Raw genomic sequence first — 72089 nt, forward strand, 5'->3', positions numbered from 1 at the left:
TTACTCTCTCCATAGTACCGGAGAACGGCGTTTTAGTCATCTTGCCCATGAGGCACGGTTCGCAAGTACCAAGTGATTCATAATCAAGTGGTTCCAAAAGCCCATCAGTATGGAGTTTCTTCATGCGCTTTACACCGATATGACCTAAACGGCAGTGCCACAAATAATTCGCACTATCATTATCAACTCTGCATCTTTTGACTTCAACATTATGAATATGTGTATCACTACTATCGAGATCCAACGAACCATTTTCATTGGGTGTGTAACCATATAAGGTTTTATTCATGTAAACAGAACAACAATTTATTCTCTTACTTAAATGAATAAACGTACTGCAATAAACATGATCAAATCATATTCATGCTCAACGCAAACACTAAATAACACTTATTTAGGTTCAACACTAATCCCGAAAGTATAGGGAGTGTGCGATGATGATCATATCAATCTTGGAACTACTTCCAACACACATCGTCACCTCGCCCTTAACTAGTCTCTGTTCATTCTGCAACTCCTGTTTCGAGTTACTACTCTTAGCAACTGAACCAGTATCAAATACTGAGGGGTTGCTATAAACACTAGTAAAGTACACATCAATTACATGTATATCAAATATACCTATGTTCACTTTGCCATCCTTCTTATCCGCCAATTACTTGGGGTAGTTCCGCTTCCAGTGACCAGTCCCTTTGCAGTAGAAGCACTCAGTTTGAGGCTTAGGTCCAGACTTGGGTTTTTCACTTGAGAAGCAACTTGCTTGCCGTTCTTCTTGAAGTTCCCCTTTCTTCCCTTTATCCTTTTACTTGAAACTAGTGGTTTTGTTTACCATCAACACTTGATGCTTTTCTTGATTTCTACCTTCGTTGATTTCAGCATCACGAAGAGCTTGGAATCGTTTTCGTTATCCCTTGCATATTATAGTTCATCACGAAGTTCTACTAACTTGGTGGTGGTGACTAGAGAATTCTGTCAATCACTATCTTATCTGGAAGATTAACTCCCACTTGATTCAAGCGATTGTAGTACCCAGACAATCTGAGCACATGCTCACTGCTTGAGTGATTCTCCTCCATCTTTTAGCTATAGAACTTGTTGGAGACTTAATATCTCTCAACTCGGGTATTTGCTTGAAATATTAACTTCAATTCTTGGAACATCTCATATGGTCCATGACGTTCAAAACGTCTTTGAAGTCCCGATTCTTAAGCCGTTAAGCATGGTGCACTAAACTATCAAGTAGTCATCATATTGAGCTAGGCAAATGTTCATAACGTCTGCATCTGCTCCTGCAATAGGTCTGTCACCTAGCAGTGCATCAAGGACATAATTCTTCTATGCAGCAATGAGGATACACCTCAGATCACGGATCCAATCCGCATCATTGCTACTAACATTTCAACACAATTTTCTCTAGGAACATATCAAAATAAACATATGAAAGCAACAACGCGAGCTATTGATCTACAACATAGATATGCTAATACTACCAGGACTAAGTTCATGATAAATTAAAGTTCAATTAATCATATTACTTAAGAACTCCCACTTAGATAGACATCCCTCTAATCCTCTAAGTGATCACGTGATCCAAATCAACTAAACCATGTCCGATCATCACGTGAGATGGAGTAGCTTCATTGGTGAACATCACCATGTTGATCATATCTACTATATGATTCACGCTCGACCTTTCGGTCTCCGTGTTCCGAGGCCATATCTGTATATGCTTGGCTCGTCAAGTATAACCTGAGTATTCTGCGTGTGCAACTGTTTTGCACCCGTTGTATTTGAACGTAGAACCTATCACACCCGATCATCACGTGGTGTCTCAGCATGAAGAACTTTCACAACGGTGCATAATCAGGGAGAACACTTCTTGATAATTAGCGAGAGATCATCTTAAAATGCTACCGTCAATCAAAGCAAGATAAGATGCATAAAAGATAAACATCACATGCAATCAATATAAGTGATATGATATGGACATCATCATCTTGTGCTTGCGATCTCTCTCTTCGAAGCACTGTCATGATCACCATCATCACCGGCCCGACACCTTGATCTCCATCATAGCATCATTGTTGTCTCGCCAATCTTATGCTACTATGACTATCGCTACCGCTTAGTGATAAAGTAAAGCACTACAGGGCGATTGCATTGCATACAATAAAGCGACAACCATATGGCTCCTGCCAGTTGCCGATAACTCGTTTACAAAACATGATCATCTCATACAATAAAATTTAGCATCATGTCTTGACCATATCACATCACAACATGCCCTGAAAAAACAAGTTAGACGTCCTCTACTTTGTTGTTGCAAGTTTTACGTGGCTGCTACGGGCTTAAGCAAGAACCAATCTTACCTACGCATCAAAAACCACAAAGATAGTTTGTCAAGTTGGTGCTGTTTTAACCTTAGCAAGGCCCGGGCGTAGCCACACTCGGTTCAACTAAAGTTGGAGAAACTGACACCCGCCAGCCACCTGTGTGCAAAGCACGTCGGTAGAACCAGTCTCGCGTAAGCGTACGCGTAATGTCGGTCCGGGCCACTTCATCCAACAATACCGCCGAACCAAAGTATGACATGCTGGTAAGCAGTATGACTTATATCGCCCACAACTCACTTGTGTTCTACTCGTGCACAACATCAACGCATAAAACCTAGGCTCGGATGCCACTTTTAGGGAATGTAGTAATTTCAAAATTTTCCTACGCACACGCAAGATCATGGTGATGCATAGCAACAAGAGGGGAGAGTGTTGTCTACGTACCCTTGTAGACCGACATCGGAAGCATTATGACAACGCGGTTGATGTAGTCGTACGTCTTCACGGCCCGACCGATCAAGCACCGAAACTACGGCACCTCCGAGTTTTAGCACACGTTCAGCTCGATGACGATCCCCGGACTCCGATCCAGCAAAGTGTCGGGGAAGAGTTCCGTCAGCATGACGGCGTGGTGACGATCTTGATGTTCTACCGCCGCAGGGCTTCGCCTAAGCACCGCTACAATACTATCGAGGAGTATGGTGGAGGGGGGCACCGCACACGGCTAAGAAAACGATCACGAAGATCAACTTGTGTGTCTAGAGGTGCCCCCTGCCCTCGTATATAAAGGAGCAAGGGGGGAGGAGGCCGGCCCTAGGAGGGGCGCGCTAGGGGAGTAGGATTCCTACTCCTAGTTGGAGTAGGTTTCCTCCTTTCCTAGTCCAACTAGGAGAAGGGGGGAAAGGGGGGAAGAGGGGAAGGAAGGGAGAGAGGGGCCGCGCCCCAAACCCCTTGTCCAATTCGGACTGGGCTTGGGAGGGGCGCGCGCCACCTCCCGGTCCTTCCCACTAAGGCTCATTAAGGCCCATTGCTTCTTCCTCGTATTCCCGTAACTCCCTGGTACCTCCGAAAATACCCGAATCACTCGGAACCTTTTCGATGTCCGAATATAGTCGTCCAATATATCGATCTTTACGTCTCGACCATTTCGAGACTCCTCGTCATGTCCCCGATCTCATCCGGGACTCCGAACTCCTTCGGTACATCAAAACTTATAAACTCATAATATAACTATCATCGAAACCTTAAGCGTGCGGACCCTACGGGTTCGAGAACAATGTAGACATGACCGAGACATGTCTCCGGTCAATAACTAATAGCGGAACCTGGATGCTCATATTGGCTCCCACATATTCTACGAAGATCTTTATCGGTCAGACCGCATAACAACATACGGTGTTCCCTTTGTCATCGGTATGTTACTTGCCCGAGATTCAATCATCGGTATCTTAATACCTAGTTCAATCTCGTTACCGGCAAGTCTCTTTACTCATTCCGTAATACATCATCTCACAACTAACTCATTAGTTGCAATGCTTGCAAGGCTTATGTGATGTGCATTACCGAGAGGGCCCAGAGATACCTCTCCGACAATCGGAGTGACAAATCCTAATCTCGAAATACGCCAAGCCAACATGTACCTTTGGAGACACCTGTAGAGCTCCTTTATAATCACCCAGTTACGTTGTGACGTTTGGTAGCACACAAAGTGTTCCTCTGCAAACAGGAGTTGCATAATCTCATAGTCATAGGAACATGTATAAGTCATGACAAAAGCAATAGCAACATACTAAACGATCGGGTGCTAAGCTAATGGAATGGGTCATGTCAATCACATCATTCTTCTAATGATGTGATCCTGTTAATCAAATAACAACTCTTTTGTTCATGGTTAGGAAACATAACCATCTTTGATCAACGAGCTAGTCAAGTAGAGGCATACTAGTGACACTCTGTTTGTTTATGTATTCACACATGTATTATGTTTCCGGTTAATACAATTCTAGCATGAATAATAAACATTTATCATGATATAAGGAAATAAATAATAACTTTATTATTGCCTCTAGGGCATATTTCCTTCAGGTCCTTGGTGTACTTTGTTTGAGAGACAAAGGTACCTTAGTTTGCTTGATTTGCAAACCAAGAAAGAATTTGAGTTCACTCATCATCGACATCTCAAACTTCTCCGACATTAGCTTTCCAAACTTTTCACTAAAATGAGGGTTAGTTGATCCAAATATAATATCATAGACATAAATTTGGCACACAAATAGTTATCCATTAACCCTTTTAGTAAAAAGAGTAGAATCTATTTTTCCAATTTCAAAGCCTTTTTCAATAAGAAACTTGGTCAAGCATTTATACCATGCTCTAGGAGATTGTTTAAGACCATAAAGAGCTTTGTGAAGTTTGTAAACATGATTAGGTTTCTTAGGATTGACAAATCCGGGAGGTTGCTTAACATAAACTTCCTCCTCTATTTCACCATTCAGAAAAGCACTTTTAATGTCCATTTGGTACAAGGTGATATCATGATGATTAGCATAGGCAAGTAAGATGCGAATGGACTCAAGTCTAGCAACAGGGGCATATGTCTCACCATAGTCCATACCTTCGACTTGAGTGTAGCCTTGGGCGACGAGACATGCTTTGTTGCGAACTACTTGTCCATCTTCATCTTGCTTGTTGTGAAACACCCATTTGGTACTGATGATGTTGTGGTTGTTGTCGGGCTTCTCAACTAATGTCCAAACTTGATTTCTCTCAAAGTTGTGTAGCTCTTCATGCATGGCATTTATCCAATCTAGATCTTCCAAAGCTTCTTCAACCTTCATAGGTTCAATGCTAGAGATGAATGAATAGTGTTCACAAAAGTTAGCTAAACGAGTTTTTGAGCGAGTGATTCTCCTGGTTTGGATATCATTGTAGATTTGCTCGACGGGATGGTCTTTAGCAATTCTTGCTCGAACTCGTGAAAGCTTTTGCTTGGATCTTGGTTGGACATCTTCTTCATCTTGTTCTTCTTCTTGGCCTTCTTCGTTGTTGACGTTGTCGTTCTCTTGTCGTGGTGGAGAAGGAGGTTGTCGGCGTTCATCTTGGTGCACTTCCTCGTTTTCTTCATCTTGGTGTGTCCCACTTGTGGATGCTTCCGTATCAACTCTTGGTTCACATTGTCGTGTGGTAGAAGCTTCCACTTGGACGGACGAGGTATTCTCCTTCACCTCCGTTGGACGAATCTTGCCAATAGACAAGTCTTGGATTGCTTCCGAAGGGTCTTTGTCTCCTACATCAATTGGCAATTGCTCTACTTGCGAGCCATTAGATTCATCAAACTTCACATCTACCGTCTCTTCAACCTTTTGGGTGAAATTATTGTAGACACGTATGTGTGAGAGTTTGAACCATAACCAAGTAGGAAACCATCATGAGACTTAGGAGCAAATTTAGAACGACGATGCTTATCAAGAATGTAGCACTTTGATCCGAATACTCGAAAGTATCCAACTTGTGGTTTGTTACCGGTGAGGAGCTCGCATGCTGTCTTGCCGAGTAGCTTGTGAAGATACAAGCGATTTGTTGCATGACAAGCTGTCTCATCTGCTTCCGTCAAAAAGTGCTTTGGCGTCTTGTACTCATCGAGCATCGTTCTCGCCATTTTGATGAGTGTCCGGTTCTTCCTCTAAACAACTCCATTCTGTTGAGGTGTGTACGTAGCCGAGAACTCATGTGAAATCCATTCTTCGTTAAGAAAGGTGTCCACATTTGCGTTCTTGAACTCCGTTCCGTTGTCGCTGTGAACCTTCTTGATTTTCACTTCAAATTGATTTTGGGCCTTCCTAGCGAAGTTTTTGAAGATCTTTTGGACCTGCGATTTATCATCGAGAAAGAACACCCACGTAAATCTTGAAAATAATCAACTATAACTAGACCAAAAGAATTTCCACCGAGACTTTTGTAAGCGTTAGGACCAAAAAGATCCATGTGAAGTAGCTCGAGTGGCCTCCTTGTGGTCATGATGTTCTTCACGGGATGCCTTCCTCCAACCTGTTTACCTGCTTGACAAGCGCTGCAAAGTCTATCCTTATCAAATATGACATCATTAACGCCAAGGATATGATTTCCTTTAATAAGCTTATCAAGGTTTCGCGTACCAACATGACCTAATCGTCTATGCCATAACCAACCTTTAGAAGATTTAGCAATTAAGCAAGTTCTAGGTTGAGCCTTTTTAGTGAAATCAACAATGTAAAGATCACCTCTGTGTATACCGGTAAAGACTATTTTATGATTATCTCTATGAAACACTTGGCAATCTACTTCAGTAAATAGATACTGAAAGTAAATTGTAGCGAAGGGATTCAACGAGCATGACATTTTGTATGGAGCTATCATGTGAGATGGCCACCTTACCTAGCCCAACCACCTTACCCTTTGAGTTATCACTAAAGGTGACATACTTTCGAGGGCCGTCGTTTTCAGCAAGCTCACAGAACATATCTTTATCTCCGGTCATATGATCAGTACATCCACTAAAGAACCCATTCCTTTCCTCCAGCCATGGAGTCGCGAAGATTTGCCATAAGACCAAAGTGTCTCATTGCATCATTAAGATCATAGTCACTATCATCATCATCCTCGTCATAGTATCCATGTCAACATCATCTTGTGATTGATCAATTCCTAGAGAGGGTAATTCATTAGATAAATGATCATTTCTATGGCTATCTTTATGAATTCCAATAGCTTTGGAAATGATATTGCTAATGATTCCAACATCTCCTTTGGCACTCGTAAGATTAGTAAGCTCAAATAAGGAGTCACCAAATTTGGGATCATTGGAACTCATCTTAATCAGGGCAATAGACTTATGGAGAATTTCATCTACATTTTCAAGGAATAATTTGGAAAGCGTTCCTCAAGAAATCTCCATATAGTGTAGGCACAATCAAGAGTAGGCAAACATCCAATCAAGTTTCTTGGCAAGCCTCTAGTGATAAGATTAATAGTTCTAAGGTTGCGGATCATGTCAATAGATTCATCAAGGGTAGGATGCAAAGGATCAACATGAGGTGCACAAGGGCTAGTAATGTACTTGTTCAAATGATATTCATTGAAAATCTCAAGCATTTCATTTTTTCACTCATGAAAATATTCTCCATCAAGAATAGGCACTCTACGTCTAAGACTCCCCAACGTAGACACATCCATCTTCCTCAAAAGGTGTTTCAACCAAGGTAATGGAGACCAAAGCTCGGATACCAATTGAAAGGATCGAGAAGAGGTGTCTAGAGGGGGTGATTAGACACTAAGTGCTAAAAGTTGCAGTTTTTAATTTCTTTAAGTTGAAGTGGAGTTTTGGCACAAGTTTAACAATCACAATACATATCAAGCAAGCATGCAGAGAGTATATGAGCAGCGGAAAGTAAAGCATGCAACTTGCAAGAATGTAAAAGGATGGGATTGGAGTGTGCAAACACAATTTGGAGACACGGAGATTTTTGAGACATGGTTCCGATAGGTGGTGCTATCGTACATCCATGTTGATGGAGACTTCAACCCACGAAGGGTAACGGTTGCACGAGTCCATGGAGGGCTCCACCCACGAAGGGTCCACGAAGAAGCAACCTTGTGTATCCCACCATGGCCGTCGCCCACGAAGGACTTGCCTCACTAGCGGTAGATCTTCATGAAGTAGGCGATCTCCTTGCCCTTACAAACTCCTTGGTTCAACTCCACAATCTTGTCGGAGGCTCCCAAGTGACACCTAGCCAATCTAGGAGACACCACTGTCGGCATTCTGGGAACGGGGGTCCCCAGACTTGCCTGCCTGCGGCCTGGGGCGTGGCTCAAAGGGGGGCCCAGCACGGCCCGTCTTCACCAACACAAACCCAGGACCCTCGCGAGGGGCCAAGCCTCGCGGGGCGGACGGCGCGGAGCTTCCTCAGGCACGGCCTCGTCAGGCCGGCTCACGAGGAGGCGGAGAGATCAAGGCAGGATACCTCACGAGGTGCCCGTGATGCAAGCCATGACGACTCAGGGCGCCAGGCGGGTGCCAGCCCGCGCGGCGTCCTCCTTTCCTCTTTAGTGCAAAGGGGGCGAGCGCAGCCGTGGAGTACCGAGGCACCCGGCAATGGTTGCCATTTCGGTGCAACAAGACCAAGACCAGGAGGACTACGAGACGGAGGTCATCGTGGAGCCCAAGACAGCGTCATCACCAGAGCTTTGCGCAGGCGAAGACTACTTTTGTCAGGATAGCTGATACTTGTTGTCCCCCTTCAAATTAGCCCGCCATTGTTGGCTCCCTTCCCGCTCGATATTTGGGAAGAGGACCAGGGCCTCTATAAATAGGACCAGCCACCCACACAGCAAGGGGTCAGTCAGTGGGGAGCAGAGAGAGAGAGAGAAAGAGAGAAAGGTGACTGAACTCCTCCGAGTAGTTCATCCCCCCAGCCAAGAACAGACCCTCGCGAGGCTGTTCTTCCTTGTATTGTTCATCATCATCAGCCCAAGAGGCAATCAACCACACCACACACTGGAGTAGGTTATTACACCACAACGGTGGCCCGAACCAGTATAAACCCAGTGTCTCTTGTGTTGTTCTTTCCTTACTTTAGATCCTAGCATGGAGGAGGGGTGCAGGTAGGTAGGAGGCGAAATCTCCGCGCGCACCCCAGTGTTCGAACCTCAAGGGTCTGCCAGAACCCAAAATCTGACATTTGGCGCGCCAGGTAGGGGTGCGCCGGGATTCGTCTTCCACCACCCCGTTCTCCTCCGACCATCACGCCCATGTCTGACGCTCGTCGGGCCCGCACCGAGCGCCGGGCCATGCTCGCTTCCCGCGTCGCCCAGACGGCCCCTGTCGGCGGGCTTCCTCGCCGTTCCCCGTCACTTGCCGTCAACGCCGCCACCGGCCCGGTGGGGGACGGGCAGCAAGCATCGTCCCGGCATCTATCCGTGCGGCAAGGCGGCCGCACCGCAATTCCCATGCTCACCCCAGCTGGTTCTTCGCCCCGCGCGCTCCGCGCGCCCATGGAGCCCCGCAACCTCTCCCCCGTCTATCGCGCTGCGTCAACACCCCCGGTCGTCGCGGCCCTCTTGGGCGGCTCGCAGGTGCCGCCCACAAGTCACCACGTCAAGCCGTTCATCCGTCGGGTCAGCGCCGCTTCCATACGGCAGGGGGCTCCCCTGGATTGGGCGGCGCCCAAGACCGGCCTGACCTTCAGCTCGGAAGACCACCCCGCCAACTCGGCCTGCTCGGGTGCACTCCCCATGCTGTGCACCCCCACCATCTGCCAGGTGGCCGTCACCAGAACCCTCATTGATGGCGGCGCGGGCCTCAGCATGCTCTCGGTCGAGGCCTTCAATCTCCTCTGCATACCCCAGGAACGGCTGCGACCCAGCCGACCCTTCTCAGGCGTTGGGGGCGGATCGTCCAGCTCCTTGGGACAGATCCGGCTCCCAGTAACCTTCGGCACCTACGACAACTTCCGCACGGAGCTGGTCGACTTCGACATCGCCCCCATCGGCCTCCCCTACAACGCCATCCTCGGCTACCCGGCGCTGGCCCAGTTCATGGCAGTGACGCACCCGGCGTACAACCTCATGAAGATGCCCGGGAGCAGCGGTGTCCTCACCGTGCATGGGGACACCAGGGACGCTCTGCGGGTGCTCAAGCTCGTCTTCAAGACAGCAGCGTCGGCACAGCCCGCCGACTTGGAGGCCCCCGAGCCCAAGGGAGCTGCTCCCGCCAAGAAGAAGCAGTTGTTCACCCAAGACAAGGCAGAAACCAAGCAGATACCCGTCGATGAGGACGGGTCCACCAATTCCACTTTCACCATAGGCGCCCACCTCAAACCCGAGCAGGAAGAGGCCCTGGTCGGGTTCCTGCGTGCAAACAAGAAGGTATTCGCTTGGGAGCCAGACCAGTTGGCAGGGATCCCCAGGAGTGTAATCGAGCATCACCTCAACATGTGCCCCAACGTGCGCCCTGTGAAGAAGAAGGCCAGGCGGCAGTCCACAGAAAAGCAGGCCTTCATCGTCCAAGAGACCCGCAAATTAGAGGCCGCTGGGGTCATTCGCGAGGTCCGATACCCAGATTGGTTGGCCAACCCTATCGTTGTGCCAAAGAAGGGAGGGAAGGAGCGTATGTGTGTCGACTTCACCAAACTCAACAAAGCGTGCCCGCAAGATCCGTTCCCGCTCCCCCGCATCGACCAGGTCGTCAATTCCACTGCGGAATGCGACCTGTTATGCTTCCTGGATGCCTTCTCTGGGTATCACAAGATCAAGATGGTGGTAAAAGACGTCGAGAAGACAGCCTTCCTAACCTCGTGTTGGGTGTACTGCTACACATGCATGCCAATCGGGCTGCGTAACGCAGGGGCAACCTTTCAGCGGCTGATGCACATCACCCTGGGCCCGCAGCTCAGGAAGAATGTCGAAGCTTATGTCGATGACATCGTGGTAAAATCTCGGGAGGCCAGGACCTTGATACAAGACCTGGAGGAAACCTTTGCGAGCCTCAACGTAGTGAACCCACGGCTCAACCCAGATAAGTGTGTGTTCGGAGTCCCCTCGGGCAAGCTCTTGGGTTTCCTCGTGTCCCATCGAGGCATCGATGCTAACCCGGAGAAGGTCAAGGCAGTGGAAGACATGAGCCCACCAAAGACCCTCAGAGAAATGCAGAAGCTCACGGGGCGCATGACCGCGCTAGGGCGCTTCATCTCCAAGTTGGGGGAGCGAGCGCTACCTTTCTTCCAGCTAATGAAGAAAAAGGGGCCCTTTGAGTGGACTGAAGAGGCCGACAAGGCATTCCAGGATCTCAAGAGATACCTGACCAGTCCACCGGTCATGGTGGCTCCGCGCCCTCAAGAGCCCCTGGTGCTTTACCTCGCCGCCACTCCCTACTCCGCCAGCGCAGCCTTGGTGGTAGTCAGAGAGGAGCGTCGAATCAAAACCGCAGCAGCAGCCCGGGATGAGGCGGAACAGGAACGGGGAAGGCCCACAGAAACCGCTACAGCGGCTGAGGGGGATCAGCCGCCGCAGAGGGGCACACCGGAAGCGGAAGAGGCCCCACTCCCAGATGGCCAGTCTCAGGAGTCCTCATTGCCTCAAGAGGCGCCAAGGTCTCCAAAGGGAGCCACCAGCACTGACACACTCCACCTCGTTGAGCACCCTGTGTACTTCGTCAGCACGATGTTGCGGGATGCAAGGGGACGGTACCCCATGCCTCAGAAACTCCTCCTCGCGCTACTGGTGGCCTCGCGCAAGCTGCGACACTATTTTCAGGGTCACCCCATCAAGGTCGTCTCGTCATACCCCCTAGAGAGAGTGCTCAGGAGCCCCAATTCAGCTGGGAGGGTTGCCGAGTGGAACATAGAGCTGCAAGCGTTTCAGCTCGAATTCAGCACAACCAGAGTCATCAAGGGAGCAGCGTTGGCGGATTTTGTGGCAGAATGGACAGAGGCGCCAGGCCTCAAGGCTGACGAGGATCAGTCCCAGTCCCCGGGAAGCGAGGCGCCAGAAGGCTGGGTCATGTACTTCGATGGGGCGTTCTCCAGGCACGGCGCTGGGGCTGGGGCGGTGCTTATATCGCCCACTCAGGACAAGCTCTATTACGCCGTGCAGCTCTGTTTCCAGCAAGGTGAAAAGGTCTCCAACAACATAGCGGAGTATGAAGGTCTAATAGCGGGCTTGAAGGCCGCAGCTGCCCTGGGGGTGAAACACCTCACCAACAAGGGCGATTCGCAGCTCCTTGTCAACTTCTCCAACAAGGTGTATGAGCCGAAGGATGAGCACATGGAAGCCTACCTTGCGGAGGTCCGCGGGATGGAGAAGCAGTTCTGGGGGTTGGAGTTGCAACATGTGCCCCGTGGCACCAATCAGGAAGCCGATGACATCGCCAAACGCGCGTCCAGGCGGTTACCTCAGGAGCCTGGCGTTTTCGAGGAGCGGCTCTTCAAGCCTTCAGCCTTGCCATCATTATCAAACACGGCTCAGCCCCGGGAGGAGCTCCCCCAGCCACCTGCCTCAGGAGCCCCGGCCTGTGGCCCGGCCTCGGGAGCACGCCTGCTCCTGATGATGGAACCTCAGGAGGATGTTGGATCGCGGAGCTCCGGAGCTACTTAACGCAAGGGACCCTGCCGGAGAAGGAGGATGAAGCAGAGCGAGTGGCACACCAGGCCACGGCATACTGCATCAAAGATGGAGAGCTCTACCGGAAGCGACCAAACGATGTATCCCTGCGCTGCATCTCCAGGGAGCAAGGGAAGGAACTACTGGAAGATATACACGGCGGAGACTGCGGACATCATTCATCATCACGGACCCTCGTCGGCAAGGCGTTCCGCAGTGGGTTCTATTGGCCCACCGCGCTCAATGATGCCGTGGAACTGATGAAAGCTTGTGAAGCCTGCCAGTTCCACGCCAAGAAGATCCATCAGCCAGCAGGAGGCTTGCAGACTATCCCCCTTTCGTGGCCATTCGCAGTCTGGGGGCTGGACATCTTGAGCCCGTTTCCTCGGGTGCCAGGGGGCTACCGCTACCTTTACGTTGCCGTGGACAAGTTCACCAAGTGGGCTGAAGTAGAGGCTGTCCGCACCATTCCCGCGGGTTCCACGGTCAAGTTCATCAAGGGCATCGTGAGCCGGTTCGGGGTGCCGAATCGCATCATCACGGACAACGGTTCGCAGTTCACCAGTAACCTGTTCAAAACATACTGTGCTAACCTTGGAACGCAGATATGCTACGCTTCAATGGCGCACCCCCGAAGCAATGGCCAGGCCGAGCGGGCAAACGCGGAGGTCCTGAGGGGCCTCAAGACTAGGACGTTCAAGAAGAAGCTGGAGGCCTGTGGCAGAGGTTGGTACGACTAGCTTCAGTCCGTGCTGTGGTCCATCCGCACCACCGCGACCAAGCCGACTGGAGAGACCCCGTTCTTCCTGGTCTACAGAGCGGAAGCGGTCCTCCCTCACGAGGTGAGACGTCGCTCCGCGCGGGTCCTGGCGTTCGACGAGGCGCAGCAGGACGCCATGCGGGGGATGGACCTCGTGCTGGGGGAGGAGCGTCGCTGAGAAGCCGCGCTGCGAGCGGCGAGGTACCAACAGGCGCTGCGGCGATATCACTGCCGCAACATCCGCCCCAGGACTCTCGAGGTAGGAGACCTCGTGCTCAGGCGGGTTCTCTCCAGGGAGGGACTGCACAAGCTCTCTCCCATGTGGGAGGGCCCGTTCAAGGTTGTTCATGTTTCCAGGCCCGGCTCCGCGCCCTTGGAGACTCAGGAGGGAGTGCCAGTCCAGAATGCATGGAACATCCAGCACCTCCGGAGGTTCTACCCCTAAAAAGGCCCAGAGCCTTTGAAGCAAGGCGAGTGCCTGTGAAGCTATCGCGTTTTGGAAAAGGCCCAAAGCCTGTGAAGCAAGGCGAGTGCCTGTGAAGCCATCGCGTTTTGGAAAAGGCCCAGAGCCTGTGAAGCAAGGCGAGTGCCTGTGAAGCCATCGCGTTTTGGAAAAGGCCCAGAGCCTGTGAAGCAAGGCGAGTGCCTGTGAAGCTATCGTGTTTTGGAAAAGGCCCGGAGCCTGTGAAGCAAGGCGAGTGCCTGTGAAGCTATCGCGCTTCAGAAAAGGCCCGGAGCCTGTGAAGAAGGCCAACGCCTGTGAAGCTCGCCGCCCGTGACACTCTCACGTAATAATGAGTTGGGGCTGTACACGCCCCAGAGTCTCAGGAGTGCCGGCCTCAGGCCCTGGGGCTCCCTCCCACGCCCAGTGGCAGCACTTAGCTCCGCGCTGGTGAGAAGACGTCGAAGACTAGATTAGGTGCCGGACGCGGCTTTTCATTTGCTTTCCGCAGTTGACTTGCTCCTTCTCATTCGAAGTTTTATTGAAGTTGTTGCCGTCTTTGGCTTGCGGTTCTTCGACCTTTCATTCTCCTGCCTCAATTTCTCTCGTGCAAAACCTCGCGAGGGGGCAGCCGGGCGCCCTCGCGAGAGTCCCTATCCTAGTCATTCAAAGGGTTCGCGACCTGGGCCCCTTGCAGGAGCACCCCTCCAGTCCGTGCCCCTCGGGCACCGCAACACAGACGCAGGGCCTGGGTCGGTCGCCCCCACGGCTGGGGACGGGAACCATCGACGCGTGGGCACGTAGCCGGAAGGTACGATAAAGAAAGCAAAACGATGATTAACAGCAATAACCCATACACGCCCCCGCGGGGCTCCACACTAGTGTCCTTTTTACGCAGGAAAAAGGAAAAGGAAGAACAAATCTGGTGCAGCTCGCCTCGCACCGGCCCACAGGGAAGCTTGAGCTGCCTCCGGAGCTCAGGCGGACTCCCTCTCGCGCTTCACCAGGGCGCGATGGTGGGCAGACACGCTACCACCTCCCAAGCAGATGCGACGGCGTGGGGGCTGACCACGGCCACCGCTAGAAGAGTCGCCGCCTGAAGAAGAACCGGAGAAGCTTGAGGAACCCTGAGCGCCGCCGGCCGCGCGAGCGCTGCCCTCTCCATCATCGCCGGATCCGGGTTCCCAGCCGCAGTCATCACCCTAGGGGCAGCACCCTGCGCGGCGACCATCTTCCCCAAACACCCTCACGTAGAGGGTGGCATCACCGTCGAACTTGAAGTGTAGGGTGCACCGACGGCCCAGGCCACGCGCGCGGGCAAACGACTGCCAACCGCGGGCCAGGGCCAGGCTCCCGGCTGCGGAGACCTCCAGTGAAACCCATGAGGCCCGGCTGCAGCAGCCGTCGGCCTGAAGCCAGAGGCCGCCCGGGGTGCCGGCCGGGAGCTCGCTAAGGAGGAAGCGAGGAAGAGGAAGCCGGGTGCTAGTCGGCTCCGCCGACCACACGACGAACTCCGGCAGCACCTCGGCAGCGCGGAAGCGCGGCATGGGGGGACGCGTAGCCGGAGCGCACCCCCTGGTCACAGTAATCCGCCTGCCACCATGCAGGAAAGCGTCTCCACGGCCGCGGGGAGCTGCCGTGGTGGCCACAGGATGTTTGCGGGGGCGCCCTCTACCGCGCTTGGGCGGAGGGGAGGCACGCCCAGCCTGGCAAGCCTTCCCCTTCTCCGCGGCCGAGAACCTCTTCGACGGGGCCATGAAGAAGAAGGAGAAGCGAGGGGAGATAAACTGGAAGGGCGCGCGTCGATCAGTACTTATAGCTGGCGAGGGCCAACCGACGGCCCCCATGATCGCAGGTAATCATGACCCGTTTTTGCATGCAGGGACTTGTCCAATCCGTGCAGTTGCCGAGGCGTTGTGGGGAAGTGGAGACGCCCACGTCCAATCAACCGCCACGCGGCGCCCAAGGCCGCAGGCTGTTAGGGCCCGTGACGCTTCACTCTTGCCCTTTCGCCTCCCTGCACAGCCAAGTCCGGGCGCGCCTTGGGCCCGGGGGCTACTGTCGGTGTTCTGGGAATGGGGGTCCCCAGACTTGCCTGCCTGCGGCCTGCGGCGTGGCTCAAAGGGGGGCCCAGCGCGGCCCGTCTTCACCAACACAAACCCAAGACCCTCGCGAGGGGTCAAGCCTCGTGGGGCGGACGGCACGGAGCTTCCTCAGGCACGGCCTCGTTAGGCCGGCTCACGAGGAGGCGGAGAGATCAAGGCAGGATACCTCACGAGGTGCCCGTGATGCAAGCCATGACGACTCAGGGCGCCAGGCGGGTGCCAGCCCGCGTGGCGTCCTCCTTTCCTCTTTGGTGCAAAGGGGGCGATCGCAGCCGCGGAGTACCGAGGCACCCGGCAGAGGTTGCCATTTCGGTGCAACGAGACCAAGACCAGGAGGACTACGAGACGGAGGTCACCGTGGAGCCCAAGACGGCGTCATCACCAGAGCTTTGCGCAGGCGAAGACTACTTTTGTCAGGATAGATGATACTTGCTGTCCCCCTTCAAATTAGCCCGCCATTGTTGGCTCCCTTCCCGCTCGATATTTGGGAAGAGGACCAGGGCCTCAATAAATAGGACCAGCCACCCACACAGCAAGGGGTCGGTCAGTGGGGAGCAGAGAGAGAGAGAGAGAGAAAGGTGACTGAACTCCTCCGAGTAGTTCATCCCCCCAGCCAAGAACAAACCCTCGCGAGGCTGTTCTTCCTTGTATTATTCATCATCATCAGCCCAAGAGGCAATCCACCACACCACATACTGGAGTAGGGTATTACACCACAACGGTGGCCCGAACCAGTATAAACCCTGTGTCTCTTGTGTTGTTCTTTCCTTAGTTTAGATCCTAGCATGGCGGAGGGGTGCAGGTAGGTAGGAGGCGAAATCTCCGCGCGCACCCTAGTGTTCGAACCTCAAGGGTCTGCCGGAACTCGAAATCCGACAACCACTCTCCAAGAAGTAACAAATGGTGTGTTGATGATGAACTCCTTGCTCTTGTGCTTCAAATGATAGTCTCCCCAACACTCAACTCTCTCTCACAGGATATGGATTTGGTGGAAAGAAGATTTGAGTGGAAAGCAACTTGGGGAAGGCTAGAGATCAAGATTCATATGGTAAGAATGGAATATCTGGGCCTCAACACAAGTGTAGGTGGTTCTCTCTCAAAAAAAGTAAGTTGAAAGTGTAGGTTTGTTCTGATGGCTCTCTCCACGAATGAAGAGGTGGTGGAGGGGTATATATAGCCTCCACACAAAATCTAACCCTTACACACAACTTGCCAATCTCGGTGGGACCGAATTGATAAACTCGGTCGGACCGATTCAACAAATCTAGTGACCGTTAGGGTTTTCGGTGGGACCGACTGGATCAACTCGGTGGGACCGATGTGCTAGGGTTAGGGTAAATCCAAAACTTGGTTTGACCGATTACTCAAACTTGGTGGAACCGATTTGGGTAATAAGCGAAACAGAGAGTTGGCCAAGCTAACTCGGTGGGGCCGATTGCATATCTCGGTGGGACCGAAAATATTGTAATGGGTAACAAAGAGTTTGCAAGCCCATCTCGGTGAGACCGAGATCCTATTGGTAAGACCGAATTGATTAGGGTTTCTGGCAGTGGCTATGTCAACTAAACTCGGTGGCTCCGGATAGAAAGAATCAGTGGGGCCGAGTTGGATATTTGGTGTGGGACATATTTGGAAGTGAGAAAGTGGTTGAGGGCTTTGGAGCATATCACTAAGCACTTTGAGCAAGCAAGCCATTAAGAAACACCTCATCCCTTCTTAATAGTACTGGCTTTCCTATGGACTCAATGTGATCTTGTATCACTAAAATAGAAAATGTAGAGTCTTGAGATTGGAGCTTGAGCCAATCCTTTGTCCTTAGCATTTTGAAGGGGTTCCACATCCTCTAGTCCATGCCACTTCATTGTTGAACTTATCTGAAACATACTAGGTAAAAGTGTTAGTCCAACAAGAGATATGTTGACATTAATTACCAAAACCACCTAGGGAGCACTTGTGCGTTCAACAACACCTCTATTAAAATGCTTAAGGAAGTTATTTTCCCAAGGTCTCGAGTCCCTAGATATTTAATGACTGATGATGGTTCACACTTTATTCATGGTGCTTTCCGTAAAATGCTTGCCAAGTATTATGTTAACCATACAATTGCATCACCATATCACCCTCGGTCTAGTGGTCAAGTTGAACTTAGCAATATGGAAATAAAAATAATTTTGCAAAAGACTGTCAATAGGTCCAGGAAGAATTGTTCTAAGAAATTAGATGATGCACTTTGGGCTCATAGAACAGCATATAAAAATCATATGGGCATGTCTCCTTATAAAATGGTTTATGGAAAAGCTTGTCACTTGCCTCTTGAGTTAGAACATAAAGCATTTTGGGCAATCAAAGAACTCAATTATGAATTCAAACTTGCTGGTGAAAAGAGGTTATTTGATATTAGCTCTCTAGATGAATGGAGAACCCAAGCTTATGAAAATGCAAAATTATTCAAAGAAAAAGTTAAAAGATGGCGTGAAAAAATAATCCAAAAGCGTGAGTTTAAAGTCAGAGAATATGTTCTTTTGTACAACTCTTGTTTCAGATTCTTTGAAACTCCTCTCAAAATGTCAAGGCCCATATGTCATCGAGGAGGTTTATCGGCCTGGAGCCATCAAAATAAATAATTCCGAAGGTACTAACCCAAAGGTTGTCAATGGGCAACGAATAAAGCATTATATCTCAGGTACGCCTATTAATGTTGAAAGTAATATTATCCAAACTTTGACACTGGGAGAACACATAAAAGAGTCCTTCCAGAACACTCCAGAATCGTGAAAATAAGGAGGTACGTGATACATTAAGTAAACGGACTCTGAAAAATCCACAAAAATATTTTTATTAGTTTTGGAATATTTAAGAATTTTGGAAATAAAGAAACTTCCAGGAAGCGTCCCCTGGTGGGCACAAGACACCAGGGCGGCGCGCCCAGGTGGGATGTGCCCACCTGGGACACCTTCCGGACTCCGTTTTTCTACCGTATGCTTGTCCTCCAAGATAAAAAATCTATACATACTTTCCAAACCAGTTGATCACCGTATCGTGAAGAAATCCTATGCTCTCTTTTCTTGTTGTTTTCTGATAGATTCAGCTAGACCAACGTCATGTCTTCCTCACCTTTCAATAACGGAGAAAAAGACACAAGGGTGGTTCGGGAGGATCTAAGGAGAGATGAAGCTGGAGAGGCTGATAACCCACAAGTATAGGGGATCGCAACAGTTTTCGAGGGTAGAGTATTCAACCCAAATTTATTGATTCGACACAAGGGGAGCCAAAGAATATTCTCAAGTATTAGCAGCTGAGTTGTCAATTCAACCACACCTGGAAATTTAATATCTGCAGCAAAGTAATATGATAGTAGTGGTAACAGGTGGCAAAAGGTAATGGTAGCAAAAGTAATATTTTTGGGTTTTGTAGTGATTGTAACAATAGCAACGGAAAAGTAAATAAGCGAAAACAATATATGTAAATCTTGTAGGCATTGGATCGGTGATAGAGAATTATGCCGGATGCGATCGATCATGTAAGAGTCATAACATAGGGTGACATAGAACTAGCTCCAGTTCATCAATGTAATGCAGACATGTATTCCGAATATAGTCATACGTGCTTATGAAAAAGAACTTGCATGACATTTTTTGTCCTACTCTCCCGTGGCAGCGGTGTCCTATTGGAAACTAAGGGATATTAAGGCCTCCTTTTGATAGAGTACCGGACCTAAGCATTAACACATAGTGAATACATGAACTCCTCAAACTACGGTCATCACCGATAAGTATCCCGATTATTGTCACTTCGGGGTTAACAGATCATAACACATAATAGGTGACTATAGACTTGCAAGATAGGATCAATAACTCTCATATATTGATGAAAACATAATAGGTCCAGATCTGAAATCATGGCACTCGGGCCCTAGTGACAAGCATTAAGCATAGCAAAGTCATAGCAACATCAATCTCAGAACATAGTGGATACTAGGGATCAAACCCTAACAAAACTAACTCGATTGCATGATAAATCCCATCCAACCTGTCGGGGATATACCTCGCGGTATGACCCGGCTAGAGTTGTAAACCGGCTGGGACTTGGTAAACCGGCAGATGGTAAACCGGCGGAGAGTTAAGACAGAGAGTCAAGACAGATGGCTAAGACAGACGGTAAACCGGCTGGTGTTAAACCGGCAGACAATGTTAAACCGGTAGACAATGTTAAACCGGTAGAACAATGTTAAACCGGCAGACGTTAAGAAGCCCAGGAAGGGAAGTCAAAATAGTTTAAGTTAAAGTCCGAGTTGGACTGCACTTGTAACCCGCCCCTTCAACATATATAAGGAGGGGCAGGGCTCCTCAAAAGGGGACGAGAAAGAAACAATCTCTAGGGCTAGACACAACTAGAGGAGAGCCGGTTTACGGCGACTCCCTTGTGATGATAATGAGATCTAGCCTCAAACAGCATGTAGGGTTGTTACCGGATGATGTTTGCCGGGGCCCGAAGCTGTCTAAACCCTTGTCTTGTGTTGCGTCTCTCGATTTCGCTCAACCCCTCTCAAGTTACCACATAAATGCGTTGGCCTCACGACTAAGTCATCACACTAAGGACATCTGACGTGTTAATTCCACGACAGTTGGCGCCCACCGTGGGGCCTGCGCATGGTAGTGTTGAGTTCTTGAAGGGATTTTTTCTAGGGTCCTAGAAGTTTATATATTTCCGCGTAAAGAAAGCCGGTTTGAGCAGCGCGAGCAGCGCGAGCAATGTTGAGGCGAGAGTTTGGGTTATGCGTCTGTACGCCACCGCAAGTCGCCAAGATGAAGTTTTTATTGTTCGATCCAAAAGCTGATATTCATATTTGGGACAGAGACCGAGGCATCTATCCAAGTCATCGAATCCGAGATGGATACAAAGGCCGGACTGGCCGGCGCTGTCCACGTATGTTTCCTGAGGTAACAAGAATTTTTTGAGCAGTAGCACAACAGCCCAAATACTATTACTTCAAGTCTTCAACTAGTGCTGGACACGTTAAGCTACAGTATTCAGTACCTACAATGGCGGCAGATGCACATCTCTCAAAACCTGAAAGAGAGGTCCACAAGTGCTGCTCATCGATCTACGTTAAACACCAACAAACAAATGGAGGACGACGATTGGTACAAGTCCCCAGCTCTTGAGGTTTTTGCAGTGGCCATGACCCGGAAGACATGGACATAGAAATCTGCCGAACTGATCATGATTGGGAAAGATAAACCAGATATGGATTGAACTCTGATTCCGCCGGCTCGCATCGCTGTTGCGGTCCGCCACCGCTGGCCTGCCTCTGTTGTCTATGATTATTTTGCTTTCCAAATAAGATCACAAGGGAACTTGTGCATCGGTCAAACACGAGAGGGCCAAGTTAACACACATGCAGGCTTCGTCAAGTCCTTCTCGTGCTAGCTCCAAGGGTAGTACTACTCCCTGCGTTCCTCTGTATACACAGTGACCAAAAACTTGAAAATGGAACTCCAGCATTTCCGCATCCACGGACGACATCCAGCGTCGTCGTGACCGCGGCCGGCCTCCAGCGTGGTCGCGTCCACATCCAGCACCTCCGCATTGACAGCCGGCTCCGGCGTCGTCGCGTCCGCGTCTGGCGCTTCCACCCAACGGACGACCTCCAGCGTTTTCGTCTGCTGCTGCTGCCTTCGCCAGGGCCGCGTACCTGCCAGCGGTGTACCCTTACGATCTAGCGTCGCTGGCTGCGGCCCTCTGCCTCTGAGTTGCCACCGAGCACGCCTCCGCCCGTCGAGCCGCCACGGCCACCCCTTGTTCAGCGCTGTTTTAAACCGGCCTCACCTTCACTGCCGCATCATCACCAGGTCGCCGTGCGCCGTTGTCACCTTGCCGACTTCGCCTTGTTTGCCTCCGCTGCACATCAAGCTGTAGCGTGGACCGGCCGGCGTACCGCCTTTGTGAGTCGCCTCGCCTAAGTCATCTCGCGCCAAGTTGCCGGCCTCGTCGTCCACCTCTGTGTCGCCTGGTGTTGTTGACAAGCTGCCACCATCGCTTGGTGTCTTCAAGTCGCCCCAGCCTCTGCTGCTGAGTCATCACCGCAAGCCTGACCGCACCTCCATTGCGCTGAGCCATCTATGCCAAGACACCCGTCGGAGTCCTTCAACCAACGTGCGCCGGATCACCGCGACCCGCCCCGTTTAGGCCGGCGCCGGCTTACTGCAGTAAACCGCCGTGTTCTAGTTGTTCAAACGCGAGTCGTCTCCATGTTGAACCAAAGTCAAACTACGACCCGGAACAAGATCCGCTTGAGCTGCCGCCGCGAGGATACAGCCGTGCTTGTTCCGGCTTGCCGCCCCGTCGACTTACTTTGCTGCTATGGGCCCGAATATGGCTTATCCTAACCGATTGTGCGCGCAACGCGAATCGTCGCGGTTGCTTCTGCCTATGGATGCGAGCACCGTGGCCCACTCGGGCCCAGCCAAGAATCTCATTTTTCCTTTTCCCCACCGCTATACAGTCGGATACAGTCACATCGTATCTGTCCGCTCACCTATGGCCGTACCCGTGATGTACTGCCCCCCCCCCCCCCCCCGAGCCCCTACCTACGCCATTATCTAGCTGCACCAATGCCCATCTAACCCAAACAATTCAGATTCCAAACCTTGAATCCCATCGATAATGGTGAGGTGCGGCCCCGTGATCCACCGCCGCTCCTTCTCGATCCACCACCGCCGGTCTCCGAGATCCATGTGGGGAGACCGAGGTCTCCAAGATCACTCGCGCCCGGAGCCTCCTCTGTGTGGTTCTTGGTGGCCTCGGCCGCTCGTCGTCGCCCCCGCGACCGATCCATGCGCAGAGCTACTCACTGCCGTGCAGCGTGATTGCGGATGCACGGAGAGGAAGATCTAGGTGCCTCCCACTCGATCTGGTACGTGCCTAGTTGTTTCATCAAGCTGGATCGAGAAGAGCCCAAATGAGGAGCAAGAATGGGGAGAAGAGTGTAGACCGGTCTTGGGACGCGGGTGACCACGGGAGCCGCATCCTCAGTCCTCACCACCATTTCCCCCATGAGATTCTGTGCAAAGAAGACGGAGGGACTAGATCCATGGTTGCTCGTCCTCTGCCTCTTCATAATTTTTTCAAGAGCATCTCCTCTCCAACAGTCCTATTCATGGGCATTCGATTATGTTTTTGCTAGCTAGTAAGAACTACTGGATAGGTTAAATCACAATGCATTACTTTCTTTAGATTTTTTTCTTTGGTAATTTACTTGGCATGTATGAACTTCTGATAATTTTAGACTGCAGACATATGCATTACTTTATTAAGTTTTTTTTGTCCAGATATGAGCATTTGCTCCCCATGTATGAACTTCTGTTTGCTCTATTAATGTATTTTGTTGACAGACCTGCCAAAAATGTACGTATTTTGTTGACAGAGCTTTCTATCTCCACAGCTGGCGTTTTGTGTAAATTGCGAAATAATTGTTGGCTTAAAAAGAAACTTTTATAGCCAGATAAATTGCGAAATAAATTGCGAAATAATTGTTGGCACTTTGTAAAATATTTTGGAAGAACTTTTGTAAGACGAGCATGCATTGTTAATTTAGAGGAGCATAGCCAGATGCAGAACTTCTTAATCGGAAGTACTGTGCAGACGCAGATCGTCTCCAAAATATCATCCCTGTAGTAGTGCTCCTTCTTAATCACAATCCACGCAACTGTCATTTTGGAATAACCTTTGAGCGCTAATTGTACTTCGCACTAATGAGTGAAAGCGGCAGAGCTAAGCACTAATTTACTGTGTGTGTTGCTATCATGGGGAAATGAAGCAACAGAACTATCTCTATTGGTATTGTCCATTTCAAATTCAAACAACACCCAATCTAGCGCCTGCCATCTTAACCCTTACTGTTGTCTCCTCGTAGAGTTAAAACTGCCATGTATTACAAAGGTTGATTTATTTCCGCATAATATATTTGCTCCTTTTTTAGAATAAATATATCCTCATGAATAGATCTCGGAAATATATTTGTAGTGCACCATAGGAAAACTCATATACATGTAGTTGTTTCGACCTTGGTTTACATGGTTACATGCCTACGGACTTGCTGACATTACACTTCTGCTTGAGCACCCTCCCCTCCCAGTACGGGCCCTCAGAACTACTCTGCTAGTTCGTCTTGCTCGCCAGGTCTCCTCGAGGACACGTACTACTTCCACGGACGTCCGCATCCAACTGTCCAAGGCGGCTTAGGGGCTTAGGTTGAAGAACTTTGGTGATACACGCCCGAGTTTGGATCTCAACAACAACTTTTGAAGATCTTTAATGGAATATGTAGAATAACTTCAATGAGACACACAAGAGTCTTCACAAAAAAGTGGTCCACACTTTAGTGATGCACCGCATAGAGCGTTCGTATTAATCGATGACTTCATGTTCTAGTTATCCGCATTTTTTGTGATATGACCAGTAGAACTTTTCAAGGTAATGGTGTTCCCATTATAATTAGATGGTTCTATATTGCAATTCACTGGGCGAGTGCACAAGGATAGATCCCCACATGACAAACTTTAATATAGCATGCCCGGTGCTTTCGTGTTCAAACACGAAGGACTTTACTGAAAGCATCGGGCGATTGCACAAAGATAGACCCCACTTAAATGAACTTTAATCTAGCACACCCGGTGCGTTCGTGTACAAACATGAAGGACTTTACGTAATTCACTAGGCGATTGCACAAGGATAGATCCCCGCATGACAAACTTTAATATAGCATGCCCGGTGCTTTCGTGTTCAAACACGAAGGACTTTTACTGAAAGCGCCGGACACAAAGATAGACCCCCACTTAACGAACTTTAATCCAGCACACCCGGTGCGTTCGTGTACAAACATGAAGGACTTTACGTAATTGACTGAGCGATTGCACAAGGATAGATCCCCGCATTACAAACTTTAATATAGCATGCCCGGTGCTTTTGTGTTCAAACACGAAGGACTTTACTGAAAGCACCGGGCGATTGCACAAAGATAGACGCCACTTAAATGAACTTTAATCTAGCACACCCGGTGTGTTCGTGTACAAACATGAAGGACTTTACGTAATTCACTGGGCGATTGCACAAGGATAGATCCCCGCATGACAAACTTTAATATAGCATGCCCGGTGCTTTCGTGATAGTAGTGGAGGGTTTTTTGTAATGTTCAAATTTGAATTTGGGCCGCAAGGCACACGGTAACATGCAAAAGTGCATGTCACCTGATCTATGTCCCCCGTGACCAGGCTGCCCCATCCACCCAAGCCGGATGCAATTCAAAATTCGACGCAGCTGCAGCTGCATCGACCGGCGGAACCACGTCCTCCCCATCGCCGTGCCTGGATCTCAAGATTTCTTCATGATTCACCAATGAATCTCGATGGGGAGTCATTCACGGATCTCCTGTTCAGGTTTCACAAGATCCTCTGTTTCTTTCTTTGTCTTCTCCAGCAAATTCCTCAAATCTAAATCTTGCCATGTCCATGAGGGCGTCCCAGATCTGGCATTGCTAGAGGAAGGGGAGGACGACGACGAGTGTGGGGGCGGAGGGACATATGGCGTTACCGATTCTCCTTCCTCAAGTTCTGCATCTCAAGTTCATGTCCCAGATATTGACAACACTCGCGGTCACAGAGAACCCCCATCTGAATCGCAGCGCACTCCAACTCCGTGGCCTCAAAGGTACTAGCTCAATCGACCCCCCCCCCCCTTTGTGAATACAACTTTCAGTGAACTAGTCCTGTTTTTTCAGTAAAGTTTTTGGCTTGATGAAGATTTGAGGTTTCTGGGCAGGCCGAAATTAGAACGGCCAGTGACGTGTTCAGTTTCTAGTTTTGGGATTAATGAACGTGGACATCTAGGCCCGTGTTGTACACGTAAAATAATTTTCTGGACCAACATTAGGGAAGCATCACCAGTTCAGTCTTTATCATGGACATTGACATGAACAGGAGATTTTTTTTACCATGTTCAGTTGATTGCAGTCAAAAGTTTGTTTATTTTGAAGCAGATTTTTTGTTATTGAGGAGTTGTCGGTTGATGTTACATGACCTCCCGTTATGATCAGCGATCATAAACATGTCTATTTGGGGTGCAGTATATGATACAATTTTCGATTTGTGTCAAGGAATCATAAACTCGGCTCTTGGTTATATTACATTTTACGCTCAGACTTTGCCACTTTTTTTGCAGGCATTTATACTGTCAATATTGGCATCGGCATGTGCATTAAGACATTTTTATGAGCAGCATACCTATTGATGCTACACAGTTAATTATTTTGGAGCATTGGTTGTTACATATATCGACGCATACGGTATTCAAAACACTGCAGCTACTTATGAATCAAAGTCAGAGTGATGAGCACATTTTAACTATATTAGAAAGATTTGTTTTCATTCCAATTGCGGTTAACGTCTCAAATATATGTAGGGTCTGACTTGGCAAGATACCCGACCACCGCGCCTCATTATCGGGAAGGAAAAGTGCTTTGGAGAATGCCATGAGAAATTACGCAGATCGGGCAAAGCCTACAATCCCTCGTGCAGTGTCCGTGGACAGCTTTTGTTCATAACCCTTGGAGTGCGTCCCAAATCGGAGATCGCCAGAGGAGGAAGACGGCGGCGAGTGTTCCTGCACGTCGCTTCTTCGTCCTCAAGCCAAGATGGAGAGAAATCTGCTAGTGACGCAGAATCTGAAGTTCCGGAGGCCATGCCAGACTTCTGGTCTTCCAACTCCGTGGTTGGGAAGGTATTATCTCTCTGTCGCACTCCTAAAACGATTGAACTGGGCGTGTGCTTGCAGTAAAATAGTAGTCTGGACCCGGATTTTATAAGCTTTCTCAGTTGGAAATTATAGTGGGCATTGACTTGTACAGTAAACATCAATTGAGTGGAGGAATGATTCAACTAGGCAAGTGTTTTCAGTAAAATAGTAGTCTGAAGATTAATTCAGCACTGTCAATTGAAATTGGTCATGGGCATTGACATCTACAGCAAGGAAATTTGATATAGTGATCAGTTATTGCTGTCAAAAGTTTGATTCTTTAGAGCAGATTGTTGTTATTGCGGAGCAACATACGAATTTGTATAGCATGATCTCATGATGTTATAAAATATGTCGCTTATCGGTGATCATAAATATTAATTGTACATAGTATGGGGTTGTCGAGGATGGCAAACAGTACATGATTCAAATTTCTAATTGTGCCCAGTAATCATTCAACGAGGCGTTTGTGTTAAGTCTTGATTCCTGTGAAATAGTTAACTCTGAACATGCCGTACTGGTATAAAAAAAGGTGTCCTAATTTTTTGCCTTTGACCTAAGCTCATATGTTTTTTCATTCCAATAATAACAGGTTTGCTTTCTTTGTTCTATTTGTTTATTTGCCTAATTTTTGCGTCAGTACGTGGAGTAGTGTGCGAAATGCACAGCGGTCGTAAGTTTACTTTCTTTATCCTAGTACCGGCCAAGAGTACGGCCCTCGTCAGGCTTATTCTTTCAAAACGATTTGTTCATTGGGGGAAGTGAGGAAACCGGACAAGCACCAATTGGGGGAGGCGGCATCTCCCCACCTTTTTTTTTGAAATGAAATGACCCATGCGGAACTTTGGTTACGAATAGCACAGAACTGGATGCAGTCGAGCAGGAGAGCGTTGGCTGACAAGGACTGTGAAAAACGTTCCATCGCAGCACTTTATTTTTACGTGTGCAGTGATTTGGTATGGCAGTACGAAGAACTTTATACGGTTGAGTATTTAAAAAGTGCAACTAATTAATTAAGAAAGCTTGGTAATAAACAAAACATCAATGTGAATAAAGGGTGGCAAATTGCATACCTAACAGCTACAGTTAGCAGTCTCGCTGTGTCCAAAGGAACGCACCGTGCATAGGCATGGAGGCAAGTGAATGGCATGCGTACAGGGGAATCATCGAGCGAACGGTGGAAGCATCGACGAGATGACATGCATCACGAATCAAACTAAGTGGAGATGTAGAGCGGTGGATGGAGGAGGAACGTCAAGCAAGAGATGGAAAAAGAGGATAATTCTGGCCCGACCTGGGTGGGTTGGGATCTGGGAAGCAGGACCATGCGGTCTGCTTAGTGGAGCTTTCAGATCATTTTTCGAAGAACTTTATAGCGTAGATTTCAGAAAAACGTATATTACACATCATAAATTCCCATCAGACGAAAACTCTGTGTGTCGGTTTCTTATAGCAGACTTGAACTATATGTGTAACATAAATTGTTTGTGGTCTGGCATAAGCGAGAATGGAAGGGAATCAAGCATGGAAGAAAAAGGTGCAGTACAGTACACGTGACAGAGGAATCTAAAAGGCCATGGCCCTACAAGACGTACTGTCAGACGAATCTATAGCCCCCAGACCCCGCCACGGTTGCAATACGGCTTACTATACACACGCAAGAATAACACATAACCAGGAGTGGTTTGCCTTCACATCCAAACCGGCTTGCTGCGCCTGCTGCGGCTGTCTACGAGTCGCTGAGCGACTTTGTTGTTGCCACGGCTGCACTCCGTTTCTACATACGGTTAATCCGGATCCAAATCCATCACCAGGATGGCCACAGCAGCTCAGCTCCGTCAAGCTGCGGCCGTGACCCCCGCATGCCTCAAATCGCCACTGTCTATATGCCGGGCCAACCCGGCATCTGTCGCAAGACACAAACCGCCCAAGACGTTGCTGATGCGGTGACCCGATTTGACTCGTCCTGCCACAGTAACCTGTCGGCACCCCTGCCGAGTCGACGATACTCCGCCTCTGTCATGATCCGGAGTTCTCGAGCCGGTGTGTACCACTGCTAAATCGTCGCACCGGGTTAAGCCAGCCGGATTACAATGACTACGAGTCACTGCTTCATAACCATCTCGGTTGAGTCGATTCGTTCAGGCTGACCCCGAGTCACCGCCGCTGCCCGGTCGGCCCTGAGCCGCCTGCGGCCGTGACTCGACTCTGCCGGTTTACCTCTATCTCGCTTCGGCCTCCCGTGCCCTGAGCTGCCTTAAAGCTGCTACCAGACGATAAACTGCCCCTATTGCATCCACGGGGGCACACTGAGCCGGCTTGGTGATTCGCTCCTCCGCGACCGTCCGAGCCGCTGCAGCTGACACCCGCCTTGGTTCTTCAAGCCGCCCCGTCGTCGCGGATTCGCTCCGCCTCCTGTGTCCCTCCATCGATTCAAGCCGATGTGGTCTGGGCCACAACCCGCCCCTGCCTCAACTGTCATCACTTGCCTGTGCCTATGAGCCGCCTCGCGGAGAACCGCTGTTGGAGAGCTGTCCGATGAACCGCCGTCGCTAAAATCGTGGTCTACACGGCCTTGTTCGGAACCACCCCGTCTCGTCTCTGTTGCTGTGGATACGGCCACCCGCCGAGCTGCCCGGTGCAAAAGTCGTCGGGGCCCTCTGAGCCATCCCCACTGCTGACCTACGCCATGGCCATTTCAAGCCGTTGCACCAGGCCTCCGTGTTAAGCCGTCCTCGTCGGAGCGGCCTTTGCCTTTGCCGTGCGTGACTATGGCCTTCGTGAGCCGCCGGGTCGCCATCCTCCGCGGTGCTCCTCTGTCAACCCGCTTCATCAAGCCGGCCTTGCCTCCGCTGAATCGCCGCGCTGTCGCCTCTGCCTCAACCTATCTCTGTCGTGCATCGTTGCCGGGTCGGGTCGCCGCTCCGGATTGAGGCCGAGCTACTGACATCTATACAGTGTTGCAAGTTGCCGAGGATTAGACATCAACTATGGAGTGGTTTGGTCATCTGGTACTGATTGAGCGAAGTTACTCCAGTTACAGAGTAGTACTCTTTGAGTACTGTTTACATAAAAAGCCAAATTGACAAGGACACCAAAGGTTCGATGCGCCATTCAAGGGGCAAAACCCACTTAAAAGCTCAATGGATGAGTGGTTGTTTGTACGTGAAGGCCACAGATTGCCGTACAGTCACTTCATCCGAAAAGTGTATCAGGTGATATCTCTCTAAGTATATTTTATCAGCACATATTATTTTTCTAAAAAAAACAATTACTTTGATCTGTGTATTTTTATATACAGGACAATCATTCTGTACAAATATGATTTATACCATGGGTATGGAGCACGGGCTGACAATATTCCGCCCGGTGATAGTCCGTAACACATTACCCGATGAATGGACGCGCACAAGCCGCACGGCCTGGTCTACATCAACTAGCCGGGACTGCGCCTGTGATTGACTCGCGCATCCGCACCGGCTTACAACGCCACAGATGACTCGCCGATTCACTCTCGCGGCCAGTTCGCACTGGTTTACAACAAGGAGGACAACTTGCTCGTCCGCACAGGTTTACAACGCCGCGGCCGGTTCATCCGTCTGCTCGTATGGCCGACTTGTTCATGATTGATTTCAGCTTCACCGCGGTGATCATCAACTCTGCGGTGGATATTTTTTGGCTAACATATCAAGTGAAAGCGATCCACTATATTTTCATATTACATGTTACTTTCTTTAAAAGAGCGATTACTCTGGCTTGTAAGTTCTCCAATGCAGGGCAAGTTGTCTACTGCAAAAGGGATTATTATATCACCGAGCTGATTGAATGATTTATGCCGGTTTATATCACGGTCAATATGGAGAATCTCAAAGCCAACTCCTCGAGCCGCCTTGGGACTCGGGGGATACAATGACAGGACTCGGTAAATGATTGCCGGTTTAAAGCAAATTCAAGAGCTCCGGGTCATTGGAGAGAAAAATAATCTGGCCTAGAGGCTACTGCCTTATTGGCGAATATTTAAAGGCCGTCAGAAAATTTCCGGCTTAAAAAGAAGGATTCCGGTTCAAGGGAAATCTATTCTCCCACAAAGCTCTGAAGCGCTCAAATCCGGTTTAACAATGTCCGGTTCAAAAAGGAATTAACTTCTCGCAAGTTCGAGTTTAAAGGCCGTCAGGAAATTTCCGGCTGAAAATGAAGATCCCGGTTTAAAATCCGGTTCAATGGAAAGATGTCTCCCACAAATCTTTGAAGCTCTCAATATCCGGTTCAAAATCCCGGTTCAAGAAGAATTTATCTCTTGCAAAAAGTTAAAGGTTGCCAAAGAGGACCTGTTGCCATGATGCGCGGTTCAAACATGGGTATCCTGCCTTATTGGCTTATCATATTATTGATCACTTGGGGTGAAAGTGCAACTATCCCTAGGTGGTTTTGGTAATTCATAACAACATATAGCTCATTGAGCTAATGCTATTCCAAGATGACTATTTCAGGAAAGCTCAATGATTGGCATGGCATGGATGTGAAAGTGGAACCCTCAAAATGCTAAGGACAAAGGATTGGCTCAAGTTCAAAAGCTCAAGACTCTTCATTTTATATTTTAGTGATCCAAGATCACATTGAGTCTTTAGGAAAATCCAATACTATCAAGGAGGGATGAGGTGTTGCTCAATGAGCCTTTTGCTTCATGTGCTTAGTGATATGCTCCAAAACCCTCAACTACTTTCCCATATCCACATATGACCTAAACCCTAAGCCAAACTCGGTCCTACCGATTCTTTCTATCCGGCACCACCGAGTTTCACTTGTCATAAGCCACTGCCAAACCCTAGCAATTCGGTTCTACCGATAGGGATCTCGGTCTCACCGAGATGGGATTGCAAACTCTCTGTTTCCCTTTCGTAACTTTTCGGTCTCACCGAAAGAGCGAATCGGTCCCACCGAGATTGCAATGTAAACTCTCTATTTCCCTTTTGTAACTTTTCGGTCTCACCGAAAGAGCAAATCGGTCCCACCGAGTTTGCCTGACCAACTCTCTGGTTAGCTTATTACCAAACTCGGTCTCACCGAGTTTGTGTAATCGGTCTCACCGAGATTACGTTATGCCCAAACCCTAACCACGGTCCTACCGAGTTGCATGTCAGTCCCACCGAAAATCTCTAACGGTCACTAGGTTTACCTTTTCGGTCCGACCGAGTTTGTTGATTCGGTCCCACCGAGATTGGAAAACTGTGTGTAACGGTTGGATTTTGTGTGGAGGCTATATATACCCCTCCACCTCCTCTTCATTCGTGGAGAGAGCAATCAGAACACATACACAATTCCAACTCATATGTTCTGAGAGAGAACCACCTACTCATGTGTTGAGACCAAGATATTCCATTCCTACCATATGAATCTTGATCTCTAGCCTTCCCCAAGTTGCTTTCCACTCAAATCTTCTTTCCACAAAATCCAAATCCTATGAGAGAGAGTTGAGTGTTGGGGAGACTATCATTTGAAGCACAAGAGCAAGGAGTTCATCATCAACACACCATTTGTTACTTCTTGGAGAGTGGTGTCTCCTAGATTGGCTAGGTGTCACTTGGGAGCCTCCGACAAGATTGTGGAGTTGAACCAAGGAGTTTGTAAGGGCAAGGAGATCGCCTACTTCGTGAAGATCTACCGCTAGTGAGGCAAGTCCTTCGTGGGCGATGGCCATGGTGGGATAGACAAGGTTGCTACTTCGTGGACCCTTCGTGGGTGGAGCCCTCCATGGACTCTCGCGACCGTTACCCTTCGTGGGTTGAAGTCTCCATCAACGTGGATGTAGGATAGCACCACCTATCCGAACCACGGGAAAAACATCCGTGTCTCCAATTGCGTTTGAATTCTCCAAACCCTTCCCTTTACATTCTTGCAAGTTGCATGCTTTACTTTCCGCTGCCAATATACTCTTTGCATGCTTGCTTGAATTGTGTGATGATTGCTTGACTTGTCCTACAATAGCTAAAATCTGCCAAGAACTAAAATTGGGAAAAGGTTAAGTTTTTATTTGGTCAAGTAGTCTAATCACCCCCCCTCTAGACATACTTTCGATCCTACAAGTGGTATCAGAGCTTTGGTCTCCATTTGCTTTGATCTCCATAGCTTTTGGTGGTCATAGCCTTGGTTTCACAACCTAGGAGAGTATGGCGTCTAGCGAGGGAAATTATCACCGTAGAGGTCCTTACTTTGATGGTACTAATTTTGCTAGTTGGAAGCATAAAATGAAAATGCATATTCTTGGACATAACCCCGCCGTTTGGGCTATTGTGTGTGTTGGTTTGCAAGGTAACTTCTTTGATGGGAAAGAACCAAACCGTGAAGCTACCGCGGATGAGTTGAAGATGTTGCAATACAATGCTCAAGCTTGTGATATTCTCTTCAACGGATTGTGCCCCGAAGAATTCAAGAAAATCAGCTGTCTTGAGAATGCAAAGGAAATTTGGGACACTTTGATTGATATGCACGAAGGTACCGACTCCGTCAAGGAATCCAAGTTGGATGTGCTTCAAAGTCAACTTGACAAGTTCAAAATGAAGGATGGTGAAGGTGTCGCTGAAATGTACTCTAGGCTTGCTCTCATCACAAATGAGATTGCCGGCTTAGGAAGTGAAGAGATGACCGATAGATTCATCATCAAGAAGATTCTAAGAGCCTTGGATGGAAAATATGATACCGTGTGCACATTGATCCAAATGATGCCCAATTACAAAGATCTCAAGCCAACGGAGATGATTGGAAGAATTGTTGCTCATGAGATGTCACTTAAGGATAAAGAGGAACTTCACAACAAATCAAGTGGTGCCTACAAAGCCTCATGTGAAGCCCCTACATCATCAAGTGAGAAACAAAACTTCAATGAAGAATTGAGCTTAATGGTGAAGAACTTCAACAAGTTCTACAAGAGTAGAAGCAAAGATAGAAGCTTCAAGTCAAGGTCCTACAATGACAAAAGATCTTCTAGTCGAGAGCAAAACTGCTACAGTTGTGGAAGACCCGGACACTATTCCAATGAGTGTACGGCTCCCTACAAGAGAAGAGAAGATTCTCCAAAAAGAAGTAGCAAAGAATCACCACCAAGAGAGAGAGAGAAGGAGTAGAGATGATCGTTATGAACGAAGATACTCACGGAGAAGCAAGGATTCAGAAAGGAAGGAAAAATCATCAAGGAGCTACACAAAACGAAGACATCAAGCTCATGTTGGTGAATGGGTATCCGGCTCCGACTCCGACAGCCACTCCGAGAGAAGTTATCACTCCGACTCCGAAGATACTCAAGATGAAGGTGTTGCCGGTCTAGCACTTGTGTCAACCAACTCCTACGACATATTTGACTCACCAAATGAAGGAATTGTAAGATGCTTCATGGCCAAAGGTCCTAAGGTAACACACCCCGAGTATGTTGATTTCAATAGTGATGAAGATGACTTGTTAGGTGATGATTTGCTTGTTGACAACTCTAGTGATGAATACTATGATGAAACGTCAATTAATCATGCTAATCAAGATAAAACGAATGACAATGATAAGGAGAAGATTGAGGCTCTAACTAAAGAACTAAACACTCTTAAGTTAGCTCATGAAACTATCTTCAAAGATCATCGAGAACTTTTAAGAGCTCATGAGAAATTACGCTTTGAAAAGCTCAATCTTGAGCAAGAGCATGAGTTCTTAAAAGCAATCAATGATGATCTCCGCAAGAAAAGTTCTTCTTACATTGCCAAGCGTTTACTCTTATCCACTTACATGCCTCAAGTCAAGTCTAGTAACAAGAACAAGAAAGATTCTTCCTCTAGCAGTAACAATGATCATGCTAAATCCAATATTGTTGCTTCTAGTAGTTCTCTTGATTCCACTAATGATTCTCTTAGCCAAGTTATACTTGAGCAAGAAAATAGCTTATTGAAGGGAATTATAGAGAAAGGAGTGTACAAAAGCCTTGCCGGGAGTAAGCAATTCGAGGAAATTGTGCGCAAGCAAGGAATGCACCGGAAGAATCAAGGTGTTGGTTTTGAACGAAAGTTCAATGCCAATGGAGTTGAGTGGGAAGAAGATCAATACCCCAAGACAAAGTTTGTTCCTCAACAAGAGAAGTATTATACTTCTTTCAAGGGGACACAAGCTCAAGATGATCTTCCACCACAAGACTACAAGCAAAAAGGCAAGGACAAGCTTCAAGAGGAAATTGATGCATTTGAAGAAGCTCCTAAGACCTTAGTCAAGTGGATTCCCAAGACTACTTCAAGTTCCACTTCATCAAGTACGACTACAACTCCAAGGATTCCCATCAAGATGGTGTGGATCCAAAAGAAGAAGAACTAGAGAGTTCTTGAGGGTGACTCCGCCAACATACTTCACTCTTATCATTTTGGAAAGAACAAGTGCAATCAACTTCCACATCTTGCACTAGTTCAAGGAGTCACAAACCCTCTTGTTGGTAAGACAAGGGACAAGGTAACCTAAAAGTTTTCATGGACATCATCTTGTGTGTGCATCATTCTATGTCTATGGATATCCTTGTTTGTTCCTTGTGGGACTAACCCATGTAGGTATTGAAAGTGCAATTCACTCAAATGGATAGCTCCAAGTGATCTACATCAACATTGAGCATCCACATCTTCAACATCTACATGAAGTCATCATCGACAAAACCCGAGGTTAGTTCATCCCTCTAAAGGGGATATCACATCTAGGGGGAGCTTTACTCTAAGACTTGAGCTAAAGCAACTCTAAAGATGTGAACACAACAATGCTTTATGTAAAAGTGGTAACCCACTTGAGCTTAAACGATGAGTATGACCTATGATCAAGTGTTCTCACTTGACTCCTAAGTCAATATACTCATATATAGATGACCTTGTCATCGCAAATTGCTTGATAGATGCTAGAATTGGTTGTGCATGCCTTGTCACATATTTCATTTGCCATCTTATTGTGTGAGCATGCTGGTTGCATATTTTACTCATTCGAGGACATCCACTTGTTGTTTTGATTGTTTGGTTTTATTTCCTTTTGCTAAGTGGATGGACAAGAATGCCTAAGAACCTCCTCTAGCTATCTATGCTTTTCTCGTCTCAAACTCTATTCATGATACATCACAAAATTTGATCAAGTCAGATTCAAACCACTCTGTGTGAGGAGCGCTCGGAGTCCCCGATTCGTCATAGACTTAAACTTCCAAAACCTCTTTATGATTCTCGGTCTGACCGATACCCTACTTTCGGTCCTACCGAGATCATTAAGTTGATCTAGGTTTTCGATCTCGGTGCAACCGATTTGAACCATTTGGTCACACCGAGTTGCAACAACTGTATACAGTTTTGCATCTCGGTGCCACCGAGTTGTTCCACTCGGTCACACCGACAGGGTCGGGCTATATACAGTCACGGGCAAAAATTTGGAAATTTCTCCGAACCACTTCGCCCGCGCGATAGCCTGCTCTACCAACTTGGTCTCCGGATCGTCTCCTCGCCGCCAGCCGCCTCCAGTCGCTGGTCTCCGTCGCCGTCAACGGAAATTCAACCCCGCCGTTGCCGCCGTAGCGAGTCTTCGCCGAACTAGGGTATGGACTCGATCTTTGTGCCATTCCCCAATCCGATTCTTAGCACATTGTGATCATCATGATTCTTGCCACGTTTGTTAAACTTCTATCCAGTCAATGAACTCGTTGATTAGGTTTAATTCGAAAATTTTAGGGTTAGGTTTCCGCCGAAACCATCTCGGACCCACCGAGTTGAAAAACTCGGTCCCACCGATTTGGCTTATGCCATTGCACAAGTGAGACTCGGTCTGACCGAGAATTACTTATCGGTGTGACCAATTTTGGAACTCTGTGAAACCCTAGCACTCTCGGTGCCACCGAACTGTGACTCGGTCTGACCGAGTTCACTAGTTTAGGTGCCAAGACTGCTTCGGTATCACCGAGTTTAGAAATCGGTAGATCCGAGATGCTTTCAGTGGGAAACTAAAACTAAGTTTTTGAATTATTCTTTTGCAAAAATCTCTGCATTTTGGGATGCTTATCCACTCTATCTCATCTATAACCTATTCACAGGGTCAGCAGTCAGAGTTTGCATCATGTCAGACCAAAGTGATAGCCAGAACTTGTCAGAGCAGCAAGTGCAGATGAGTGAGGAACTAGTCCCTCAATTTCCTCAGATGATGGCAGCAGGAGCACCCCTAGCAATCTGCCTAAAGCTGCCACAAGACAGAGAAAGAAGAGAACCTCAGACTCAGAAGATGAGGATTATGTGGCAGAAGAGGAAGCAACTTCCAAGAGAGTTGAGCCAGCACAGGGCATAAAACCAGGGATGAAGATCAAAAGGCCAGCAGGCAGGCAGCCTATGTCAAAGGCCAGAGCTTCAACTGAGAAGCCCACTCCCATTGAGCCAGTGCTGCTAGACAAGAAGCCAATTGTCTGTGATATGAGATGGGTTGATTGGCAATACATCAAGGACAACGAACAGTACTACCCTGGAGTGCAGGACAGCTTCAAGGCATGTGGAGTAGAGGACTTTGTTGGGCAGAAGCTCACAAAGTGGAACGAGGAACTCATCATGCAGTTCTACTCCACAGCACATTTCTATCCAGATGGCAGGATTGTATGGATGTCAGAGGGTACGAGGTACCAGTCTACAGTTGCTGAATGGGCTCAGCTGATTAATGCCCCAGAAGAGCATGACGATGACTTGGACATTTATGCCAAGAAGAAGATGGACCACAACTCAATGTCAAACATGTACAAGGAGATTCCAAATGAAGCACTTGATACGTTCAAGTTTGGCTCAGTACACTATCTTCTGTCAGGGCTGTCAACCATCAACTGGATTCTTAGGCACACCCTATTGCCCAAGTCTGGAGATCACAAGATGATCAGGGGCCACGCGATCAACTTGCTTCATATCTTTGACGTGCCACAGAAATTCAAAGTCATGAGCCTTATGATTGAAACAATCAAGAGGACAGCAGCAGACCAGAAGAGGAGCTGTGGATATGCCCCACAGATTCAGGAGCTCATCAACTCTAAGATGGGCACAGGGATATACTTATTGGACAAGGAACACCTGCCCATCCGTCCAGACTTTGAAGATAATCAAGTGGTCATGACTGAGAATGAGCCATCATCTGCCCAAGCACAAGCCAAGAAGGAGAAGGCGAGGAAGGAGAAAGCTGCCAAGATGCCTACTCAAGAGGAGGCATCTGAATATTTCCTGAAAACCAAACAAGAGTAGCTTGGTTACTTCATTGCATCCACCCTGCGGATTAAGCAAGGACTAGCCACCCTAACTCAGAACCAGGCAAGCTTAGAGAGGATCATGGAACAAAAGTTCTATGACTTGGATGTCAAAGTGACAGAGATTCAGACTGCAGTGGAGCAGCTGCAGGATGACATGCAGGAGAGGAGAGGCAAGACTACAACTGATGCCTTTGCCAGAGTGCCACGAGGTCCGAGGTCGTCTGCAGTGCCAGTTGCTGACCCCAGAGCCACCATGTCTGCACCAGCTACAGCCTCAGTTCCACCAGCTCCAGCGTCCACTTCAGCCTCGACTCCGACCACGTCTACAGAAGGCTTCGTCCTTGGAGTGCTCCGGACTCCACCACCGCCTGAAGATCAAGCCTGAGTGTCGACTTAGCACTATGCATTTTCTAGGAACTTTTTGGTAACTTGTTGCCAAAGGGGGAGAAAATGTATAGATCATAGGCTTTGAGAGAGAGTGTTGCTTTTATTCTCTCTTGTTTTATTTGGTGGTTTTTCGAACTTTGTTTGCTTTTGTGTGAGATACTATGTCATTGCTCGTGAGACATTGATGATCATGTGTTTGATCATAAGCTACACTTAATGTTTGCTTAATATTATCATCTTATCTATCTTATGTGATCATTCACTATTCTTGGTGATGAGTGCATGTATTTCATTCTTATCATTTTAAGCGCTCCACCAAGATGTATGTGACATGGAAGAGTAACCCATGACTCTAACTCTTTGTGCATTTGCAGTGCAAAGCAAATTTTAAATATGCACAAAATTAGGGGGAGCTCTTACTTGTCACATACTTCTCAAAGCAACGATATATTTCATGCTTATTATCATTTGTCGAAGCTTTGATCTATATGTTGTCATCAATTACCAAAAAGGGGGAGATTGAAAGTGCAACTATCCCTAGGTGGTTTTGGTAATTCATAACAACATATAGCTCATTGAGCTAATGCTATTCCAAGATGACTATTTTAGGAAAGCTCAATGATTGGCATGGCATGGATGTGAAAGTGGAACCCTCAAAATGCTAAGGACAAAGGATTGGCTCAAGCTCAAAAGCTCAAGACTCTTCATTTTATATTTCAGTGATCCAAGATCACATTGAGTCTTTAGGAAAAGCCAATACTATCAAGGAGGGATGAGGTGTTGCTTAATGAGCCTTTTGCTTCATGTGCTTAGTGATATGCTCCAAAACCCTCAACTACTTTCCCATATCCACATATGACCTAAACCCTAAGCCAAACTCGGTCCTACCGATTCTTTCTATCTGGCGCCATCGAGTTTCACTTGTCATAAGCCACTGCCAAACCCTAGCAATTCGGTTCTACCGATAGGGATCTCGGTCTCACCGAGATGGGATTGCAAACTCTCTGTTTCCCTTTCGTAACTTTTCGGTCTCACCGAACGAGCGAATCGGTCCCACCGAGATTGCAATGTAAACTCTCTGTTTCCCTTTTGTAACTTTTCAGTCTCACCGAAAGAGCAAATCGGTCCCACCGAGTTTGCCTGACCAACTCTCCGGTTAGCTTATTACCAAACTCAGTCTCACCGAGTTTGTGTAATCGGTCTCACCGAGATTACGTTATGCCCAAACCCTAACCATATCGGTCCTACCGAGTTGCATGTCAGTCCCACCGAAAATCTCTAACGGTCACTAGGTTTACCTTTTCGGTCCGACCGAGTTTGTTGATTCGGTCCCACCGAGATTGGAAAACTATGTGTAACGGTTGGATTTTGTGTGGAGGCTATATATACCCCTCCACCTCCTCTTCATTCATGGAGAGAGCAATCAGAACACATACACAATTCCAACTCATATGTTCTGAGAGAGAACCACCTACTCATGTGTTGAGACCAAGATATTCCATTCCTACCATATGAATCTTGATCTCTAGCCTTCCCCAAGTTGCTTTCCACTCAAATCTTCTTTCCACAAAATCCAAATCCTATGAGAGAGAGTTGAGTGTTGGGGAGACTATCATTTGAAGCACAAGAGCAAGGAGTTCATCATCAACACACCATTTGTTACTTCTTGGAGAGTGGTGTCTCCTAGATTGGCTAGGTGTCACTTGGGAGCCTCCGACAAGATTGTGGAGTTGAACCAAGGAGTTTGTAAGGGCAAGGAGATCGCCTACTTCGTGAAGATCTACCGCTAGTGAGGCAAGTCCTTCGTGGGTGATGGCCATGGTGGGATAGACAAGGTTGCTACTTCGTGGACCCTTCGTGGGTGGAGCCCTCTGTGGACTCGCGAGACCGTTACCCTTCGTGGGTTGAAGTCTCCATCAACGTGGATGTAGGATAGCACCACCTATCCGAACCACGGGAAAAACATCAGTGTCTCCAATTGCGTTTGAATTCTCCAAACCCTTCCCTTTACATTCTTGCAAGTTGCATGCTTTACTTTCCGCTGCCAATATACTCTTTGCATGCTTTCTTGAATTGTGTGATGATTGCTTGACTTGTCCTACAATAGCTAAAATCTGCCAAGAACTAAAATTGGGAAAAGGTTAAGTTTTTATTTGGTCAAGTAGTCTAATCACCCCCCTCTAGACATACTTTTGATCCTACATGGGGGCTTGGTCATATTCGAACCATAGCTACACCTCTTGATCGGCGTAAGGCCACCAGGGAAATCAGTTAGGGGTCAAAGAGAGTGTTGCAAAAAGCACCAACTCAAACATAGACACCCATTGAGCACACCTCACAAAGTTACTTGGGGGCTCTTTGTGCAAAGCAATAAAGAGTTTGAAAGGACCCTTGTAATTGGCTATCAAGCCACGGCTTGGAAGCCTGGTGTATTCACCTAAAACCCCGGGTTAACCTGCCTTCATCAAGTAAGCCACTCCTATCCAGGTAATCCTGGCATGACCCGCCGAACGTTTGACAAGTCAATCTTATACAGACCCTGAACTTGTCAAAGTTAAAACGACGATTGGTTAGTTAGAGGCCCATCTTAAAAGGCTTTGCAAAATGGTTTAACTCAGCGGCCTGGCAGCCCATGAAAAGCCTCGAATTTGGGCCTGGCAGCCCTTGAAAAGCCGCGACTACACGGTTTTATTTGCCTTTGTCAAGATTTTTCTCTTTTGATAAATTTTATGTTGATCCGGCGTCTCTCGACCCGGCATGACTATCAGTCATCAAATTAACCTGGTATTCTTTAACCTGGCTCGACTTTCAACTACAAGTTGTCAGTGCATAATCACTTATAATCCGGTGTTTATTAACCCGGCCTGGCTTTGGACTATCAGTCGCCAGTATATATTTGGATTGCGCCATTGGAATCATGTGCTTATAAATGATTGGGTATATTATTCAAATCTTTAATAGCCAACATGGATGGATTTTTATTATGGTTATCAATAACCCGTATTATGATTAAGGTTTTCAAAGTCGCTTTAGCGCAATGGCTATCATATTATCAATGAATATGATTGAAGGAATAGTCCCAAGTTGCTGCAGGCTTACGACCCGGCACTTGGGGGCTACATTATTTAAGTTGAGATTACATCAAATATGCAAGTCTCATGTCGCTGCAAGCATGCACCATGACACTTGGGGGCTAATGCAAAGTCATTGTTTGCTCACCTTATTGAAGAACCGACTCATCACATTATAATGAGCCAGCCCTTGGAGGCTACCAATTGCATCTGTCAACAATTTAAGGTACAATGCTTTTTATCCATTACATTGAAGGGTCCACTGCCCAGTTGGTAAAGCATAAGGCTCTTAACCTTGTGGACATGAATTCAAGCCCCATGATGGGGGTTACACCATATGACGTTATTTTCATTGATGAAATATATCAAAGTCCCAGCTCAATATTATCTTACTGAGCCGACCCTTGGGGGCTACATTGGTTGAAGTTTTTATGAGAATAAGGCAATTTCAAGTCCCGGGTTGCTGCAAGCATGACAACCCGGCACTTGGGGGCTACATATGTAGAATACTCAATTCTGACTAGTGATTGATGAACAACCTGGATTTCTTCAAGATTGTGATATTCATATTAAAGCAAGTCTTAAGCTGTTGCTATGCTACCTTCTTAAGATTTGGGGGCTACAAGTGATAGGCATATAAGAGGTATATTTTCAAGCTTCATGTTAACTACAATTATGACCTGGTGCCATCAATATTTGTAAACCGGCAATGATAAACCGGCAAGTTCAAGTCTTAAACCGGCACAGTTCTACATTCTCAAACCGGCAAGTTCTACATTCTTAAACCGGCTGAAGATCAAATGAGTATTTCAAAGGCCAATATTTTTGTTAAGCATTGGGAGCTGAAGTCAAAGGAGTTATTCTTCACAATATTTCACTATGACAAACCGATGTCACCAAATTGATTATGAAGCTGGTCTATTGACTCGGATTTTATAGAAGAAGGAAGTGACAAGGACTTAAGGATAATCAAGATCAGTTTAACATGGATAAATCCAAATTAAACTGGGGGCTAATGTCGGGGATATACCCCGCGGTATGACCCGGCTGGAGTTGTAAACCGGCTGGGACTTGGTAAACCGGCGGATGGTAAACCGGCAGAGAGTTAAGACAGAAAGTCAAGACAGATGGCTAAGATAGACGGTAAACCGGCTGGTGTTAAACTGGCAGACAATGTTAAACCAGCAGACAATGTTAAACTGGCAGACAATGTTAAACCGGTAGAACAATGTTAAACCGATAGAACAATGTTAAACCGGCAGACGTTAAGAAGCCCAGGAAGGGAAGTCAAAATAGTTTAAGTTAAAGTCCGAGTTGGACTCCACATGTAACCCGCCTGTCGGTGTCAAAACCGGCGGATCTCGGGTAGGGGGTCCCGAACTGTGCGTCTAGGCCAGATGGTAACAGGAGGCAAGGGACACGAAGTTTTACCCAGGTTCGGGCCCTCTCGATGGAGGTAAAACCCTACGTCCTGCTTGATTAATATTGATGATATGGGTAGTACAAGAGTAGATCTACCACGAGATCGGAGAGGCTAAACCCTAGAAGCTAGCCTATGGTATGATTGTTGTTTCGTATGTTCTATTGACTAGCCTGGCCCTGGTTTATATATTGCACCAGAGGCCTAGGTTAACAAGAGTCCTAGCCGAATACGCCGGTGGGGAGAAGTCCTTGTCTTGATCGCCAAGTCTTTGTGGAATCTTCCTTGTATGCGGCAGCTGTCCGAACTGGCCCATGAGTATAGGGCCATGGGGGGCCTCGGCCCAATCTAATAGATCGGGAGATGACGTGGTGAGTACCCCCTAGTCCAGGACACCGTCAGTAGCCCCCTGAACCAGTCTTCAAGTTAGGGACGCTCCTCGATTCTTCCGAACTGTTCTTCATCTTCGGTCGTCGGCCTTGAAAACTGGTTCAACAAATCTTCTTTATCTTCGATCTTGAGGATCGCTGAAATGCATTCGACGAGTTTACACGTCGGGTATCTGAGGAGCCCCTTTAAGTTTCCGGCCTTTACCAATGCCTTGTTATTTTTACGCCACACCTCGGGTTTGAAGTTGTTCCCAGGCGGCAGCGTCCTCTTGCGTCCGAGCTCCAACGCCGGACTGTATTCGAGGTATCTTTTGCAACCGAGCGCCAACGCCGGACCGCTTCCCGGCTCTAACGCCGGAATGTATCCGAGCTCCAACGCCGGACTATGTATCCGAGCTCCAACGCCGGACTATATCCGAGGTGTCGTAAATCACCTTGGTTCAAAGAAGTTTGAAGGAGTTTAGCCGAGCTTAATGCCGGAAATGCCCTCTATGGAGCCAGCCACTAGCGCCCGAGTTTTATGCCGGGCTGCTTCCGAGGTGGTGCACCACCCCGAATGTGGGCCGATTTTTGTGAATATTTTTTATTGGTGCAATTTATTCTCTGCCAAGATATATAGCCAGTAGCCCTCAAGGTGTGTATCGGTCTAAAACCCGAGATGCACCTGAAGGATGACGTAAGACCGCTGATCCCAGTAGCCGCTGAGACTCGGGTTGATTTGCAAAATCGGCCTGAGGATCAAGTCCAAGCTCGGCAGAATACTTCGGGACACTAAAAGCGGCGTGCTCAGTCCTCGAGACTCAGGTTGGGTGCGGCCGACCAACCTGAGGATCAAAATCTCCTCGGAAACTATATTGCACATAAAATTTTCTGCATTGGACAAGCAATGCAGTAGCCCCCGAGACACTGGTCGGGTGGTAACACCAGATCAGGGGATCAATGTGCCCCTTTAATATTTGTAAATAATAAGCCCGAAGCCCAGTAGCCCCCGAGCCTTAATGCGGGCAGGGGTGGCCGAATTAAGGATCAATATCCATAGTAAAACCACAAATTATGTGTAATGACTCTATGTATCCAAGTACTTTACGTCATTAATGCTCGGATCCGCATTGTACAAAACTTTGTTGACCGACCATCGGCTTCCACCTCCTCGGCCAATAGCTGAGGAGTGTTTGTCCTACTTTATAAAGCCTTTATGAGAGCAAAGATTTACAACAAACAAGGCAATCTGGCCATACTGTTTTATAAACAAAGGTACGCCGAGAGTTATATTACTGTTTAATAGAAGAAATGTCTTCCAAAGAAAATAGTCCCGCTATCGGTTCCTTTCTTTGGGTTGTCATGCTAAGCATGATCATTAAACCTCAGCTCTAATGTAAGAGCAAAATATTGAGGATTTAGTTTGGGAGGCCAGTTAATAGCCCCCGGTAGTGTTCGGCGACAGTCGGAGTCAAGCCGTAAACACTTCGGCCAATGTTATGAACGGCCCATCATTTAACATAGTCATCGGATCGCTGACCAGTTTACGCTTATTGTGAAAGTCAGTTTTCGGCTTTCTCCACTGAGGTGCTTAACCATGTGAGCTGGAAGCACAACCGCAATGGTTCTCCCTTTGCACACCTAGCCGAACAAAACGAAACGTAGGAAGCAAGTGCAGGAGCCGAGCAACCCAACTATTGACCGAAGACACAACTCGAAACCGATGCATATATAGCAATATCTGAGAATGTTTTTGCCGAATCCCTAAAGGTGTCTGGTGTTGCACTGCGAGACTAATGCTGGAAAAGCACAAATAGTTTAAAAGTGCCAAAAAGCTTGGAAAACCAAGAAACATCAGTAAAAACATGACGTCCGAACAATATCAAGTGTTCGGTGCCAATCCGAAAGTTGGTCTTAGAAAAAAGAAGTGCTTCTGTCGTGCTTTAACATGATACATCCTATCTCAAGACTTCGAGCGGGTCAGCCTATGGCTTCAACCTCCTATCCCGAGGGCGGAGTACTTCTCATCAGGCCAGTTTAGCAAACTAAACTCTAGCGGCTTTGAGAGAGAAATTAGGCTCCCCGACTAGTGACCACACACTCGTGTCGAAAAAAGGAGTGATAAATAATAATAATAATAATAATACTTTGCAACGACTAAGAAGAAGAACACTTATTATAAAATGGCTCAACTAAACTTAAGAGCCCCCAAGTGACTTGAGTAAAAGAATGATTGCATGTACCGAAGTACTTATATCATATCTATGTTCAACTAAACTTTAAACGCGTCTTAACCGACCGTCGGCTTCTCCCTCTTCAGTCAAGGACCGAAAAGTGTTATGTACTCCATCTGTCGAGAATATCGACGGTGTTTCCAATAACCAGGCAATCAGGCCATAAGGCTGTAACAGACAAAGCGCGCTCAGGGAACTTATGCTATATTACTGCAAAGTGTAAGAAGCATCTTCGAAGAAAATAGTGTTGGAAATATGCCCTAGAGGCAATAATAAATTGATTATTATTATATTTCCTTGTTCATGATAATCGTTTATTATCCATGCTAGAATTGTATTGATAGGAAACTCAGATACATGTGTGGATACATAGACAACACCATGTCCCTAGTAAGCCTCTAGTTGACTAGCTCGTTGATCAATAGATGGTTACGGTTTCCTGACCATGGACATTGGATGTCGTTGATAACGGGATCACATCATTAGGAGAATGATGTGATGGACAAGACCCAATCCTAAGCCTAGCACAAGATCGTGTAGTTCGTTTGCTAAAGCTTTTCTAATGTCAAGTATCATTTCCTTAGACCATGAGATTGTGCAACTCCCGGATACCGTAGGAATACTTTGGGTGTGCCAAACGTCACAACGTAACTGGGTGGCTATAAAGGTACACTACAGGTATCTCCGAAAGTGTCTGTTGGGTTGGCACGAATCAAGACTGGGATTTGTCACTCCGTGTAAACGGAGAGGTATCTCTGGGCCCACTCGGTAGGAAATCATCATAATGTGCACAATTTGATCAAGGAGTTGATCACGAGATGATGTGTTACGGAACGAGTAAAGAGACTTGCCGGTAACGAGATTGAACAAGGTATCGGGATACCGACGATCGAATCTCGGGCAAGTATCGTACCGCTAGACAAAGGGAATTGTATACGGGATTGATTAAGTCCTTGACATCGTGGTTCATCCGATGAGATCATCGTGGAACATGTGGGAGCCAACATGGGTATCCAGATCCCGCTGTTGGTTATTGACCGGAGAACGTCTCGGTCATGTCTGCATGTCTCCCGAACCCGTAGGGTCTACACACTTAAGGTTCGATGACGCTAGGGTTATAAAGGAAGTTTGTATGTGGTTACCGAATGTTGTTCGGAGTCCCGGATGATATCCCGGACGTCACGAGGAGTTCCGGAATGGTCTGGAGGTAAAGATTTATATATGGGAAGTCCTGTTTTGGTCACCGGAAAGGTTTCGGGGTTTATCGGTAATGTACCAGGACCACCGGGAGGGTCCCGGGGGTCCACCAAGTGGGGCCACCAACCCCAGAGGCTTGTGTGGGCTAAGTGTGGGAGGGGACCAGCCCCAGGTGGGCTGGTGCGCCCCCCCACAAGGGCCCAAGGCGCCTAAGAGGTGGAAAGGGGGCAAACCCTAAAGGGGTATGGGCCTTAGGGCCCATATTGGTGCGCCTCCCTCTCCCCTCCCCTCTTGGCCGCCTCCCCTTTCCCATCTAGGGCTGCTGCCCCCCCTAGGGGTGGGAACCCTAGAGGGGCGCACCCTCCTCCCTCTCCCCTATATATAGTGAGGCCTAGGGTTGCCCATGACGCGATCTGATCTCTGCCTGTTGGTGCAGCCCTCCCTCTCTTTCTCCTCATATCTCGCGGTGCTTGGCGAAGCCCTGCAGGATTGCCATGCTCCTCCACCATCACCACGCCATTGTGCTGCTGCTGGATGGAGTCTTCCTCAACCTCTCCCTCTCTCCTTGCCGGATCAAGGCATGGGAGACGTCACCGGGCTGTACGTGTGTTGAACGCGGAGGTGCCGTCCGTTCGGCACTAGGATCATCGGTGATTTGGATCACGACGAGTACGACTCCATCAACCCCGTTCTCTTGAACGCTTCCGCATAGCGATCTACAAGGGTATGTAGATGCACTCTCCTTCCCCTTGTTGCTGGATTACTCCATAGATTGATCTTGGTGATGCGTAGAAAATTTTGAATTTCTGCTGCGTTCCCCAACAAATAGTACCCGCACCGATACCTTTCTTCGGTGCTCATTGTTATTATGAGACTTGTGCAATAGATTTTTTGTACTCATGAGTTCCGTTGTGTGCCGACCATCATTGAAAACAATAAGAGCGCTAGCTTTCGGCTTCACCCAGTCTGAGGTCTGGCTCGGGTGACCAGATCGTGACAATCGTAGAGGTGCTCCCTTTACTCCCTAGCCGAACAATCGGGAACGTAGGGGTAAACACAGGAGCGAGGCAACCCAGCTTGCAAATCGCTTAAGTCAATATGGTGCATATTGTGGCGTAATACACGAACAAGGAATGAAGCCGTACAAGTATAATCATATGCAAGAGGAAAAGCTTCATAAAGGAAGCTCCCAAGTAAATGGGGTATTTGAATTTATGCGTCACAAACAAAGTTTGGACAAGGAAATTTTTTACAAGCAACTTTTTTCCAAAAAAGTATAATGCTTGGTCGAACCGAACACAAGTTAGAAATTAAAGCTTTGAGCATGAAAGCGACTTAGCTGGTTAATGTGTTCGGTATTGATGACGCGGTCCGAGCTTGATGCGGGGCAAGGTTCCATCCCCCAAGCCGGTCCCGAGGTGGCGGAGCGGAGAGCTAGACACGCCGAAGTGGTGACATAGCACGGTAAATGCAGACCGGTAGAGTGACGCCGAAGTCCCCGGATCATTTTCCTGTGCACAAAAAATAGTGCAAATCGGAGATAATAGTAATAATAATTAAAAACAATCGTTGCATAATAAATAATTTATGCAAAATGAGTAATAAAAGAAATATGGCCTGGCGCCGAAGTCAATGTCAATGCAGGGCGTCGGCGTGATGCGGTAAAGGCGTGGCAAAGCCTGAATTCACAGGTCAGTCCGAGTTTCGGATGCGGCGTTCGCCGGACTATGTACGGAAACTGACCGAACCACCACGTGACCGTCATTAATGCGGCCATCATTTGATAGACCTGTGTACAGATGATGGACAAACCAGAGTAATAATTCCTTGGGAAAAATGAAACCAAACAAGCAAAAAATACTGGGATTAATAGCACCTGGTTTATTTGTTGTAGCAATCTGAAGGAAGGTGATTCACAAAATTGGGACTCGATCCGCACACCCATTGCCTGATGGGCGATAAAAGGACGGCATGGCAATGTTGGCAAAGGTTTGCTCACCGAGGCAAAGCCCTCGGTCCAGCTAACGTGACGTAGCTGGCCGGCTAGTGACGCCGAAGTGTCCGGAGTAAGTTGATGAAGAGATGGCGAAGCCCCCGGTCCAGCCGAGATGTCGAAGCCTCGATGTCAGCCGATGAGTCGAAGTAGGTGGGTGTGATGGACACCAGCTTGAAGAAGCAATAGTGCGGCCCTGCCGATGCAGGTCGTGACGTGGTCGATGCCGGCTTGATGAAGCGACCGTGCGGCGATGCCGGTATGCCCGCTCCGTTTAATCCGTGGGGCGGCGATGTTGGTGATGATTTATCCTTCGCAATGCCGAACTCTTGTTCGGCTTGCCGAGATGATGATCGAAGGAATTGAGCTCGGCTCAATAAAGTGGCGACGTGTGTAGCGCAGGTTGGCAGCCGTGGAGCAATACAGCCGGACTGGTTTGACACCAGCGTGATGGTGAAGATTACCTCGAAGGAGGCTTAAAATTTTATGGGTACGTGTTTAAAAACAACGCACAATACCATAGAAGAAAATTCCTTAAAAAAGGTTTTCTAATATCACGTTCATAAAGAAACATGAATTCGGGTCGGATCTGTATTCGCGCAGAAAACAGATCCGAAAATTGGTCCACTCATCGGAAGTTTCCCGGAGTTTGAACCGTTGGATCGAGCTGAAATTTGGAGGGGTGGTAGATATGGGATTTCCGCAGTAGATGAACAGTTGGATCTTCCAAAGGACCTCCGAGCTGGGCTCTGGAGACCACGCGCTACACTCGTCCAGATTCCCATCCAGATTTGACAGGGCTCCGGTATATCGTAGATTGTCGGAGATTCCTCCATCGGAACTCGACGAAATTTTCCAGGGTTGTGGTAGACTCAATTCCGCACAATTCCACCAAAGGGATCGTCAAAGCGATGCTCTAAGAGGTGGTGGCAGTGGATACAAGTTTGCTGTTCGGAAAACAGCACGGTCGCCCGAGGGCAATGTTGACGTTGAGCCCCCGAGCTCCATGGATGATTCCTCCATGATCTTGATAGAGATCAGAGTTGATGTTGATGAAGGCCCTTGTCCGAACATGACGATCCGAGATGGAGCATGGTCCTCGGTCGAGCCAAGGTGACCAGTCGAGCCGGCGAAAGATGCCGGCATCGCAGTTGACCTGCAGACGAGCCATCGATCCTTTTGTCGATCACACAGCGGAACTCTCAATGAAAGCACCAATGTCGGTGTCAAAACCGGCGGATCTCGGGTAGGGGGTTCCGAACTGTGCGTCTAGGCCGGATGGTAACAGGAGCCAAGGGACACGAAGTTTTACCCAGGTTCGGGCCCTCTCGATGGAGGTAAAACCCTACGTCCTGCTTGATTAATATTGATGATATGGGTAGTACAAGAGTAGATCTACCACGAGATCGAAGAGGCTAAACCCTAGAAGCTAGCCTATGGTATGATTATTGTTCTGTATGTTCTATCGACTAGCCTGGCCCTGGTTTATATAATGCACCAGAGGCCTAGGTTAACAAGAGTCCTAGCCGAATACGCCGGTGGGGAGAAGTCCTTGTCTTGATCGCCAAGTCTTTGTGGAATCTTCCGTGTATGCGGCAGCTGTCCGAACTGGCCCATGAGTATACGGCCATGGGGGGCCTCGGCCCAATCTAATAGATCGGGAGACGACGTGGTGAGTACCCCAGGACACCGTCACCGCCCCTTCAACATATATAAGGAGGGGCACGGCTCCTCAAAGGGGGACGAGAAAGAAACAATCTCTAGGGCTAGACACAACTAGAGGAGAGCCGGTTTATGGCGACTCCCTTGTGATGATAATGAGATCTAGCCTCAAACAGCATGTAGGGTTGTTACCGGATGATGCTTCCCAGGGCCCAAAGCTGTCTAAACCCTTGTCTTGTGTTGCGTCTCTCGATTCCGCTCAACCCCTCTCAAGCTACCACATAGATGCGTTGGCCTCATGACTAAGTCCTCACACTAAGAACATCTGACATGTTAATTCCACGACACAACCCATCACCGTCCAACAAGCCTATGATGGAATTACTCACGCACGGCGGTGAGCATCATGAAATTGGTGATGGAGGAAGGTTGTTGATGATGATGGTGACGGATTCTCCTCTCTGGAGCCCCGAACGTACTCCAGATCAGCCCTCCCGAGAGAGTTTAGGGCTTGGTAACGGCTCCGTATCGTAAAACGCGATGAATCCTTCTCTTTGGGTTTTTTCTCCCCGAAAGTGAATATATGGAGTCAAGGTGGACGTCGGTGGAGCATCAGGGGCCCACGAGGCAGGGGGCATGCCCAGGTGGGTAGGGCGCGCCCCCACCCTCGTGGACAGGGTGTGGGCCCCCTGACATGGATCTTTCTTCCAGTATTTTTTATATATTCCAAAAATAATCTCCGTTGATTTTCAGGTCATTCCGATAACTTTTATTTCTGCACAAAAATAACACCATGGCAATTCTGCTGAAAACAGCGTCAGTCCGTGTTAGTTCCGTTCAAATCATGCAAGTTAGAGTCCAAAACAAGGGCAAAAGTATTTGGAAAAGTAGATACGACGGAGACGTATCAACTCCCCCAAGCTTAAACCTTTGCTTGTACTCAAGAAATTCAGTTGATAAACTGGAAGTGATAAAGAAATACTTTTACAAACTCTATTTGCTCTTGTTGTTGTAAATATGTAAACCAGCATTCAAGTTTTCAGCAAAGATTATGAACTAACCATATTCACAATAACATTTAGGTCTCATGTTTACTCATATCAATGGCATAATCAACTAGCGAGCAATAATAATAAATCTCGGATGACAACACTTTCTCAAAACAATCATAATATGATATAACAAGATGGTATCTCTCTAGCCCTTTCTGAGACCGCAAAATATAAATGCAGAGCACCTTTAAAGATCAAGGACTGACTAGACATTGTAATTCATGGTAAAAGAGATCCAGTCAAGTCATACTCAATGTAAACTAACAGTAATGGATGCAAATGACAGCGGTGCTCTCCAACTGGTGCTTTTTAATAAGAGGATGATGACTCAACATAAAAGTAAATAGATAGGCCCTTCGCAGAGGGAAGCAGGGATTTGTAGAGGTGCCAGAGCTTGATTTTGAAATAGATATGAATAATATTTTGAGCGGTATACTTTCATTGTCAACATAACAACTGAGAGATCTCGATATCTTCCATGCTACACACATTATAGGCGGTTCCCAAACAGAATGGTAAAGTTTATACTCCCCCTCCACCAACAAGCATCAATCCATGGCTTGCTCGAAACAACGAGTGTCTCCAACTAACAAGAGTCCCAGGGGAGTTTTGTTTGCAGTTATTTAGATTTGATTTGCATAAAGCATGGGACTGGGCATCCCGGTGACCAGCCATTTTCTTGTGAGTGAGGAGCGGAGTCCACTCCTCTTGAGAATAACCCACCTAGCATGGAGGATACAGACAACCCTAGTTGATACATGAGCTATTCGAGCATACAAAACAGAATGCTTATTTGAAGGTTTAGAGTTTGGCACATACAAATTTACTTGGAACGGCAGGTAGATACCATATATAGGTAGGTATGGTGGACTCATATGGAACAACTTTGGGGTTTATGGAATTGGAAGCACAAGCGGTATTCCTGCTTAGTACAGGTGAAGACTAGAAAAAGACTGGGAAGCGACCAGCTAGAGAGCGACAACCGTCATGAGCATGCATTAAAGTTAATCAACACCGAATGCAAGCATGAGTAGGATATAATGCACCATGAACATAAATATCATAGAGGCTATATTGATTTTGTTTCAACTACATGCATGAACATGTGCCAAGTCAAGCCACTCGAATCATTCAAAAGAGGATACCACCCTATCATACCACATCACAACCATTTTAATAGCATGTTGGCACGCAAGGTAAACGATTATAATCAACTACAATCTATAATTGTCATTGTAAATAAGTTTCTTTCATAATAGGCTGAATCAGGAATGATGAACTAATCATATTTACAAAAACAAGAGACGTCGAGTTCATACCTGCTTTTCTCATCTCAATCAGTTCATCATATAATCATCATTATTGCCTTTCACTTGCACGACCAAACGATGTGGGTAATAATAATAATGTACGTGCATTGGACTAAGCTGGAATCTGCAGGCATTCAATTCAAGAGAGAAGACAAGGTAATATGGGCTCTTTGTTAGATCAACAATATGGTCTTCTCCTCTCGACCCCCAAAGAACAAGAAAATAAATAAAACTATTTACACGGGAAAGCTCCCAACAAGCAAAAGAAGAACGAGAAATCTTTTTGGGTTTTCTTTTTAATTACTACTACTACAACAATGAAAAGTAAACTAACTAAAAGCTACAACTAATTTGGTCTATGGCATGAGTGCGTGCATGAGTGTGTGAACAGGAATGTAATGTCGGTGAGAGATATGTACTCCCCCATGCTTAGGCTTTTGTCCTAAGTTGGTCTATGGCCACGGCTGGCCTGGCGGATATCCAAAGTTATAGTTGGGGTCGTACTAGGAAGGATCCCCCTGGTGCCACTGGTTGGCGATCTCTTCCGGATTCCACTGATAAACAGACTGTCGGTGAGGATCAAATTGTGGTTCCGGCTCTGGCTCTGTAGCTGGTGTGGGGTTTCGGTAGGCGTGAATGGCCTCCGGTGGAACAAGGTACTTGCCTGCAGATAAGTCAAACAAGGAAGGAGCAGGCAAAGCAATAGTCTCAGGGTGATTTTTATCAAATATCAGCTTGTACTTAAGCATCTTTCCCTTATTCTTAATGATAAAATCATGTGCTACCATACTCTTATAGTCTAGAAAAACAGGAGGCAACAACTGTTCTTCTTTCTCATAATGTCTAATAGGTATGTTAAAATGTGCAACGAGGCGCGAGGCGAAGATACCTCCCAAGATGGGGCCCTTAGTATAGTTAAGATTTAACCGCTTTGCAACAATAGCGCCCATACTAAATGTGTCATCATGGAAAAAGGCATGGCACAAAATAACAATATCAGGGGCACTAAGGTTGCGACAGTTTCCACGACCAATTAAGCATCTACTAGCAAATATTGCAAAGTAACGTAAAACAGGAAATTGTATGCTGGTAATTCTTGCATCGGAAACCTTTCTAGTTTCCCCTACAACAATGATATCAATAAACCCTTTCACATCACTACGATGTGGTTCTTCTATGCTGCCTTTAAAGGGCATCTTACAGACCCGACAGAAATCAAAAAGGGACATCTCCTTATGCTCATCATATAAATAAAATTCCACCGAAGGTGGTGAGCTCCTAGCATGGAAATGAAAAATTTGCACAAAAATATTAGTGAGTAAGAGATACTGTTCGCGTTGGTCGTGGAGGAAGTCGGTGAGCCCCGCATTCTTAGCCAACTCATAAAAATCATCATAAATCTCGGCTGCTCTCAAGAAATCATCACAAGGCCATTCACACGCCCGAACTTCCGTGGTGCGAGGGATATTATATTTGGGTCTCTTATCCTCCTCACTTTGCTTATCCTTCGAGCTTCGGCTCGATGAGCCCCTCAAAAATCTCTTCATCTTTTTCTGAAATTTTCTGAAATTTTTAGCAACTCAAAAATAAAAGTGAACCAAACTCAACAATATTGATAGAAACTACTCCTACAAGTGCCTAGAGGCAATATCATGCATTAAAACTACTTTTGACCATATAAATTTGGCATGCAAGCTCAAGAACAGGGTCACCTAAGAAACAAAATTTTGCAATGAATAAAGCACTAGAACAAAAAAATTAATTGGACCATTGGAGGAGTCACATACCAAGGAACAATCCCCCAAAGCCGTTTTGTGAATGGGGCTTTGAGCTAGGAGATCGAAAATGGCAGCAAGCTGAGCTAGAACTCGTGCTTGAGCTGGTTAGTGATTGTTTTGGGAGGAAGAAGGAGTGTGTGGTGGCTAGAATAAGCGGAGCGGAGCCACCATGGGCCCACGAGGCAGGGGGCGCGCTCAGGGGGGCGCGCCCTGGACCCTCGTGGCCAGGTGCTTGCTCCCCCTCTTGTGTTCTCAGTGCCAGATATTCTCAAATATTCTAGAAAAAATCATATTTAATTTTCAGGGCATTTGGAGAACTTTTATTTTTGGGGTATTTTTTATTGCATGGATAATTCAGAAAACAAACAAAAAAATTACGATTTTTGCTTTATTTAATATAAATAACAGAAATTAAAAAGAGGGTACAGAAAGTTGTGTTTTCTAAATTCATCCATCTCATGCTCATCAAAAGGAATCCACTAACAAGGTTGATCAGGTCTTGTTAACAAACTCATTTCGAATAACATGAAACCAGAGAATTTTTGAATAACACTAGGTTACCTCAACGGGGATATGCACATCCCCAACAATAAGAATATCATATTTTTTCTTGACAGTAGGAAGAGGAAATTCAAAACCTCCAATAGTGATTGTTGAAATTTTTCCAATAGAATTAATACTGTGGACTGGAGGTTGTTTCCTCGGAAAGTGTACCGTATGCTCATTACCATTAACACGAAAAGTGACATTGGCTTTGGTGCAATCAATAACAGCCCCTGCAATATTCAAAAAGGGTCTTCCAAGAATAATAGACATACTATCGTCCTTGGGAATATCAAGAATGACAAAGTCAGTTAAAATAGTAACGTTTGCAACCACAACAGGCACATCCTCACAAATACCGACAGGTATAGCAGTTGATTAGTCAGCCATTTGCAAAGATACTTCAGTAGGTGTCAACTTATTCAAATCGAGTCTACGATATAAAGAGAGAGGCATAACACTAACACCTGCTCCAAGATCACATAAAGCAGTTTTAACATAGTTTCTTTTAATGGAGCATGGTATAGTTGGTATTCTGGGATCTCCAAGTTTCTTTGGTATTCCACCCTTATAAGTATAATTAGCAAGCATGGTGGAAATTTCAGCTTCTGGAATCTTTATTTTATTAGTAACTATTTCCTTCATATATTTAGCATAAGGATTCATTTTAAGAATGTCAGTCAAACGCATTCGCAAAAAGATAGGTCTAATCATTTCAGCAAAGCGCTCAAAATCCTCATCATCCTTTTTCTTGGATGGTTTAGGAGGGAAAGGCATGGGTTTTTGAACCCATGGTTCTCTATCTTTACCGTGCTTCCTAGCAACGAAGTCTCTCTTATCATAATGTTGATTCTTTGATTGTGGGTTATCAAGATCAACAACAGGTTCAATCTCTACATCATTATTATTGCTAGGTTGAGCATCAACATGAACATCATCATTAAAATTATTACTAGGTTCATGTTCATTACCAGATTGTGTTTCAGCATCAGAGATAGAAATATCATTGGGATTCTCATGTGTGTCTACAACAGGTTCACTAGAAGCATGCAAAGTCCTATCATTTTTCTTTCTCTTCCTTTTAGAAGGACTAGGTGCATCTATAGTAGTTCTCTGACAATCTTGCTCAATTCTCTTAGGGTGGCCCTCAGGATACAAAGGTTCCTGAGTCATTTTACCACCTCTAGTCATAACTCTAACATCATTATCATTTTTCTTATTATTTAATTCATTGAGCAAATCATTCTGAGACTTAAGCACTTGTTCTACTTGAGTGGTAACCATAGAAGCATGTTTACTAATAAGTTTAAGTTCACATTTAACATTAGCCATATAATCACTCAAGTGTTCAATCATATAAGCATTATGTTTCAGTTGTCTACCAAAATAAGCATTAAAATCTTCTTGCTTAACCATAAAGTTATCAAATTCATCCAAACATTGGCTAGCAAACTTAGCAGGAGGGATTCCAGCTTTATCATATCTATAGAGAGAGTTTACCTTTACTACCTGCGTCGGGTTATCAAGACCGTGTGTTTCTTCAATAGGTGATGAATTAAGACCATGTATTTCTTCAACAGGAGGTAAATTCTTAACATCTTCAGCTTTTATACCTTTTTGTTTCATAGATTTTTTTGCCTTTTGCATATCTTCAGGACTAAGAAATAGAATATCCCTTTTCTTCGAAGTTGGCTTAGGAGTTGGTTCAGGAAGTGTCCAATTATTTTCATTGGTCAACATATTATTCAATAGAATTTCAGCTTGATCAACTATTCTTTCCCTGAAAACACAACCAGCACAGCTATCCAGGTGGTCTATGGAAGCATCGGTTAGTCCATTATAAACGATATCAAGTATTTCATTTTTCTTGAGAGGATGATCAGGATAGGCATTAAGTAATTGGATAAGCCTCCCCCAAGCTTGTGGGAGACTCTCTTCTTGAATTTGCAAAAATAAAAAATTTCCCTTAAAGCAGCTTGTTTCTTATGAGCGAGCAAATATTTAGCAAAGAAGTAGTAAATCATATCCTGGGGACTATGCACACAACCAGGATCAAGAGAATTAAACCATATCTTAGCATCACCCTTTAATGGGAACAAAAATGATTTAAGGATATAATAGTAGCAAGTTTTATCATCATTAGTAAAGAGGGTGGCTATATCATTTTATTTAGTAAGATGTGCCACAACAGTTTCAGATTCATAGCCATAAAAACGATAAAATTGAACCAAAGTAATTAACTCAGGATCGACAGAGAAATCATAATCCTTATCAGTAATAAAGATAGGTGAAGTAGCATAAGCAGGATCATATTTCATTCTAGCATTCAAAGACTTTTCAGCTTAGCTAATAGTTTCTTAAGATCACTTCTATCATTGCAAGCAAGAAAGTCTTTAGCAGTTTCTTCATCCATAACATAACCTTCAGGTACAACAGGCAATTCATATCTAGGGGGAGAATCTTCATCATCACTTTCATCAATATTATTAGTTTCAATAATGTCATTCTCTCTAGCCCTAGCAAGTTGTTCATCAAGAAATTCACCTAGTGGCACAGTAGTATCAAGCATAGAAGTAGTTTCATCATAAGTTTCATGCATAGCAGAAGTGGCATCATCAATAACAGGTGACATATCAGAATTAATAACAGAAGCAGGTTTAGGTGTCGCAAGCTTACTCAAAACAGAAGGTGAATCAAGTGCAGAGCTAGATGGCAGTTCCTTACCTCCCCTCGTAGTTGAGGGAAAAATCTTGGTTCTTTGATCTTTCAAGTTCTTCATTGTGATAAGAAGATATAAATCCCAAGTGACTCAAAGAATAGAGCTATGCTCCCCGGCAACGGAGCCAGAAAATGTTCTTGATAACCCACAAGTATAGGGGATCGCAACAGTTTTCGAGGGTAGAGTATTCAACCCAAATTTATTGATTCGACACAAGGGGAGCCAAAGAATATTCTCAAGTATTAGCATCTGAGTTGTCAATTCAACCACACCTAGAAACTTAATATCTGCAGCAAGGTATTTAGTAGCAAAGTAATATGATAGTAGTGGTAACAGGTGGCAAAAGGTGATGGTAGCAAAAGTAATATTTTTGGGTTTTGTAGTGATTGTAACAATAGCAACGGAAAAGTAAATAAGCGAAGAACAATATATGAAAATCTTGTAGGCATTGGATCGGTGATGGGAATTATGCCGGATGCGATCGATCATGTAACAGTCATAACATAGGGTGACACAGAACTAGATCCAGTTCATCAATGTAATGCAGGCATGTATTCCGAATATAGTCATACATGCTTATGGAAAAGAACTTGCATGACATCTTTTGTCCTACCCTCCCGTGGCAGCGGGGTCCTATTGGAAACTAAGGGATATTAAGGCCTCCTTTTGATAGACTACCGGACCAAAGCATTAACACATAGTGAATACATGAACTCCTCAAACTACGGTCATCACCGGTAAGTATCCCGATTATTGTCACTTCGGGGTTAACGGATCATAACACTTAATAGGTGACTATAGACTTGCAAGATAGGATCAAGAACTCTCATATATTGATGAAACCATAATAGGTTCACATCTGAAATCATGGCACTCGGGCCCTAGTGACAAGAATTAAGCATAGCAAAGTCATAGCAACATCAATCTTAGAACATAGTGGATACTAGGGATCAAACCCTAACAAAACTAACTCGATTACATGATAAATCTCATCCAACCCATCACCGTCTAGCAAGCCTACGATGGAATTACTCACGCACGGTGGTGAGCATCATGAAATTGGTGATGGAGGAAGGTCGATGATGATGATGGCGACAGATTCCCCTCTCCGGAGCCCCGAACGGACTCCAGATCAGCCCTCCCGAGAGAGTTTAGGGCTTGGCGGCGGCTCCATATCGTAAAACGCGATGAATCCTTCTCTCTGGTTTTTTTCTCCCCGAAAGTGAATATATGGAGTCAAGGGCGACGTCGATGGAGCATCAGGGGGCCCACGAGGCAAGGGGCGCGCCCAGTGGGGTAGGGCGCCCCCACCCTCGTGGATAGGGTGTGGGCCCCCTGACGTGGATCTTTCTTCTAGTATTTTTTTATATATTGCAAAAATAATCTCCATTGATTTTCAGGTCATTCCGAGAACTTCTATTTCTGCACAAAAATAACACCATGGCAATTCTGCTGAAAACAGCGTTAGTCCGGGTTAGTTCCGTTCAAATAATGTAAGTTAGAGTCCAAAACAAGGGCAAAAGTGTTTGGAAAAGTAGATACGACGGAGACGTATCAGAGGCTGCTATGGAGGAAGAAGAGGGAAATCCTTTTGGGGTTCACTCTCTGGCCTCCGAGAGGGGCACACTAGCCGGCATCTCCACTCACCCCAATCCTCATCAAGCTATGGGATCTTTACACAGTCAAGCAAGCCAAGAAGTGCAAGGAGAACTCCCTCTGAGGCGGCCTTTACACAGGTTTCACCGTAACAATTTTCATAATTTGATTCACAATTATGGGTTCGAGAACACTCCTCGTAGGCACATACCGTCCAACTGGGACATATCTCGGCCAAGAGAAAACAGTGCAGGAACTAAACCATGGGGCCCTGAGAATAAACACATAATGGTTGAGGTGAAGAAAAACAGTGAATTAATTCATCAAGCCCTTCGGGAGATTCAAGGTTTGAAGGATCTACTCATGGTTATATTGGAGAATAATACTTCATCACCACCATCATCTTCTTCACCACCAAAAGAGAACTAAGTATCGGGCACGGGCACTCCCCTTGGCTTCCGCCAAGCTTGGGGGAGGTGCCCCGGTATCGTATCATCCCACTATATTTTTGCTTTTACTTATTTTAGTTCGATCTTTTGCTTTAGATGAATAAAAGTTTAGTTCGATCCTTTCTTCTTTGAGAGTTTGCTTAGTGATCTATCCTTATAATCATATGCAAGTTATATAATAAAGTTAGTTTGAGTTTTTGCTTTCTTTACTTTCATGTTGCAAATAAAGAAAAGAAATAAAGAAGGAAAAAGAGAAAGGAAATAAATCAATAAGATCATATACTAATCCTATGGTAGGTGATGGCATCACATAAGGAAAAGTATAAGTAGAAAAGTTTATTAGAGATTGACAAAGATAGCATTAGTCAATGATGCAACTCATGAAAGAATTAATAAGGGAACAGAATATTCACATATAAATATACTATCCTAGAAATCTTTTGTGATTGTGAACCCTCATTAAAATATTATATGACAAAATTGTTGACGTTGGACAAGGAAGGCAACGTAATGATTTCTGCTTGTTCATATTCACACAGAAGTCATATTGTCATGGATCCTTTAACATGTGATGCTTGCCCCCTATCTTTGCTAGCCAAACATTCCACACTAAGTAGAGATACTACTTGTGCATCCAAAAACACTTAAACCCAAATCTTATTTCCAAGTGTCCACCATACCTACCTAGGGATTGAGCAAGATCCCTCAAGTAAGTTGACATCGGTGCAAAAAGGCAATAAAAAATTCTTCTAAAAGTGTGAGATCATTTAGTGTCAGAAAAAATTGAGCATTGCACGAACTTGTGATGGTGAAGAATAAAAACGATAGACTGCAAAATAAAGGTCGCTATCACAAGGGCAAATGTAACGTGACGTTCTTTTGCACTAAGTGATTGAGCATACAAACAAATAAGCGCATGGCAACCTCTGCTTCCCTCTTCGAAGGGCCTATCTTTTGCTTTTATGCAAGAGTCATTTTTTCTCTCTACTCCTTTTATTTTTCTCCTTTGGCAAGCATCATGTGGTGAGGAAAGATCTAGGCACATATTTCCAGTTGAATATGGGTGGCATGAGTTATTATTGTTGACATCACCCTTGAGGTGAGTACATTGAGAGGCGAAACCATAAGCCCCTATCTTTCTATGTGTCCGGTTGAAACTTTTGCTCATGTGTACGCGGTGAGTGTTAGCAATCATAGAATACTATATGATGGTTGAGTATGTGGACTTGCCTAAAGGCTCCAACACATGACCCTTCCTGAAAAGATCATAAATTGTAGTTGCAAAGTTGACTGAGAACATAGTTTGTTGGTTTCTAATAGAGTTTTTGATTTATACTTTGATTGTGTGATGAACTATTACTTATTCATGAGAAGTATATGATAAAAGTCCTATGTTTAAGTTTGTTGTTATTATAATAATCAACATGATGCTTCTATGTCTGTATTTTGTTTTTATCGACACCTCTCTCTCAAAGCATGTGGACATGTTTTTCGATTTCGGTTTTCGCTTAAGGAAAAGCGAGGTCTAAGCTTGGGGGAGTTGATACATCCATTTTGCTTCATGTTTTCTTACTGTTATTTATGATGTTTTTATCCATAATAATGATTTTTGGGGTAATTGTAATGCCTTTTCTCTCATAATTTGCAAGGTACACACCAAGAGGGAGAATTCCGGCAGCTGGAAATCTGGACCTGGAAAAGCTATGTCAGGCTACCTATTCTGCACAACTCCAAACAAGCTGAAACTTCACGGAGATTTTCTATGGAATATTTAAGAATTATTGGAGCAAATAACTACCATAGGGGGCCCACCAGGCGGGCACAACCCACCTGGGTGCGCCAGGGTGCCCAGGCGCGCCCTGGTGGGTTGTGCTCACCCAGGCCCACCTCCAGTGCCCATCTTCTGGTATATAGGTCATTTTGACCTAGAAAAAAAAATAAGGAGAGGACTTTCGGGACGGAGCGCCTCCGCCTCGATGCGGAACTTGGGCAGGAGCACTTTTGCCCTCCAGCGGAGCGATTCCGCCGGGGGGACTTCCCTACCGGAGGGGGAAATCAACATCGTCATCATTACCAACAACTCTCCCATCTTTTGGAGGGCAATCTCCATCAACATCTTCAACAACACCATCTCCTCTCAAACCCTATTTCATGTCTTGTGTTCAATCTCGTTACCGGAACTATAGATTGCTGCTTTGTAGATGATTAGTAGTGTTGATTACATCTTGTAGTTGATTACTATATGGTTTATTTGGTGGAAGATTATATGTTCAGATCCAATGTGCTATTTAATACCCCTCTGATCATGAGCATGTTTTGAACGAAATATGCCCTAGAGGCAATAATAAAGTTGTTATTTGTATTTCCTTATATCATGATAAATGTTTATTATTCATGCTAGAATTGTATTAACCGGAAACTTAGTACATGTGTGAATACATAGACAAACGGAGTGACCCTAGTGTGCCTCTACTTGACTAGCTCGTTAATCAAAGATGGTTAAGTTTCCTAGCCATAGACATGTGTTTTCATTTGATGAACGAGATCGGATCATTAGAGAATGATGTGATGGACAAGACCCATCCGTTAGCTTAGCACTATGATCGTTTAGTTTATTGATATCGCTTTCTTCATGACTTATACATGTTCCTATGACTATGAGATTATGCAACTCCCGAATACCGGAGGAACACTTAGTGTGCTATCAAATGTCACAATGTAACTGGGTGATTATAAAGATGCTCTACAGGTGTCTCCGATGGTGTTTGTTGAGTTGGCATAGATCAAGAATAGGATTTGTCACTCCGATTGTCGGAGAGGTATCTCTGGGCCCTCTCGGTAATGCACATCACTATAAGCCTTGCAAGCAATGTGACTAATGAGTTAGTTGCGGGATGATGCATTATGGAATGATTAAAGAGACTTGACGATAATGAGATTGAACTAGGTACGATGATACCGACGATCGAATCTCGGGCAAGTAACATACCGATGACAAAGGGAACAACGTATATTGTTGTGCGGTTTGACCGATAAAGATCTTCAGAGAATATGTAGGAGCCAATATGAGCATCCAGGTTCCGCTATTGCTTATTGACTGGAGATGTGTATCAGTCATGTCTACATAGTTCTCGAACCCATAGGGTCGGCACGCTTAACGTTCGATGACGATTTGTATTATGAGTTATGTGATTTGATGACCGAACTTTGTTCGAAGTCCCGTATGAGATCACAGATATGACGAGGAGTCTCGAAATGGTCGAGACGTAAACATCGATATATTGGAAGGCTATGTTCGGACATCAGAAAGGTTCTGAGTGGTTCGGATATTTTCGGAGTACCGAAGAGTTACGGGAATTCGCCGGGGGAAGTATTGGGCCTTCATGGGCCTTAGTGGAAAGGAGAGAAAGGCCACAAGGGGAGGCCGCGCACCCCCCCCCCCCATGGGCTGGTCCGAATTGGACTAGGGAGGGGGCGGCGACCCCTCTTTCCTTCTCCCTCTCCTCTCCTTCCTTCTTCTCCTACTTGGACTAGGAAAGGGGGAAACCTACTCCAACTAGGAGTAGGAATCCCCCCTTTGGGCGCGCCCCTTGTGGCCGGCCCTCCTCCTCCTCCCCTCCTTTGTATACAGGGGAGGGGGGCACCCCGTAGACAGACAAGTTGATTGTTTAGCCGTGTGCGGTGCCCCCCTCCACATATTTCCACCTCGGTCATATCATTCTAGAGCTTAGGCGAAGCCCTACGTCGGTAACTTCATCATCACCGTCATCACGCCGTCATGCTGACGAAACTCTCCCTCGACCTCAGCTGGATCTAGAGTTCATGGGATGTCACCGAGCTGAACGTGTGCAGATCGTTGAGGTGCCGTACCTTCGGTGCTAGGATCGGTCGGATCGTGAAGACGTACGACTACATCAACCACGCTTTCATAACGCTTCCGCTTACGGTCTACGAGGGTACGCGGACAAAACTCTCCCCTCTCGCTGCTATGCATCACCTAGATGGATCTTGCGTGTGTGTAGGAACTTTTTTGAAATTACTGTGTTCCCCAACAGTGGCATCCGAGCCAGGTCTATGCGTAGATGTTATATGCACAAGTAGAACACAAAGGAGTTGTGGGCGTGGGTATATACATATTGCTTGCCGTCACTAGTTGTTTCTTGATTCGGCGGTATTGTTCGATGAAGTGGCCCGGACCGACATTATATGACTGCGTTCATGAGACTGGTTCTACCGACGTGCTTTGCACACAGGTGCCTGGCGGGTGTCAATTTCTCCAACTTTAGTTCAATAGGATTCGATGAATAGGGTTCTTTCTGAAGATCAAAAAGCAACCACTATACCACGCTGTGGTTTTTATGCCGTAGGTAAGAACGGTTCTTGCTAAGCCCGTAGCAGCCACATAAAACTTGCAACAACAAAGTAGAGGACATATAACTTGTTTTTGCAGGGCATGTTGTTATGTGATATGGTCAAGATGTGATGATATATAATTTGTTGTATGAGATGATCATGTTTTGTAATAGTTATCAGCAACTAGCAGGAGCCATATGGTTGTCGCTTTATTGTATGAAATGCAATCACCATGTAATTGCTTTACTTTATCACTAAGCGGTAGCGATATTCGTAGAAGCAATAGTTGGCGAGACAACAACGATGCTTCGATGGAGATCAAGGTGTCAAGCCGGTGACGATGGTGATCATGACGGTGCTTTGGAGATGGAGATCAAAGGCACAAGATGATGATGGCCATATCATATCACTTATTTGATTGCATGTGATGTTTATCCTTTATGCATCTTATTTTGCTTAGTACGGCGGTAGCATTATAAGATGATCTCTCACTAAATTTCAAGGTATAAGTGTTCTCCTGAGTATGCACCGTTGCTACAGTTCGTCGTGCCGAGACACCACATGATGATCGGGTGTGATAAGCTCAACGTTCACATACAACGGGTGCAAGCCAGTTTTGCACACGCAGAATATTCGGGTTAAACTTGACGAGCCTAGCAACATAGTGATGTTCACCATTGAAAACTACTCCATCTCACGTGATGATCGGACATGGTTTAGTTGATATGGATCACGTGATCACTTAGATGATTAGAGGGATGTCTATCTAAGTGAGAGTTCTTAAGTAATATGATTAATTGAATTTAAATTTATCATGAACTTAGTCCTGATAGTATTTGTATATCTATGTTGTAGATCAATTACTCGCGTATAGCTTCCCCGTTTTATTTATGATACGTTCCTAGAGAAAACTATGTTGAAAGATGTAAGTAGCAATGATGTGGACTAGCTCCATGATCTGAGGATTATCCTCATTGCTGCATAGAAGAATTATGTCCTTGATGCACCGCTAGGTGACGGATCTATTGCAGGGGCAGATGCAGACATTATGAATGTTTGGCAAAACTCGGTATGATGACTACTTGATAGTTTAGTGTGCCATGCTTTACGGCTTAGGACCGGGACTTCAAAAACGTTTTGAATGCCACAGAGCATATAAGATGTTCCAAGAGCTGAAATTGGTATTTCAGACTCATGCCTGAGTCGAGAGGTATGAGACCTCAGACAAGTACTTTGCCTACAAGATGGAGGAGAATAGCTCAACCAGTGAGCATGTGCTCAGAATGTCTGAGTACTACAATCTCTTGAATCAAGTGGGAGTTAATCTTCCAGATAAGATAATGATTGACAGAGTTCTCTAGTCACTATCGCCAAGTTACTGGAACTTTGTGATGAACTATAATATGCAAGGGATGCTGAAATTGACGAAGGTAGAAATCAAATGTTGATGGTTGATAAGACCACTAGTTTCAAGTAAAAGGGCAAGGGAAAGAAAGGGAACTTCAAGAAGAATGGCAAGCAAGTTGTCAGTCCCATGAAGAAGCCCAAAGCTAGATCCAAGCCTGAAACTGAGTGCTTCTACTGCAAAGGAAATGGTTACTAGAAGCGGAACTGCCCCAAATACTTGGTGTATAAGAAGGATGGCAAAGTGAATAAAAGTATATATGATATACATGTTATTGATGTGTACTTTACTAGTATTCATAGTAGCCCCTGGGTATTTGATACTGGTCTAGTTGCTATGATTAGTAACTAGAAACAGGAGTTACAAAATGAACAAAGACTAGTTGAGGGAGAAAGTGATTCCAAGGTTGATAAGACCAGCATCCCAAACTCCCTTTACCTTCAGGATTAGTGTTGAACCTAAAATAAATGTTATTTGGTGTTTGCGTTGAGCATAATATGACTGGATCATGTTTATTGCAATACGGTTATTCATTTAAGTCAAAGAATAATTGTTATTCTGTTTACATGAATAGAACCTTCTGTGGTCATACACCCAAGGTGAATGGTTTATTGAATCTCGATTGTAGTGATACACATATTCATAATATTGAAGCCAAAAGATGCAAGGTTAATAATGATAGTGAAACTTATTTGTGGCACTGCTGTTTAGGTCATATAAGTGTAAAAGTGCATGAAGAAACTCCGTGCTGGTGGGCTTTTGGAATCACTTGATGCTTGTGAACCATGCCACATGGGCAAGATGACTAAGACTCCGTTCCTCGGAACAATGGAGCGAGCAACAGACTTATTGGAAATAATACATACTGATGTATGCGATCCAATGAGTGTTGAGGCTCGCGGCGGGTATCGTTATTTTCTAACCTTCACAGATGATTTGAGAAGATATGAGTATATCTACTTAATGAAACACAAGTCTGAAACGTTTGAAAAGTTCAAAGAATTTCAGAGTGAAGTGGAGAATCATCATAACAAGAGAATAAAGTTTCTACGATCTGATGGCAGAGACGAAATATTTGAGTTACGAGTTTGGTCTTCAGTTGAAACAATGTCGAATAGTTTCGCAACTCACGCCACCTGGAACACCACGGCGTAATGGTGTGTCCAAACATCGTAACCGTACTTTATTATATATGGTGTGATCTATGATGTCTCTTACCGATTTACCATTATCATTTTGGGGCTATGATTAGAGACAACTGCATTCACGTTAAATAGGACACCATCTAAATCGGCTGAGAAGACACCGTATGAACGGTGGTTTAGCAAGAAACCTAAGCTGTCGTTTCTTAAAGTTTGGGGTTGCGATGCTTATGTGAAAAAGTTTCATCCTGATAAGCTCAAACCCAAATCGGAGAAGTGCGTCTTCATAGGATACCCAAAAGAAACTGTTGGGTACACCTTCTATCACAAATCCGAAGGCAAGATCTTTCTTGCTAAGAGTGGATCCTTTCTAGAGAAGGAGTTTCTCTCGAAAGAAGTGAGTAGGAGGAAAGTAGAACTTGATGAGCTAGTTGTACCTTCTCCCGAATTGGAAAGTAGTTCATCACAGAAATCAGTTCCAGTGATTCCTACACCAATTAGTGAGGAAGTTAATGATAATGATCATGAAACTTTAGATCAAGTTACTACCAAACCTCGTAGGTCAATCAGAGTATGGTCCACACCAGAGTGGTACCGTAATCGTTTCTGGAAGTCATGTTACTAGACCATGATGAACCTACGAACTATGATGAAGCGATGATGAGCCCTGATTCCGCGAAATGGCTTGAAGCCATGAAATCTAAGATGGGATCCATGTATGAGAACAAAGTATGGAATTTGATTGACTTGCCCGATGATCGGCGAGCCATTGAGATTAAATGGATCTTCAAGAGGAACACGGACGCTGACAGTAGTGTTACTATCTACAAAGCTCGAATTGTCGCAAAAGGTTTTCGACGAGTTCAAGGTGTTGACTAGGATGAGAGTTTCTCACTCGTATCGATGCTTAAAAGTCTGACCGAATCATGTTAGGAGTTGCCACATTTTATGAAATCTGGCAAATGGATATCAAAACTACATTCCTTAATGGATTTATTAAAGAAGAGTTGTATATGATGCAACCAGAAGGTTTTGTCAATCCTGAAGATGCTAACAAAGTGTGCAAGCTCCAACGATCCATTTAAGGACTGGTGCAAGCATCTCGGAGTTGGAATATACGCTTTGATGAGTTGATCAAAGCATATAGTTTTGTACAGACTTATGGTGAAGCCAATATTTACAAGAAAGTGAGATGGAACACTACAGCCTTTCTGATTAGTATATGTGAAGGACATATTGTTGATCGGAAATGATGTAGACTTTTCTGGATAGCATAAAAGAGTGTTTGAAAGGAGTTTTTTGAAAGAAAGACCTTGGTAAAGCTGCTTACATATTGAGAATTAAGATCTATAGATATAGATCAAGACGCTTGATAAGTTTTTCAATGAGTACATACCTTGACAAGATTTCAAAGGAGTTCAAGATGGATCAGTCAAATAAGGGGTTCTTGCCTGTATTGCAAGGTGTAAAGTTGAGTAAGACTCAAAACACAAACACGGCAGAAAATATAAAGAGAATGAAAGTCATTCCCTATGCCTCAGCCATAGGTTCTATAAAGTATGCTATGTTGTGTACCAAACCTATTGTGTACCTTGCCATGAGTTTGGCAAGGTTGTACGATATTGATCCAGGAGTAGATCACTTGACAGCTATCAAAATTATGCTTAGAAGACTAAGGAGATATTTCTCAGTTATGGAGGTGATAAAGAGTTCATCGTAAAGAGTTACGCCGATGCAAGCATTTACACCGATCTAGATGACTCTAAGTCTCGATCTAGACACATATTGAAAGTGGGAGTGATTAGCTAGAGTAGCTCCGTGCAGAGCATTGTAGACATAGAAAATTTGCAAAATACATACAGCTCTGAATGTGGCAGACCCGTTGACTAAACTTCTCTCACAAGCAAAACATGATCACTCTTTGGGTGTTAATCACATAGCGATGTGAACAAGATTATTGACTCTAGTAAACCCTTTGGGTATTAGTCACGTGGAGATGTGAACTAATCACGTAAATATGCGAACTATTGGTGTGAAATCACATGATGATGTGAACTAGATTATTGACTCTAGTGCAAGTGGGAGACTGAAGGAAATATGGCCTAGAGGCAATAATAAAGTTGTTATTTATATTTCCTTATATCATGATAAATGTTTATTATTCATGCTAGAATTGTATTAACCGAAAACTTAGTACATGTGTGAATACATAGACAAACAGAGTGTCCCTAGTGTGCCTCTACTTGACTAGGTCGTTAATCAAAGATGGTTAAGTTTCCTAGCCATAGACATGTGTTGTCATTTGATGAACAGGATCACACCATTAGAGAATGATGTGATGGACAAGACCCATCCGTTAGCTTAGCACTATGATCGTTTAGTTTATTGATATTGCTTTCTTCATGACTTATACATGTTCCTATGACTATGAGATCATGCAACTCCCGAATACTGGAGGAACACTTAGTGTGCTATCAAATGGCACAATGTAACTAGGTGATTATAAAGATGCTCTACAGGTGTCTCCGATGGTGTTTGTTGAGTTGGCATAGATCAAGATTAGGATTTGTCACTCCGATTGTCGGAGAGGTATTTTTGGGCCCGCTTGGTAATGCACATCACTATAAGCCTTGCAAGAAATGTGACTAATGAGTTAGTTGCGGGATGATTCATTACGGAATGAGTAAAGAGACTTGAAGATAATGAGATTGAACTAGGTATGATGATACCGACGATCGAATCTCGGGCAAGTAACATACTGATGACAAAGGGAACAACGTATATTGTTGTGCGGTTTGACCAATAAAGATCTTCGTAGAATATGTAGGAGCCAATATGAACATCCAGGTTCCACTATTGGTTATTGACCGGAGATGTGTCTCGGTCATGTCTACATAGTTCTCAAACCCGTAGGGCCCGCATGCTTAACATTCGATGACGATTTGTATTATGAGTTATGTGATTTGATGACCGAAGTTTGTTCGGAGTTCCGGATGAGATCACGGATATGAGGAGGAGTCTCGAAATGGTCGAGATGTAAACATCGATATATTGGAAGGCTATGTTCGGACATCAGAAAGGTTTATGCGCTATTCCGTAAGGGACCGATTGGATCCAAAAGTTTAATGCTATGGTTAGAATTTATTCTTAATACTTTTCTCGTAGTTGCGGATGCTTGCAGGAGGGTTAATTATAAGTAGGAGGTTTGTTCAAGTAAGAACAACACCTAAGCACCGGTCCACCCACATATCAAATTATCAAAGTACCGAACACGAATTAAACCAACATGATGAAAGTGACTAGATGAAATTCCCGTGTACCTTCAAGAACGCTTTGCTTATCATAAGGGATCGTTTTGGCCTGTCCTTTGCCTCAAAAGGATTAGGCTACCTTGCTGCACTTTTGTTACTACTATCGTTACTTGCTCGTTACAAATTATCTTGCTATCAAACTACTCTGCTACTTACAATTTCAGCACTTGCAGATATTACCTTACTGAAAACCACTTGTCATTTCCTTCTGGTCCTAGTTGGGTTTCACACTCTTACTTATCGAAAAGAGCTACAATTGATCCCCTATACTTGTGGGTCATCACCCCCCAACACCGTATGGCCCAAAGGAGCATTTGTAGAGACATTCAAGGTGTGGCAGCAGGAGTGGTTCTACATCAACGAACCCCGCGACACCAACTGGGCAACCACGTCTGATTCCAGATCCAGACCCCCCACGAGACTCACCTCATGGACCGTCAAGGGCCTTAACTGGGGGTCCCAACCGGAGGTGTACATGCTGCACAAACGCATCTCCAACGTGTTGGGTGCGAACACCGGTCTCACAAACGTAATTCAGGTGATGCTCTTCCACCGCACCCTTCCATGCCAACTCCGGGCCTCCCCTATGTGGGAGTTCAATCCGGAGGAGCCACAGAGCTTGAAGCGCTTCTTCGGCACCACGCGCGAAGATATATGGAAACATCTCTTCAAGGCCCAGAAAAGTTGGTCGATGAAGACCGAAGAGATCGAACTCGACATCGAGAACCCGGCCTCGACGGTAAGCATAATTTTTCCGAAGACCTATTTGGCCAATAATTTAGATATAATATATTGCCTGCCTTCCGTACAGGGCTGGACGACAAAGGTGGAGCAGATCAAGTGTCCGGCATCGCTGGATGAGGACCCAGCCACACCCGAGTTAACGGAGATGCTGGTCTCGGTGCCCTATTAGGCGCCGGAGAAGAAGGCCAAGAAGAAGAAATGCAAGGAGGCCAAGGGTGGCCCCGCCACAAGGGTCCTTCGGACACAGTGTCCGGAGAGTCCGAATCCCTCTCTTCCCATGAGGGAGACGAGGAAGAAGAGGAGGAGGTGGAAAGCGACTCCCGTCGTAAGGGGAGGTAGAAGAAGAGGGCGGCCTCCGAGGACCAGAAGGGGGAGGCACCTAAGAGAGGGAAGGTGATCCTCTCGGACAGTTCGGACTCAGGGTCTGAACTAGTCCCCAAGAGAGCTCCCAGGGTGAAGCCCCTGGCCGAATCGTAAGTTATTCAGAAACCTACTATTTATCTTTGGTCTCCCTGCTTCAATCAGATAAGTTATTTTGTTATTTGCTTTTCAGTCCTCCCCGTGAGCTCCCACAAACTCCATTATCAGAGGGGGGACTCTCTACCGCCTGACATGGCAGAGAGTGAAATGCCGCCGTGAGCCCCCTCGCCTATCGCCCTAGACGACACCGAAGTGTCGTCCCAAAGGACCTCTCCTGGCCAAGGGGGAGGGCGAACGAGGCCGTGGAGAAAGCGCCCGAGGTTAATACCTCGGTCGCCAAAGACCTGGGGGAGGCGACCCCCATAACAACCGACGGTGGGGACCCCCAATAATCCGGGCCCCAGCCGAACACCATTCCAAAGACCAACATGGCTCCGGGATCGGATCAACAGCCCCCTTTGAAAGAGGGGGGAACATAAGTTCCATCGGCGGCCTCCACTAATCCGGAGGCGCCCAATGCTCTCGAGGAAGCACTACATCATGCTTCCATCGTGGCGGAGTACGGCACCCTAATGGGTGCGGTGGTGAAGAAGGTTCAGTCTGCTAAGAGCGGACTGAACGAAGCTTTCACTAGCCTACTAATAGGCTTTGAGGTATGCGACGTAATGTTCTAATTTTTTTTGATATAGAGGAATATACCTGTGTACAGACAGTAGCCCCTGAGGCTCTGACCGGTTTAAAAGAAACTGGTCAGAGGATCCACATAGTATTCGGCAGAGTAACATGTTGTGATGTCTATTGTAACAAGCTTCCGTGTTGGCGGCAAACCGCCCAGGCCGCAGAGGTTTCTGAACTCAATCGAAAGCTTCAGGTGGCAGATGAGGAAATCGACCGCATTAATAAGCGGTTTGACAAGACGCAAGGTATGCGTACTATGTGTATAACTTAGTTGTATATCAGAAGTGATTAAGTATATGAAGAGGTTAACTCATGTAATGCTTTGATTATGAGCATAGTTGGCGCAGCCGATGTGAGACCCTCAAAGGCGCCCTCGCCCAGGACAGAAAAGAGGCGGAGGTGAATAAGGCAGCCGCTGACAAAGCGGCTGCA

The sequence above is a fragment of the Triticum urartu genome, chromosome 1A (assembly GCF_056163025.1).
Source record: "Triticum urartu cultivar PI428250 chromosome 1A, HENAU_Tu73, whole genome shotgun sequence".
NCBI lineage: Eukaryota > Viridiplantae > Streptophyta > Magnoliopsida > Poales > Poaceae > Triticum > Triticum urartu.